Genomic DNA, 72,089 nt, shown 5'->3' with positions numbered 1-72,089 from the left:
TCTCGTTTGCAGCTTCTCACCTCTGTCTTGACCTCTCTGCCAATATACTTTTTGTGTAACCTCAATATCCCAGCGGGGATCATTAAGCAACTGGACAGGATCTTCAGGCAATGTCTTTGGAGGGGTAATAATGATGTTCCAAAACAGTCCCTGGTTGCTTGGGAGCTCGTTTGCAGGCCAAGAGATAAGGGTGGTTTAGGCATTATTAATCTGAACATTCAGAACCAAGGGCTGCTTCTCAAGCATCTGCATAAATTCTATAACAAGGTTGATGTTCCTTGGGTGACCCTCATATGGAATAGTTACTATGATCACGGGGTCCCACAGGCAACAGCTACTGTTGGATCTTTCTGGTGGAGAGATATTCTGAAGCTGCATGAGGCTTACACTGCTATTGCTTCAGTCCACATCAACATGGGTGATTCTGCCCTTTTCTGGACTAATTCCTGGCACATTGGGGGCTCTGCTAGACCCCTCTGTTGGAGATTGCCAAGGTTGTTTTCTTTTGTCATTAATGACAGGATCTCTCTGAGGGAATTTCTCCAATCCCAGGATCTCTTCTCCATGTTTTATCTGCCTCTTTCTCAGGAAGCTGCTGCTGAGTTGCACACATTGGAAAATTGGATCATGCAGTTAGACAGAGACCCCACCATCCCTGATGTTTGGATATGGCCTGGTCAATCAGGAGGGTATACGGCAAAAAGTTTTTACAGGATCATGCACTCCCACTTGCCTACAATACAACCCTGCAAATGGCTTTGGCAAAGTAAATGCACCATGAAGATCAAGGTGTTTGGATGGCTTTTGTTCTTTGATAGACTTAACACCAAGGATATGCTGGTTAGGAGACACTGGCGTTCGAATCAGGATGATAATCTTTGCCTCATCTGCAGTGAGTTGGCGTATGAGAATAGGATACATCTATTTTTTCGCTGCACTTTCAGCTGTAGAATCTGGAACTATTTGGGTATTGATTGGTCTGGAGGTTCAGATATCCTACAATGTCTCCTGCACGCCAGGTCTAACTTCACACACCCTTTCTTCGTTGAAGTCATACTCACTGCAGCCTGGAATATTTGGATTCGGCGAAATGGCAGAATTTTCAGAGCTGAGAGAGCTACTTTCAGTGCTTGGAAGTGTAATTTCATCCATGACATTTCCTTGCTTGCTCACAGGGTGAAGGATTGTAACAGGCCGAAACTTTTGGCTTGGATTGATTCTTTGTTGTAAAGTAAGTACAGTTAGTTAGCTAATAGGTAGACTCTTTCCCCTTTTGTTTTCCTTTCTTGTATAGTTTGTTATACTTGTACAGTGGATCTTTTTTTAATAAAGGGCTGTGGGGCTTTGCCACACAGTAAATATTCAAAAAAAAGCATGAGCATAGCAACAATAAATTATAATTATTTTTTTGGATACATATCGGATATACAAAGCAACAAGGTTAATGGAAGCAAAATACAATAATAGCGAAAGAGTTAAAATACATTATTCAAATCATATTTTGTCACTTAGAATTGAACTACTAAGAAAAAAGGCCGACACCCTACATGTGCTTCATGTTGAAGTGGATGGATAGGTGTTTCACTTTCTTCCTTTCATGATAGATATTATTTATGCAAATATAAATACACAAAACTTATTGACTAGCCTGTGCGAATGCACGGGCTGACGACTAGTATGTTTAATGCTATGGTTAGATTTTATCTTAATACTTTTCTCATAGTTGCGGATGCTCGCGAGGGGGTTAATCATAAGTGGGAGGTTTGTTCAAGTAAGAACAACACCCAAGCACCGGTCCACCCACATATCAAATTATCAAAGTAGAAAACGCGAATAAAACCAACATGATGAAAGTGACTAGATGAAATTCCCGTGTGCCCTCAAGAACGCTTTGCTTATTATAAGCGACCGTTTTGGCCTGTCCTTTGCTACAAAAAGAATTGGGATACCTTGCTCCACTGTATTTATCATTACCGTTACTTGTCCGTTACAAATTCTCTTGCTATCAAACTATGTGTTACCAACAATTTCAGTGCTTGCAAAAATTACCTTGCTGAGAACCACTTGTCATTTCCTTCTGCTTCTCGTTGGGTTCGACACTCCTACTTACCGAAAGGACTACGGTTGATCCCCTATACTTGTGGGTCATTACCCCCTAGAAGATCATCCATCTTCATCACCATCTTGCGTAAAGACGGTTCACTATTCTTGACTACGGTGAAGCCCAAGGAACTGTTAGCAGATTGTCGACAGCCAGAGCCGACTGATTGTTACAACCTTGTGAAAAGCGACACCATGACGTCAATGAACTAAACCGAAGCAACACTCGAGGGAAGCATAGCAAGAACGTCACCCTCACAATCACATGTGATCTAGATCAAAATCTGCATCTACTCATAGAACCACTCATGATGCCACTGTTGGGAAACTTAGTAGAAAAAAAAAATCTCGCCCTACGATCACCCAGGAACAAATATGAAGATGCATAACGGGTTTGGATCAATGATTGTTACCGACTCCGGGAGTGCAGCGGAAGTAGACGAGTCGGTGTAGATCGTACTTGGAGTCCCTCGAACATGGATGACGATCCCACAAACTGCCGACGTACGGTCCCTCAAACGGAAGACCGAAAGCACAACCTCTCTACTTGGTTGGAAGCGTACGGTCTTCACGATCCGGCAGCGCTTCGCCGTCCAAAGCTAATCGTCGCCGGAGAATTAGGGGGAGGAGACTAGAACCACACGGGGCTTCTAATTACGAGGATTAGAAGTGCCTAGCTCTAGCTCTAATTAGTCAACTAGGACCAACAAGAACTAGAACTAGATCAAGTAGAGGAGGCTCCAAAACTTGTGTTAATAATAGAGCAAAATCCCCTAGTATATAGGCTGGAGGGGAGAGAGGGGGCAGCCACCAAAGGAGAAGGAGTCCCCTTTGGTGCACCAGCCTTGGGGGGAGTTCCACTCCCCTCCCAAGTAGGATTCGACCCCCCCGACACACACACATGAGGAAAGGGGGGCACCACTTCCATATGGGCCTTTGTGGACCATATTGATATGTCTCCGTCGTATCTATAATTTTTGATTGTTTCATGCCAATATTACACCACTTTCACATACTTTTGGCAACTTTTTATATGATTTATTGGACTAACCTATTGATCCAGTGCTCAGTGCCAGTTCTTGTTTTCTGCATGTTTTCTTGTATCGCACAAAATCCATATCAAACGAAGTCCAAATGCAAGAAAATTTTACAGAGAATTATTTTGGAATATATGTGATTTTTGGGAGTTGGAATCACCGCAAACGGAGGCCCACACAGCCCACAAGACACCAGGGCATGCCAGAGGCCCCTGGCGCGTGGTGGTGGGTTGTTCCCTCCTCAAACGTCGGTTGGAGCTCTACTTCGGGCGCAAGGAAGCTTATATCCGAAAAAAACCGTGTTAAAATCTCAGCGCAATCGGAGTTACGGATCTCCCAGAATATAAGAAACAGTTTTCGGCCAGATCAGGGGAACGCGAAACAGAAGAGAACAGAGAGGGAGATCCAATCTCGGAGGGACTCCCACCCCTCCGGCGCCATGGAGACCATGGACCAGAGGGGGAACCCTCGTCCCATCTAGGGGGGAGTCCAAGGAAGAAGAAGAAGGAAGGGGGCTCTCTCCCCCACTCTCCCGGTGGTGCCGGAGTGCTGCTACCTCTTGAGCATGCGTTGATTTTCCCTTGAAGAGGAAAGGGTGATGCAGAAAAGTAGCGTAAGTATTTCCCTCAGTTTTTGAGAACCAAGTTATCTATCCTGTAGGAGACTACACGCAAATCGCCTAGTACCTGCACAAACAATCAAGAACCATGCAACCAACGCGATAAAGGGGTTGTCAATCCCTTCACGGCCACTAGCAAAAGTGAGATCTGATAAAGATAATAAGATAAATATTTTTGGTATTTTTGTTGTATAGATTGGAAAATAAAGATTGCAAAATAGTAAACTAGAATTATAGATCGGAAACTTATATGATGTAAAGTAGACCCGGGGGCCATATGTTTTGAAGGAAATATGCCCTAGAGGCAATAATAAAGTTGTTATTTATATTTCCTTATATCATGATAAATGTTTATAATTCATGCTAGAATTGTATTAACCGGAAACTTAGTACATGTGTGAATACATAGACAAACAGAGTGTCACTAGTATGCCTCTACTTGACTAGCTCGTTGAATCAAAGATGGTTAAGTTTCCTAGCCATAGACATGAGTTGTCATTTGATTAACGGGATCACATCATTAGAGAATGATGTGATTGACTTGACCCATTCCGTTAGCTTAGCACTTGATCGTTTAGTATATTGCTATTGCTTTCTTCATGACTTGTACATGTTCCTATGACTATGAGATTATGCAACTCCCGTATACCGGAGGAACACTTTGTGTGTGACCAAACGTCACAACGTAACTGGGTGATTATAAAGGTGCTCTACAGGTGTCTTCGATGGTACTTGTTGAGTTGGCATAGATCAAGATTAGGATTTGTCACTCCGATTGTCGGAGAGGTATCTCTGGGCCCTCTCGGTAATGCACATCACTATAAGCCTTGCAAGCAATGTGACTAATGAGTTAGTTGCGGGATGATGCATTACGGAACGAGTAAAGAGACTTGCCGGTAACGAGATTGAACTAGGTATTGAGATACCGACGATCGAATCTCGGGCAAGTAACATACCGATGACAAAGGGAACAACGTATGTTGTTATGCGGTTTGACCGATAAAGATCTTCGTAGAATATGTGGGGCCAATATGAACATCCAGGTTCCGCTATTGGTTATTGACTGGAGACATGTCTCGGTAACGTCTACATAGTTCTCGAACCCGTAGGGTCCGCACGCTTAACGTTCGGTGACGATCGGTATTATGAGTTTATGTGTTTTGATGTACCGAAGATAGTTCGGAGTCCCGGATGTTATCACAGACATGACGAGGAGTCACGAAATGGTCGAGACATAAAGACTGATATATTGGATGACTATATTCGGACACCGGATGAATTTCGGTGGTCACCGGATTATTATCGGAGTGCCGGTGGTTATCGGAACCCTCGGGGGGACTATTGGGCCTACATGGGCCATAGGGAAGAGGGGAGGCAGCCCACAAGGGGCAGCCGCGCCCCCTCCCCATAGGGAGTCCGAATTGGACTAGGGAGGGGGGCGCGCTCCCCTTTCCTTCTCCTCTCCCTCTCCTTCCTCCCCCCTTCCTCCTCCTAGTTGGACTAGGAAAGGGGGAGTCCTACTCCTACTAGGAGGAGGACTCCCCCCCTCCTTGGCGCGCCCCAAGGCCGGCCGGCCTCCCCCTTGCTCCTTTATATACGGGGGCACCCTAGAACACACAAGTTGATTGTTTCCAGCCGTGTGCGGTGCCCCCCTCCACCATAATCCACCTCGGTCATATCGTCGTAGTGCTTAGGAGAAGCCCTGCGCCGGTAGCTTCATCATCACCGTCATCACGCCGTCGTGCTGATGAAGTTCTCCCTCGGCACTCTGCTGGATCGTGAGTTCATGGGACGTCACCGAGCTGAACGTGTGCAGATCGCGGTGGTGCCGTACTTTCGGTACTAGGATCGGTCGATCGTGAATACGTACGACTACATCAACCGCGTTGTCATAACGCTTCCGCTTACGGTCTACGAGGGTACATGGACAACACTCTCCCCTCTCGTTGCTATGCATCACCATGATCTTGCGTGTGCGTAGGATTTTTTTTTGAAATTACTGTGTCCCCAACAGTGGCATCCGAGCCAGGTTTATGCGTAGATGTTATATGCACGAGTAGAACAGAAGTGAGTTGTAGGCGATAATAGTCATACTGCTTACCAACATGTCATACTTTGATTCGGCGGTATTGTTGGATGAAGCGGCCCAGACCGACATTACGCGTATGCTTACGCGAGACTGGTTCTACCAACATGCTTCACACACAGGTGGCTGGTGGGTGTCAGTTTCTCCAACTTTAGTTGAATTGAGTGTGGCTATGCCTGGTCCTTGTTGAAGGTTAAAACAGCACATACTTGATGAAAAATCGTTGTGGTTTTGATGCGTAGGTGAGAACGGTTCTTGCTCAGCCCGTAGCAGCCACGTAAAACTTGCAACAACAAAGTAGAGGACGTCTAACTTGTTTTTGCAGGGCATGTTGTGATGTGATATGGTCAAGACATGATGCTAAATTTTATTGTATGAGATGATCATGTTTTGTAACAAAGTTATCGGCAACTGGCAGGAGCCATATGGTTTGTCGCTTTATTGTATGAAATGCAATCGCCATGTAATTGCTTTACTTTATCACTAAGCGGTAGCGATAGTCGTAGGAGCAATAGTTGGCGAGATGACAACGATGCTACGATGGAGATCAAGGTGTCGCGCCGGTGACGATGGTGATCATGACGGTGCTTTGAAGATGGAGATCAAAGGCACAAGATGATGATGGCCATATCATATCACTTATATTGATTGCATGTGATGTTTATCCTTTATGCATCTTATTTTGCTTAGTTCGACGGTAGCATTATAAGATGATCTCTCACTAAATTTCAAGGTAAAAGTGTTCTCCCTGAGTATGCACCGTTGCGGAAGTTCGTCGTGCCGAGACACCACGTGATGATCGGGTGTGATAAGCTCTACGTTCACATATAACGGGTGCAAGCCAGTTTTGCACATGCAGAAGACTCGGGTTAAACTTGACGAGCCTAGCATATGCAGTTATGGCCTCGGAACACTGAGACCGAAAGGTCGAGCGTGAATCATATAGTAGATATGATCAACATAGTGATGTTCACCATTGAAAACTACTCCATCTCACGTGATGATCGGACATGGTTTAGTTGATATGGATCACGTGATCACTTAGATGATTAGAGGGATGCCTATCTAAGTGGGAGTTCTTTAGTAATATGATTAATTGAACTTTAATTTATCATGAACTTAGTACCTGATAGTATTTTGCATGTCTATGTTGTTGTAGATAGATGGCCCGTGCTGTTGTTCCGTTGAACTTTAATGCGTTCCTAGAGAAAGCTAAGTTGAAAGATGATGGTAGCAACTACACGGACTGGGTCCGTAACTTGAGGATTATCCTCATTGCTGCACAGAAGAATTACGTCCTGGAAGCACCGCTAGGTGCCAAACCCGCTGCAGGAGCAACACCAGATGTTATGAACGTCTGGCAGAGCAAAGCTGATGACTACTCGATAGTTCAGTGTGCCATGCTTTATGGCTTAGAACCGGGACTTCAACGACGTTTTGAACGTCATGGAGCATATGAGATGTTCCAGGAGTTGAAGTTAATATTTCAAGCAAATGCCCGGATTGAGAGATATGAAGTCTCCAATAAGTTCTATAGCTGCAAGATGGAGGAGAATAGTTCTGTCAGTGAGCATATACTCAAAATGTCTGGGTATAATAATCACTTGATTCAACTGGGAGTTAATCTTCCTGATGATAGTGTCATTGACAGAATTCTTCAATCACTGCCACCAAGCTACAAGAGCTTCGTGATGAACTATAATATGCAAGGGATGGATAAGACAATTCCCGAGCTCTTCGCAATGCTAAAGGCTGCGGAGGTAGAAATCAAGAAGGAGCATCAAGTGTTGATGGTCAACAAGACCACCAGTTTCAAGAAAAAGGGTAAAGGGAAGAAGGGGAACTTCAAGAAGAACGGCAAGCAAGTTGCTGCTCAAGTGAAGAAGCCCAAGTCTGGACCTAAGCCTGAGACTGAGTGCTTCTACTGCAAAGGGACTGGTCACTGGAAGCGGAACTGCCCCAAGTATTTGGCGGATAAGAAGGATGGCAAGGTGAACAAAGGTATATGTGATATACATGTTATTGATGTGTACCTTACTAATGCTCGCAGTAGTACCTGGGTATTTGATACTGGTTCTGTTGCTAATATTTGCAACTCGAAACAGGGACTACGGATTAAGCGAAGATTGGCTAAGGACGAGGTGACGATGCGCGTGGGAAATGGTTCCAAAGTCGATGTGATCGCGTCGGCACGCTACCTCTACATCTACCTTCGGGATTAGTTTTAGACCTAAATAATTGTTATTTGGTGCCAGCGTTAAGCATGAACATTATATCTGGATCTTGTTTGATGCGAGATGGTTATTCATTTGAATCAGAGAATAATGGTTGTTCTATTTATATGAGTAATATCATTTATGGTCATGCACCCTTGTAGAGTGGTCTATTTTTGTTGAATCTCGATAGTAGTGACACACATATTCATAATATTGAAGCCAAAAGATGCAGAGTTGATAATGGTAGTGCAACTTATTTGTGGCACTACCGTTTGGGTCATATTGGTGTAAAGCGCATGAAGAAACTCCATTCTGATGGACATTTGGAATCACTTGGTACTTGCGAACCATGCCTCATGGGAAAGATGACTAAAACTTCGTTCTCCGGAACAATGGAGCGAGCAACAGATTTGTTGGAAATCATACATACTGATGTATGTGGTCCGATGAATGTTGAGGCTCGCGGCCGGTATCGTTATTTTCTCACCTTCATAGATGATTTGAGTAGATATGGGTATATCTACTTGATGAAGCATAAGTCTGAAACATTTGAAAAGTTCAAAGAATTTCAGATTGAAGTGGAAAATATCGTAACAAGAAAAATAAAGTTTCTACGATCTGATCGTGGAGGAGAATATTTGAGTTACGAGTTTGGTCTTCATTTGAAACAATGCGGAATAGTTTCACAACTCACGCCACCCGGAACACCACAGCGCAATGGTGTGTCCGAACATCGTAATCGTACTTTACTAGATATGGTGCGATCTATGATGTCTCTTACTGATTTACCGCTATCGTTTTGGGGTTATGCTTTAGAGACGGCTGCATTCACGTTAAATAGGGCACCATCTAAATCCGTTGAGACGACACCTTATGAACTGTGGTTTGGCAAGAAACCAAAGTTGTCGTTTCTTAAAGTTTGGGGCTGCGATGCTTATGTGAAAAAGCTTCAACCTGATAAGCTCAAACCCAAATCGGAGAAATGTGTCTTCATAGGATACCCAAAGGAGACTGTTGGGTACACCTTCTATCACAGATCCGAAGGCAAGACATTCGTTGCTAAGAATGGATCCTTTCTAGAGAAGGAGTTTCTCTCGAAAGAAGTGAGTGGGAGGAAAGTAGAACTTGATGAGGTAACTGTACCTGCTCCCTTATTGGAAAGTAGTTCATCACAGAAATCTGTTCCTGTGACTCCTACACCAATTAGTGAGGAAGCTAATGATGATGATCATGTAACTTCAGATCAAGTTACTACCGAACCTCGTAGGTCAACCAGAGTAAGATCCGCACCAGAGTGGTACGGTAATCCTGTTCTGGAGGTCATGTTACTTGACCATGACGAACCTACGAACTATGAGGAAGCGATGATGAGCCCAGATTCCGCGAAATGGCTTGAGGCCATGAAATCTGAGATGGGATCCATGTATGAGAACAAAGTGTGGACTTTGGTTGACTTGCCCGATGATCGGCAAGCCATCGAGAATAAATGGATCTTCAAGAAGAAGACTGACGCTGACGGTAATGTTACTGTCTACAAAGCTCGACTTGTTGCGAAAGGTTTTCGACAAGTTCAAGGAGTTGACTACGATGAGACCTTCTCACCCGTAGCGATGCTTAAGTCCGTCCGAATCATGTTAGCAATTGCTGCATTTTATGATTATGAAATTTGGCAAATGGATGTAAAGACTGCATTCCTGAATGGATTTCTGGAAGAAAAGTTGTATATGATGCAACCTGAAGGTTTTATTGATCCAAAGGATGCTAACAAAGTGTGCAAGCTCCAGCGATCCATTTATGGACTGGTGCAAGCATCTCGGAGTTGGAATAAACAATTTGATAGTGTGATCAAAGCATATGGTTTTATACAGACTTTTGGAGAAGCCTGTATTTACAAGAAAGTGAGTGGGAGCTCTGTAGCATTTCTAATATTATATGTGGATGACATATTGTTGATTGGAAATGATATAGAATTTCTGGATATCATAAAAGGATACTTGAACAAGAGTTTTTCCATGAAAGACCTCGGTGAAGCTGCTTATATATTGGGCATCAAGATCTATAGAGATAGATCAAGACGCTTAATTGGACTTTCACGAAGCACATACCTTGATAAAGTTTTGAAAAATTCAAAATGGATCAAGCAAAGAATGGGTTCTTGCGTGCGTTACAAGGTGTGAAGTTGAGTCAGAGTCAATGCCCGACCACTGTAGAAGATCGAGAGAAAATGAAAAGTGTTCCCTATGCTTCAGCCATAGGCTCTATCATGTATGCAATGCTGTGTACCAGAGCTGATGTGTGCCTTGCTATCAGTTTAGCAGGGAGGTACCAAAGTAATCTAGGAGTGGATCACTGGAAAAACGGTCAAGAACATCCTGAAATACCTGAAAAGGACAAAGGATATGTTTCTCGTTTATGGAGGTGACAAAGAGCTCGTCGTAAATGGTTACGTTGATGCAAGCTTTGACACTGATCCGGATGACTCTAAGTCACAAACCGGATACGTGTTTATATTAAACGGTGGAGCTGTCAGTTGGTGCAGTTCTAAGAAAAGCGTCGTGGCGGGATCTACGTGTGAAGCGGAGTACATAGCTGCTTCGGAAGCAAATGAGGGAGTCTGGATGAAGGAGTTCATATCCGATCTAGGTGTCATACCTAGTGCATCGGGTCCAATGAAAATCTTTTGTGACAATACTGGTGCAATTGCCTTGGCAAAGGAATCCAGATTTCACAAGAGAACCAAGCACATTAAGAGACACTTCAATTCCATCCGCGATCAAGTCAAGGAGGGAGACATAGAGATTTGCAAGATACATACGGATCTGAATGTTGCAGACCCGTTGACTAAGCCTCTCTCACGAGCAAAACATGATCAACACCAAGACTCCATGGGTGTTAGAATCATTACTGTGTAATCTAGATTATTGACTCTAGTGCAAGTGGGAGACTGAAGGAAATATGCCCTAGAGGCAATAATAAAATTGTTACTTATATTTCCTTATATCATGATAAATGTTTATTATTCATGCTAGAATTGTATTAACCGGAAACTTAGTACATGTGTGAATACATAGACAAACAGAGTGTCACTAGTATGCCTCTACTTGACTAGCTCGTTGAATCAAAGATGGTTAAGTTTCCTAGCCATAGACATGAGTTGTCATTTGATTAACGGGATCACATCATTAGAGAATGATGTGATTGACTTGACCCATTCCGTTAGCTTAGCACTTGATCGTTTAGTATATTGCTATTGCTTTCTTCATGACTTATACATGTTCTTATGGCTATGAGATTATGCAACTCCCGAATACCGGAGGAACACTTTGTGTGTGACCAAACGTCACAACATAACTGGGTGATTATAAAGGTGCTCTACAGGTGTCTCCGATGGTACTTGTTGAGTTGGCATAGATCAAGATTAGGATTTGTCACTCCGATTGTCGGAGAGGTATCTCAGGGCCCTCTCGGTAATGCACATTACTATAAGCCTTGCAAGCAATGTGACCAATGAGTTAGTTGTGGGATGATGCATTACTTTACGAGTAAAGAGACTTGCTGGTAACGAGATTGAACTAGGTATTGAGATACCAACAATCGAATCTCGGGCAAGTAAAATACCGATGACAAAGGGAACAACGTATGTTGTTATGCGGTTTGACCGATAAAGATCTTCGTAGAATATGTGGGGCCAATATGAACATCCAGGTTCCGCTATTGGTTATTGACTGGAGACATGTCTCGGTAATGTCTACATAGTTCTCGAACCCGTAGGGTCCGCACGCTTAACGTTCGGTGACGATCGGTATTATGAGTTTATGTGTTTTGATGTACCGAAGATAGTTCGGAGTCCCGGATGTTATCACAGACATGACGAGGAGTCACGAAATGGTCGAGACATAAAGATTGATATATTGGATGACTATATTCGGACACCGGATGAATTTCGGGGGTCACCGGATTATTATCGGAGTGCCGGTGGTTATCGGAACCCCCGGGGGGAATATTGGGCCTACATGGACCATAGGGAAGAGGGGAGGCAACCCACAAGGGGCAGCCACACCCCCTCCCTATAGGGAGTCCGAATTGGACTATGGAGGAGGGGGGCGCCCCCCTTTCCTTCTCCTTTCCATCTCCTTCCTTCCCCCTTCCTCCTCCTAGTTGGACTAGGAAAGGGGTAGTCCTACTCCTACTAGGAGGAGGACTCCTCCCCCTCCTTGGCGCGCCCCAAGGCCGGCCGGCCTCCCCCTTGCTCCTTTATATACGGGGGCAGGGGGCACCCTAGAACACACAAGTTGATTGTTTCCAGCCGTGTGCGGTGCCCCCTCCACCATAATCCACCTCGGTCATATCGTCGTACTGCTTAGGCGAAGCCCTGCGCCGGTAGCTTCATCATCACCGTCATCACGCCGTCGTGCTGACGAAGCTCTCCCTCGACACTCTGCTGGATTGTGAGTTCGTGGGACGTCACCGAGCTGAATGTGTGCAGATCGCGGAGGTGCCGTACTTTCGATACTAGGATCGGTCGATCGTGAAGACATACGACTACATCAACCGCGTTGTCATAACGCTTCCGCTTACGGTCTACGAGGGTACATGGACAACACTCTCCCCTCTCGTTGCTATGCATCACCATGATCTTGTGTGTGCGTAGGAATTGTTTTGAAATTACTGCGTTCCCCAACAGGTTTCATTAGTGGCTTCTCTCAAGATAGCATATATATTACGGTGGGTGAACAAATTACTGCCGAGCAATTGATAGAAAAGCGCATAGTTATGATAATATCTAGGCATGATCATGAACATAGGCATCACGTCCGTGACAAGTAGACCAAAACGATTCTGCATCTACTACTATTACTCCACACATCGACCGCTATCCAGCATGCATGTAGAGTATTAAGTTCATAAGAACAGAGTAACGCATTAGGCAAGATGACATGATGTAGAGGGATAAACTCAAGCAATATGATATAAACCCCATCTTTTTATCCTCGATGGCAACAATACAATACGTGTCGTTTCCCTATCTGTCACTGGGATCGAGCACCGCAAGATTGAACCCAAAGCTAAGCACTTCTCCCATTGCAAGAAAGATCGATCTAGTAGGCCAAACTAAACCGATAATTCGAAGAGACTTGCAAAGATATTAAATCATGCATATAAGAATTCAGAGAAGAATCAAATATTGTTCATAGATAATCTTGATCATAAACCCACAATTCATCGGATCTCGACAAACACACCGCAAAAAAGAATTACATCGAATAGATCTCCAAGAAGATCGAGGAGAACTTCATATTGAGATCCAAAGAGAGAAGAAGAAGCCATCTAGCTAATAACTACGGACCCGAAGGTCTGTGGTAAACTACTCACACATCATCGGAGTGTTGGAAATATGCCCTAGAGGCAATAATAAAATGGTTATTATTATATTTCCTTGTTCATGATAATTGTCTATTGTTCATGCTATAATTGTGTTATCCGGAAATCGTCCCTAGTGAGCCTCTAGTTGACTAGTGAGCCTCTAGTTGACTAGCTCATCGATCAACAGATGGTTATGGTTTCCTGACCATGGATATTGGATGTCATTGATAACGGGATCACATCATTAGGAGAATGATGTGATGGACAAGACCCAATCCTAAGCATAGCACAAGATCATGTAGTTCGTCTGCTAAAGCTTTTCTAATGTCAAGTATCATTTCCTTAGACCATGAGATTGTGCAACTCCCGGATACCGTAGGAATGTTTGGGTGTGCCAAACATCACAACGTAACTGGGTGGCTATAAAGGTGCACTACGGGTATCCCCGAAAGTGTCTGTTGGGTTGGCACGAATCGAGACTGGGATTTGTCACTCTGTGTGACGGAGAGGTATCTCTGGGCCCACTCGGTAGAACGTCATCATAATGAGCTCAATGTGACCAAGGAGTTGATCACAGGATGATGTGTTACGAACGAGTAAAGAGACTTGCCGGTAACGAGATTGAACAATGTATAGGGATACCGACGATCGAATCTCGGGCAAGTATCATACCGGTAGACAAGGAATTGTGTACGGGATTGATTGAATCCTCGACATCGTGGTTCATCCGATGAGATCATCGTGGAACATGTGGGAGACAACATGGTTATCCAGATCCCGCTGTTGGTTATTGGCCGGAGAGATGTCTCGGTCATGTCTACATGCCTCCTGAACCCGTAGGGTCTACACACTTAAGGTTCGATGACGCTAGGGTTATAGGGAAAGTTTTGTACGTGGTTACCGCATGTTGTTCGGAGTCCCGGATAAGATCCTGGACGTCACAAGGAGTTTCGGAATGGTCCGGAGGTGAATATTTATATATGGGAAGTCATCATACGGCCACCGGAAGTATTTGGGGGTTTGCCGGTATTGTACCGGGACCACCGAAGGGGTTCCGGGGGTCCACCGGGAGGGTCCACCTGCCCCGGAGGGCCCTATGGGCTGTATGTGGAAGGCAACCAGCCCCTAAGTGGGCTGGGCGCCATCCCCCCAAGGGCCCATGCGCCTAGGGTTGGGGAGAACCCTAAAGGGGGCGCCCCCCTTGGCTTGGGGGGCAAGCCCCCTCCCCTTGGCCGCCGCCCCCCTCTAGATCTCATCTAGAGGGGCCGGCTCCCTTTCCCCTTCGCCCTATAAATAGAGGGGTGGAGGGAGGGCAGCCACACCACATCCAAGGCGCAGTCCTCCCCCTATCCAACACCTCCTCCTTCCGCGGTGCTTGGCGAAGCCCTGCCGGAGTACCACGCTGCTCCAACACCACCACGCCGTCGTGCTGCTGCTGGAGTTGTCTTCCCAACCTCTCCCTCCTCCTTGCTGGATCAAGGCGCGGGAGACGTCACCGGGCTGGACGTGTGTTGAACACGGAGGCGCCGTTCTTCGGTGCTTAGATCGGAATCAACCACGATCTGAATCGCTACGAGTACGACTCCTTCATCCGCGTTCTAGTAATGCTTCCACATCGCAATCTTCAAGGGTATGAAGATGCACTCCCCTCTCTCTCGTTGCTAGTTTCTCCATAGATTGATCTTGGTGATGCGTAGAAAATTTTAATTTCTGCAACGATCCCCAACAGTGGTATCAGAGCCAGGTTTATGCGTAGTTTCTATGCACAAGTAGAACACAAGTTGTTGTGGGCGTCGATTTTGTCAATTTACTTGCCGTTACTAGTCTTATCTTGATTCGGCGGCATCGTGGGATGAAGCGGCCCGGACCGACCTTACACGTACGCTTACGTGAGACAGGTTCCACCGACTGACATGCACTAGTTGCATAAGGTGGCTAGCGAGTGTCTGTCTCTCCCACTTTAGTCGGATCGGATTTGATGAAAAGGGTCCTTATGAAGGGTAAATAGAAATTGGCGTATCACGTTGTGGTTTTGGCATATGTAAGAAACCTATAGCAGCCACATAAAAAACTTGCAACAACAATTAGAGGACGTCTGACTTGTTCTTGCAGCATATGCCGTGCGATGTGATATGGCCAAAAGGATGTGATGAATGATATATGTGATGTATGAAATTGATCATGTTCTTGTAGTAGGAATCACGACTTGCATGTCGATGAGTATGACAACCGGCAGGAGCCATAGGAGTTCTCTTAATTTATTGTATGACCCGCGTGTCAATGAAAAACGCCATGTAATTACTTTACTTTATTGCTCACCGTTAGCCATAGTGGTAGAAGTAATAGTTGGCGAGACAACTTCATGAAGACACGATGATGGAGATCATGGTGTCATGCCGGTGACGATGATGATCATGGCGCCCCGAAGATGGAGATCAAAAGGAGCAAAATGATATTGGCCATATCATGTCACTATTTGATTGCATGTGATGTTTATCATGTTTTTACATCTTATTTGCTTAGAACGACGGTAGCTTAAATAAGATGATCCCGCGTTAAAATTTCAAGAAAGTGTTCCCCCTAACTGTGCACCGTTGCGAAGGTTCGTTGTTTCGAAGCACCACGTGATGATCGGGTGTGATAGATTCTAACGTTCAAATACAACGGGTGTAAGCTAGATTTACCATGCAAAACCCTTAGGTTGACTTGACGAGCCTAGCATGTATAGACATGGCCTCGGAACACGGAAGATCGAAAGGTCGAACCTGAGTCGTATAGAAGATACGATCAACATGGAGATGTTTACCGTTGATGACTAGTCCGTCTCACGTGATGATCGGACACGGCCTAGTCGATTCGGATCATGTATCACTTAGATGACTAGAGGGATGTCTGTCTGAGTGGGAGTTCATTAAATAATTTGATTAGATGAACTTAATTATCATGAACTTAGTCTAAATATCTTTACAATATGTCTTGTAGATCAAATGGCCCACGCTAATGTTGCCCTCGACTTCAACACGTTCCTAGAGAAAACCAAGCTGAAAGACAATGGTAGCAACTACACTGTCGGTTCAATATCCGGCGTATCTCGTAGTAGGGGTCCTAAGCTAGGCGTCTTGGAGCGATGGTAAAATGGACACGGTGTTTTACCCAGCTTCGGGCTCTCTTGATGAGATAATACCCTACATGTTGCTTTTGATTGTATTCATATGGGTATAGTACAGAGTACATGTATCTACCACGAGATTGTAGTAATGAATATGAGATCGTCCATTGACTAGCCTGGCCTCGGTTTATATAAGACACCGGAGGCCTAGGGTTTAGGAGAGTCCTTGTCTTGGGCGCCAAGTCTCGTGGAGTCTTCCTTGTATGCGGCAGGGGTTGTCCGAACTGGCCCATGAGTATGCGGCCATGGGGTCCTTGGCCCAATCTAACTGATCGGGAGACGACGTGGTGAGTACCCCCTAGTCCAGGACACTGTCAGTAGCCCCCTGAACCGGTCTTCAAGTTGGGGACACTCCTTGATTCTTCCGAACTGTTCTTCATCTTCGGTCGTCGGTCTTGAAAACTGGTTCAACAAATCTTCCCATCTTCGATCTTGAGGATCGCCAAAGTGCATCCGAAGAGTTTACACGTCGGGTATCTGAGGAGCTCCATTAAGTTTACGGCCTTTATCAATGCCTTGTTATTTTTACGCACACCTCGGGTTCGAAGTTGTCCCCGTGCGGCGGTGTCCTCTTGCATCCGAGCTCCAACGCCGGACTGCATTTGAGGTATCTTTTGCAGCCGAGTACCGACGCAGGACTGTATCCAAACTCCAATGCCGGAGAGTATCCGAGCTCCAACGCCGGACTATATCTGAGGTGTCATAGATCACCTTGGCTCAAAAAGGTCGAAGGAGTTTAGCCGAGCTTAATGCCAGAAATGCCTTCTACGGAGCCAACCACTGGCGTCCGAGCTTTATGCTGGACTGCTTCTGGTGTGTCTATTGTAGTCGAGCACCAACGCCGGATTGTATCCGAGGTAGTGCAGCACCTCGACCATGGGCTGATTTTTATTAATTTAATTTCGAATTGTGCAATGTAATCTCTACTGAGATGTATAGCCAGCAGCCCTCAAGGTGCGTGTTGGCCTAATATCCGGGATGCACCTGAAGGAAAAAATCAAACCGCTGACCCTAGTAGCCCATGAGACTCATGTCGATTCATAAAATCAGCCTGAGGATCAATTCCCAGCTCGGCAACATACTTAGGAATAGAAACGCGGTTGCAAAGTCCTCGAGACTCAGGTTGGGTGCGGCCGACCAACCTGAGGATAATAATCTCCTCGAAAACTATATTGCACTTTAAATTTTCTGCATTGGATTGTCAATGCAGTAGCCCCCGAGACACTGGTCGGGTGGCAACACCAGATCAGGGGATCGATGCACCCCTTTAATATTTGTAAATAATAAGCACGAAGCCCAGTAGCCCCCGAGCCTTAATGTGGGCATGGGTGGCTAAATTAAGGATCGATATCCAAAGTAAAATCACAAATTATGTGTAATGATTCTATGTATCCAAATACTTTACATCATCAATGCTCAGATCCGCATTGTACAAAACTTTGTTGACCGACCATCGACTTCCACCTCCTTGGCCAGTAGCCGAGGAGTGTTTGTCCTACTTTATAAAGCCATTACAAGGGCAAAGATTTACGACAAACAAGGCAATCCGACCATACGGTTTTATAAACAACGGTACGCAGAGAGATATGTTGTATTACTGTTTAATGTAAGAAACATCTTCCAAAGAAAATAGTCCCGCTATCGGTTCCTTTCTTTGGGTTGTCATGCCAACCATGATCATGAAACCTCACCTCCGATCAATGCAGGAGAAAAATATTGAGGATTTAGTTCGGGGAAAGTTCCGGAATTCTATGGTATTAATGAACCAAAAAATTTCACTTCCGTCGTTGCCGACCAATGTGATACTTTAAGATTGCTAGCTTTCGGCTTCACCCAGTCTGAGGTACTAACTCGGATGACCCGGCAGTAACAATCACAGAGGTGCTCCCTTTACCGCCTAGCCGAACAATTGGGAACGTAGGGGTAAGCACAGGAGCCAGGCAACCCAGCTTGGCCAAAATCTTAAGTGAAATTGATGCATATTTATGGCTTTATAACGATGATTGCGGGAGGCAGCCCTCGTATATTAAATACAAATGCCGATGATATGTTTATTTTGACTCCGTTGCGACCGTTTATCAGTTGAAAGTGGCCCATCGTCGGCTTCTACCCCTTTGTAGATACTACGCAGGGTGTTTCCTCAATAACAAGACAACCCTTAGCCGACGTCTCGGTGCCCGAAGGCGGTTGTGTTAGCAGGAACGAGGCAATCAGATATGTGGGCTTTATAACTTTCGCTTAGTCATAGGAGCTTTAAACTGGGGAAGCTAGCTATGAGCCCCCGGTTAGTGTTCGGCGACATCCGAGGTCAAGCCGTAAACACTTCGGCCGATGTTATGAACGGCTCGTCATTTAACATAGTCATCGGATCGCTGACGAGTTTACGCTTATTGTGACAGTCAATTTTCGGCTTTCTCCACTGAGGTGCTTAACCATGCGAGCTGGAAGCGCAATCGCAGTGGTTCCCCCTTTGCACACCTAGCCGAACAAAGCGGAATGTAGGCGGCAAGCGCAGGAGCCGGGCAACCCAACTATTGACCGAAGACACAATTTGAAACCGATGCATATATAGCAATATCCAAGAATGTTTTTGCTGAATCTCTAAAGGTGTTCGGCATTGCTCTGCGATACTTATGTTGGAAACACACAAATTGTTAAAAAGTGCCATAGGCTTGGAAGACCAAAAAACCTCAGAAAAACTTGACGTCCGAACTAGATCAAGTGTTCGGTGCCAATCCAAAAAATTGGTCTTAGAGAAAAAACAGTGCTTCTGTCGTGCTTTAACATGACGCATCCTATCTCAAGACTTCAAGAGGTTCAGCCTTCGGCTTCAACCTCCCTATCCCGAAGGCGGGGGGGGGGGGGTTTCTCGTTAGGCTTGTTTAGCAAACTAAAACTCGAGCGGCTTGAGAGAGAAATCAGGCTACCCGGCTATTGACCACACACTCGCGTCAAAAAAGGAGTGATAAAAAAAGACTTTGCAGCGACTGAGAAGAAAAATTTATTGTCAAACGGCTCATGCAAATTTAAGAGCCCCCAAGTGACTTGGGTAAAAGAATTTTATGTATAATGATTGTATGTACCGAAGTACTTATGTCATATCTGTGTTCACCCGAACTTTAAACGCGTCTTAACCGACTGTCGGCTTCTCCCTCTTCGGTCAAGGGCCGAAAAGTGTTATGTACTCCACCTGTCGAGAATATCGACGGTGTTTCCGATAACCAGGCAATCAGGCCATAAGGCTGTAACAGACAAAGCGCGCTCAGGGAACTTATGCTATATTACTACCGAGGTGTAAGAAGCATCTTCGAAGAAAATAGTACCCCCACTGATACCTTTCTTTGGTGCTCATTGTTACTATGAGACTTGTGCAATAGATTTTTTGTACTCATGAGTTCCGTTGTGTGCCGACCATAATTGAAAACAATAAGAGCGCTAGCTTTCGGCTTCACCCAGTCTGAGGTCCGGCTCGGATGACCCGATCGTGACAATCGCAGAGGTGCTCCCTTTACTCCCTAGCCGAACAATCGGGAACGTAGGGGTAAACACAGGAGCGAGGCAACCCAGCTTGCAGAACACTTAAGTCAACATGGTGCATATTGTGGCGCAATACACGAACAAGGAACGAAGCCATACAAGTATAATCATAAGCAAGAGGAAAGGCTTCATAGAGGAAGCCCCCAAGTAAACAGGGTATTTGAATTTGTGTGTCACAAGCAAAGTTTTGACAAGGATGTTTTTCACAAACAACTTTTTGCCAACAAAGGTATAATGCTTGGTCGAACCGAACAAAATTTAAAACTGAAAGTTTTTTAGCATGAAAGCGACTTAGTTGGTTAGTGTGCTCGGTGTTGATGACGAGGTTCGAACTTACGGCGGGGCGAAGACATATTCCTCGGCCTGGCCGAGGTCCCAGCCCCCAAGTCGGTCCCGAGGGGCCCGAGCAAAGAGCTCGGCTTGATGAAGTAACATCACAACACTACGTATGTAGCTTAGGCATAGCCTCCGGTCCAGCCGAGGAGGTAGAGTAGGTCGACAGGGTGACACAGAAGCCTCCGGAATAGGCCGATAAAGTGATGGCAAAGGCCCCGGTCCAGCTGAAGCGTGATGGTAACGCCGGTACGTCGAGGTGGCCGCATGACGCAACCGAAGTCGTTAACCTGCGCACATAGAATAGTGCAAGCAAGAAACAATAATAATGGAAAGAAAAGAAAAAATGCATTATTAATTTATGCGAAGTGAATAATCTGGTGAATATGGCCTTATCGCCGAGGTCGGCTCGATGGCATGATGACATTGTGGCGCGGCGATGTTGACATAGGTCCGCCAGTCGGGCTGACGCCGTGCACAAGTATCGGTAGAATATCTCTGCAAAAATAATGCAACACAAAACAATAGAAAATATTCTGTGTGCAATATTTTGTGAGCTAACCGAATAGTTAGGAAAAATAAAACCTGTTCGACGGTGATGATGGGGCTGAATCGAATTACTAAAATTCGCTGACGAAAATCGAGGTACCGTCCTGATGTGTGTTCGGAGGTCCTCATCTCCATGTGGTCGCTCGGGACGTGCTGCCGCCGCCTCATGTATGCGTTGCTGCGCGTGCGCCCCTGAGAAGTCGATCAAGCCGGAGCTTGCTAGCTTGCGCGGGGATCGTCTCCTCATGTGGCTTTATGTCCGGATGCGGCCACCGCTTCGATGGACCAAATTTTAGATCGGTCGCTAAAGGTCTACACAGAAAAAATTATGCAAACCAACAGAACAATATCTAGTGCGTATTTAATATATACTACGTTGGTAACTGGAAAAATAGAACCTGATATTTCTGATTGGGTAGCGATGACCATAGCAGACCAAAGCGAATAAGAGGAAGCGGTCCGTACAGACTAGTATCCACCAGTATTAAAGATATACTAATCCTTTAAGTGGAGTAGTAGTACTTAGATTACTAGAATCCACGTACCAAATCTAAGATACAATGCTGCAAAACTAGTAATCAATTAGGTGGTTAGTAGTAGTTTGCGTCCATGCACTTGTCAAAGAACATTGCAGAGGGCCAGCGGCCAAGCAAGAGATGAATTAAAAAAGGAAGGAAAGAGAATCCCCCTGATGCGTGCTCCACAGAGATGAACTCTGATCGGACCACGTGCATTGCTCCATGTCTCATCTGGATCGCCGCTGGCTGGACTAATTTTCGTTCCTTTAACTTTTCCGCTGACTCACGCAGCAAACCCTCATCTCTGTGCCGCCGCCGCATGCGCATACTTCATCAAGAATTTCCATGGTGCGCTGGGTCTGACGTACTCATAATAGCCGCATAAGAGTCTGGATCTGGTGTACTACGAGGTGACAATACGGCCGCCGTCGTTAAATTTTTCTAGATCATGGATCCTGATATAACTACAAACAATATAGCATGTCATGAAAGCAATGACTTGCAAAAGAGACGATTTACATAGAACAGGTCTAATTGAAAAAATACCACCTGATTGTCCCATCAATCCGCGACGATCGCCCAGCAGGCTCTCAATGAAAGCACCAATGTCGGTTCAATATCCGGCGTATCTCGTAGTAGGGGTCCTAAGCTAGGCGTCTTGGAGCGATGGTAACATGGACACGGGGTTTTACCCAGCTTCGGGCTCTCTTGATGAGATAATACCCTACATGCTGCTTTTGATTGTATTCATATGGGTATAGTACAAAGTACATGTATCTACCACGAGATTGTAGTAATGAATATGAGATCGTCCATTGACTAGCCTGGCCTCGGTTTATATAAGACACCGGAGGCCTAGGGTTTAGGAGAGTCCTTGTCTTGGGCGCCAAGTCTCGTGGAGTCTTCCTTGTATGCGGCAGGGGTTGTCCGAACTGGCCCATGAGTATGCGGCCATGGGGTCCTCGGCCCAATCTAACTGATCGGGAGACGACGTGGTGAGTACCCCCTAGTCCAGGACACCGTCATACACGGACTGGGTCCGTAACTTGAGGATCATCCTCATAGCTGCCAAGAAAGCATATGTACTTGATGCACTGCTAGGTGAAGGACTTGTTTTCCCAGCCACTCAAGACGTTATGAACGCCTGGCAGTCGCGTAGTGATGATTACTCCCTGGTTCAGTGCGGCATGCTTTACAGCTTAGAACCGGGGCTCCAAAAGTGTTTTGAGCAGCACGGAGCATATGAGATGTTCCAAGAGCTGAAAATGGTTTTCCAAGCTCATGCCCGGGTCGAGAGATATGAAGTCTCCGACAAGTTCTACAGTTGTAAGATGGAGGAGAATAGTTCTGTCAGTGAGCACATACTCAAAATGTCTGGGTTGCACAACCGCTTGTCTCAGCTGGGAGTTAATCTCCCGGATGACGCGGTCGTTGACAGAATCCTTCAGTCGTTCCCACCTAGCTACAAGAGCTTCGTGATGAATTTCAATATGCAGGGGATGGAGAAAACCATTCCTGAGGTATATTCAATGCTGAAATCAGCGGAGGTGGAGATCAAAAAGGAACATCAAGTGTTGATGGTCAATAAAACCACTAGTTTCAAGAAAGGCAAGGGTAAGAAGAACTTCAAGAAGGACGGCAAGGGAGTTGCCGCGCCCGGTAAGCCAGGTGCCGAGAAGAAGCCAAAGCATGGACCCAAGCCTGAGACTGAGTGCTTTTATTGCAAGGGAAACAGTCACTGGAAGCGGAACTTCCCCAAGTACTTAGTGGATAAGAAGGTCGGCAATACCAAAGGTATATATGATATACATGTTATTGATGTGTACCTTACCAGCACTCGTAGTAGCTCCTGGGTATTTTATACCGGTGCGGTTGCTCATATTTGTAACTCAAAACAGGAGCTACGGAATAAGCGGAGACTGGCGAAGGACGAGGTGACGATGCGCGTCGGGAATGGTTCCAAGGTCGATGTGATCTCCGTCGGCACGCTACCTCTACATTTACCTACGGGATTAGTTTTAAACCTCAATAATTGTTATTTAGTGCCAGCTTTGAGCATGAACATTGTATCTGGATCTCGTTTAATGCGAGATGGCTACTCATTTAAATCTAAGAATAATGGTTGTTCTATTTATATGAGAGATATGTTTTATGGTCATGCCCCGCTGGTCAATGGTTTATTCTTATTGAATCTCGAACGTGATGTTACACATATTTATAGTGTGAATGCCAAAAGATGTAAGGTTGATAATGATAGTCCCACATACTTGTGGCACTGCCGCCTTGGTCACATTGCTGTCAAACGCATGAAGAAACTCCATGCAGATGGACTTTTGGAGTCTCTTGATTATGAATCATTTGACACGTGCAAACCATGCCTCATGGGAAAAATGACCAAGACTCCATTCTCCGGAACAATGGAGCGAGCAACCAACTTATTGGAAATCATACATACTGATGTGTGTGGTCCAATAAGCGTTGAGGCTCGCGGTGGTTATCGTTATGTTCTCACCCTCACTGATGACTTCAATAGATATGGGTATTTCTACTTAATGAAACACAATTCTGAGACCTTTGAAAAGTTCAAGGAATTTCAGAGTGAGGTTGAGAATCAACGTGACAGGAAAATAAAGTTCTTACGATCAGATCGTGGAGGGGAATATTTGAGTCACGAATTTGGCACAGACTTAAGGAAATGTGGAATTGTTTCACAACTCACGCCACCTGGAACACCTCAGCGTAATGGTGTGTTCGAACATCGTAATCGAACTCTATTGGATATGGTGCGATCTATGATGTCTCTTACCGATCTACCGCTATCATTTTGGGGTTATGCTATAGAGACTGCCGCATTCACTTTAAATAGGGCCTGTCAAAATCCGTTGAGACGACACCGTATGAATTGTGGTTTGGGAAGAAACCTAAGCTGTCGTTTCTGAAAGTTTGGGTATGCGATGCTTATGTTGAGAAACTTCAACCTGAAAGGCTCGAACCCAAATCAGAAAAATGCGTCTTCATAGGATACCCTAAGGAAACTATTGGGTATACCTTCTACCTCATATCCGAAGGCAAGATCTCTGTTGCCAAGAATGGATCCTTTCGAGAGAAAGAGTTTCTCTCAAAAGAAGTAAGTGGGAGGAAAGTAGAACTTGATGAGGTATTGCCTCTTGAACCAGAGAGTAGCGCAGCTCAAGAAAATGTTTCTGTGTTGCATGCACCGACTAGAGAGGAAGTTAATGATGATGATCATGAAACTTCAGATCAAGTTGCTACTGAACGTAGGTCCACAAGGACACGTTCCGCGCCAGAGTGGTATGGCAACCCTGTCCTGGAAATCATGTTGTTAGAAAATGGTGAACCTTCGAACTATGAAGAAGCGATGGCGGGCCCGGATTCTAACAAATGGCTTGAAGCCATGAAATCCGAGATAGGATCCATGTATGAAAACGAAGTATGGACTTTGACTAACTTGCCCGATGATCGGCGAGCCATAGAAAATAAATGGATCTTTAAGAAGAAGACAGACGCGGATGGTAATGTGACCATCTATAAGGCTCGACTTGTCGCTAAGGGTTATCGACAAGTTCAAGGGGTTGACTACGATGAGACCTTCTCACCCGTAGCAAAACTGAAGTCTATCCAAATCATGTTAGCAATTGCCGCATTCTACGATTATGAAATATGGCAAATGGACGTCAAAATGGCATTCCTTAATGGTTTCCTTAAGGAAGAATTGTATATGAGGCAGCCGGAAGGTTTTGTCGATCCTAAGAATGCTGACAAGGTATGCAAGCTCCAGCGCTCAATCTATGGGCTGGTGCAAGCATCTCGGAGTTGGAACATTCGTTTTGATGAGATGATCAAAGCGTTTGGGTTTACACAGACTTACGGAGAAGCCTGTGTTTACAAGAAAGTGAGTGGGAGCTCTGTAGCATTTCTCATATTATATGAGGATGACATACTATTGATGGGAAATGATATAGAATTCTTGGAAAGCATAAAGGCCTACTTGAATAAGTGTTTTTCAATGAAGGACCTTGGAGAAGCTGCTTACATATTAGGCATCAAGATCTATAGAGATAGATCGAGATGCCTCATTGGTCTTTCACAAAGCACATACCTTGACAAGATATTGAAGAAGTTCAATATGGATCAGTCCAAGAGGGGGTTCTTGCCTGTATTGCAAGGTGTCAGATTGAGCACGGCTCAATGCCCGACCACGGCAGAAGATAGAGAAAAGATGAGTGTCACCCCCTATGCCTCGGCCATAGGGTCTATTATGTATGCCATGATGTGTACCAGACCTGATGTGAACCTCGCCGTAAGTTTTGTAGGAAGGTACCAAAGTAATCCCGGCATGGAACACTGGACAGCGGTCAAGAACATCCTGAAGTACCTGAAAAGGACTAAGGATATGTTTCTCGTTTATGCAGGTGACGAAGAGCTCGTCGTAAAGGGTTACGTCGATGCTAGCTTCGACACAGATCTGGATGACTCCAAGTAACAAACCGGATACGTGTATATTTTGAATGAGGGGGCAGTCAACTGGTGCAGTTGCAAGCAAAGCGTCGTGGCAGGATCTACATGCGAAGCGGAGTACATGGCAGCCTCGGAGGCAGCACATGAAGCAATCTGGATGAAGGAGTTCATTACCGACCTAGGAGTTATTCCCAATGCGTCGGGCCCGATGACTCTCTTCTGTGACAACACTAGAGCTATTGCCCTGGCCAAGGAGCCCGGGTTTCACAAGAAGACCAGGAATATCAAGCGTCGCTTCAACTCCATTCGTGAAAATGTTCAAGATGGAGACATAGATATTTGTAAAGTGCATACGGACCTGAATGTCGCAGATCCGTTGACTAAACCTCTTCCACGAGCAAAACATGATCAACACCAGAACTCTATGGGTGTTTGATTCATCACAATGTAACTAGATTATTGACTCTAGTGCAAGTGGGAGACTGTTGGAAATATGCCCTAGAGGCAATAATAAAATGGTTATTATTATATTTCCTTGTTCATGATAATTGTCTATTGTTCATGCTATAATTGTGTTATCCGGAAATCGTAATTCATGTGTGAATACATAGACCACAACATGTCCCTAGTGAGCCTCTAGTTGACTAGCTCGTTGATCAATAGATGGTTACGGTTTCCTGACCATGGACATTGGATGTCATTGATAACGGGATCACATCATTAGGAGAATGATGTGATGGACAAGACCCAATCCTAAGCATACCACAAGATCGTGTAGTTCGTCTGCTAAAGCTTTTCTTATGTCAAGTATCATTTCCTTAGACCATGAGATTGTGCAACTCCCGGATACCGTAGGAATGCTTTGGGTGTGCCAAACATCACAACGTAACTGGGTGGCTATAAAGGTGCACTACAGGTATCTCCGAAAGTGTCTGTTGGGTTGGCACGAATCGAGACTGGGATTTGTCACTCCGTGTGACGGAGAGGTATCTCTGGGCCCACTCGGTAGGGCATCATCATAATGAGCTCAATGTGACCAAGGAGTTGATCACGGGATGATGTGTTATGAACGAGTAAAGAGACTTGTCGGTAACGAGATTGAATAAGGTATTGGGATACCGACGATCGAATCTCGGGCAAGTATCATACCGGTAGACAAAGGGAATTGTGTACGGGATTGATTGAATCCCCGACATCGTGGTTCATCCGATGAGATCATCATGGAGCATGTGGGAGCCAACATGGTTATCCAGATCCCGCTGTTGGTTATTGGCCGGAGAGATGTCTCAGTCATGTCTGCATGCCTCCCGAACCCGTAGGGTCTACACACTTAAGGTTTGATGACGCTAGGGTTATAGGGAAAGTTTTGTACGTGGTTACCGAATGTTGTTCGGAGTCCCGGATAAGATCCTGGACGTCACGAGGAGTTCCGGAATGGTCCGGAGGTGAAGATTTATATATGGGAAGTCATCATACGGTCACCGGAAGTATTCGGGGGTTTGCCGGTATTGTACCGGGACCACCGGGAGGGTCCACCTGCCCCGGAGGGCCCTATGGGCTGTATGTGGAAGGGAACCAGCCCCTAAGTTGGCTTGGCGCCATCCCCCCCTAGGGCCCATGCGCCTAGGGTTGGGGGGAACCCTAAAGGGGGCGCCCCCCTTAGCTTTGGGGGCAAGCCCCCTCCCCTTGGCCGCCGCCCCCCCTCTAGATCTCATCTAGAGGGGCCGGCCCCCTTTCCCCTTCGCCCTATAAATAGAGGGGTGGAGGGAGGGCAGCCACACCACATCCAAGGCGCAGCCCTCCCCCTCTCCAACACCTCCTCCTCCTTCCGCGGTGCTTGGCGAAGCCCTGCCGGAGTACCACGCTGCTCCAACACCACCACGCCATCGTGCTGCTGCTGGAGTTGTCTTCCCCAACTTCTCCCTCCTCCTTGCTGGATCAAGGTGCGGGAGACGTCACCGGGCTGCACGTGTGTTGAACGCGGAGGCGCCGTTGTTCGGCGCTTAGATCGGAATCAACCGCGATCTGAATCGCTACGAGTACGACTCCTTCATCCGCGTTCTAGTAACACTTCCGCATCGCCATCTTCAAGGGTATGAAGATGCACTCCCCTCTCTCTCGTTGCTAGTTTCTCCATAGATTGATCTTGGTGATGCGTGAAAATTTTAATTTCTGCAACGATCCCCAACACTGAGAGGCTATGGTGTTGATGTAGAAGCCCTCCGTGATCGAATCCCCCTCCGGCAGATCACCGGAAAAGGCCCCAAGATGGGATCTCATGGGTACAGAAGGTTGCGGCGGTGGAAAAGTGGTTTCGTGGCTCCCCTAGATGTTTTCAGTGTATAAGAGTATATATAGGCGAAAGAAGTAGGTCGGTGGAGCTACGAGGGGCCCACGAGGGTGGGGGGCGCGCCCTCCTACCTCGTGGCCGCCTCGTTGCTTCCTTCACGTCTACTCTAAGTCTCCTGGATTGCGTTTGTTCCAAAAAAGATTCTCGCGAAGGTTTCGTTCCGTTTGGATTCCGTTTGATATTCCTTTCCTGTGAAACACTGAAATTGGCAAAAATACAGCAATTTACACTGGGCCTTCGGTTAATAGGTTAGTCCAAAAAATAATATAAAAAGGTATATTAAAGCCCATTAAACATCCAAAACAGATAATATAATAGCATGGAACAATAAAAAATTATAGATACGTTGGAGACGTATCAAGCATCCCCAAGCTTAATTCCTGCTCGTCCTCGAGTAGGTAAATGATAAAAACAGAATTTTTGATGTGGAATGCAACCTAACATAATTATCAATGTAATTTTCTTTATTGTGGCATGAACGTTCAGATCCGAAAGATTCAAGACAAAAGTTTAATATTGACATAAAAATAATAATACTTCAAGCATACTAACTAAGCAATTATGTCTTATCAAAATAACATAGCCAAAGAAAGCTCATCCCTACAAAATCATATAGTTTGGCCATGCTTCATTTTCGTCACACAAAAATGCTCTCATCATGCACAACCCCGATGACAAGCCAAGCAATTGGTTCATGCTTTAGTATTTTCAAACTTTTTCAACTTTCACGCAATACATGAGCGTGAGCCATGGACATAGCACTATGGGTGGAATAGAATATAATGACGGGGGTTGTGTGGAGAAGACAAAAAGGAGAAAGTCTCACATTGACGCGGCTAATCAACGGGTTATGGAGATGCCCATCAATTGATGTGAATGCGAGGAGTAGGGATTGCCATGCAACAGATACACTAGAGCTATAAATGTATGAAAGTTCAACAAAAGAAATGAAGTGGGTGTGCATCCAACTTGCTTGCTCACGAAGACCTAGGGCATTTGAGGAAGCCCATTTTTGGAGTATACAAGCCAAGTTATATAATGAAAAATTCCCACTAGTATATGAAAGTGACAAAATAAGAGACTCTCTATCATGAAGATCATGGTGCTACTTTGAAGCACAAGTGTGGAAAAAGGATAGTAGCATTGTCCCTTTTATCTTTTTTTGGCCTTTTTTTCCGGGACAATGCTCTAATAATGATCATCATCACACTTCTATTTATTTACAACTCGATACTAGAACAAAGAATGACTCTATATGAATGCCCCCGGCGGTGTACCGAGATGGGCAATGAATCAAGAGTGACATGAATGAAAAATTATGCATGGTGGCTTTGCCAGAAATACAATGTCAACTACATGATCATGCAAGGCAATATGACAATGATGAAGGGTGTCATGATAAACGGAACGGTGGAAAGTTGCATGGCAATATATGTCAGAATGGCTATGGAAATGCCATAATAGGTAGGTATGGTGGCTGTCTTGAGGAAGATATAAGGAGGTTTATGTGTGATAGAGCGTATCATATCATGAGGGTTGGATGCACCGGCGAAGTTTCCACCAACTCTGAAGGTGAGAAAGGGCAATGCACGGTACCGAAGAGGCTAGCAATGATGGAAGGGTGAGAGTGCGTATAATCCATGGACTCAACATTAGTCATAAAGAGCTCACATACTTATTGCAAAAATCTGCAAGTCATCAAAACCAAGCACTACGCGCATGCTCCTAGGGGGATACATTGGTAGGAAAAGACCATCGCTCGTCCCCGACCGCCACTCATAAGGAAAGCAATCAAAGAACAACGTTTACCATACGTGCATGCTACGGGACTTGCAAACCTCAACATAAGTATTTCTCAATTCCATAATTACTCAACTAGCACGACTCTAATATTACCATCTTCATATCTCAGAACAATCATCAAGTATCAAACTTCTCATAGTATTCAATGCACTTTATATGGAAGTTTTTATTATACCCATCTTGGATGCCTATCATATTAGGACTAATTTTATAACCAAAGCAAATTACCATGCTTTTCTAAAAGAATATCAAAGTAATATAAGTGAAGCATGAGAGATCAATTATTTCTATAAAATAAAACCACCACCATGCTCTAAAAAGATATAAGTGAAGCACTAGAGCAAAATTATCTAGCTCAAAAGATACAAGTGAAGCACATAGAGTATTCTAATAAATTCCGATTCATGTGTGTCTCTCCAAAAGGTGTGTACAGAAAGGATGATGTGGTAAACTAAAAAGCAAAGACTCAAATCATACAATACGCTCCAAGCAAAACACATATGATGTGGTGAATAAAAATATAGCCTCAAGTAAAGTTACCGATGGATGAAGACGAAAGAGGGGATGCCTTCCGGGGCATCCCCAAGCTTAGGCTTTTGGTTGTCCTTGAATTTTACCTTGGGGTGCCTTGGGCATCCCCAAGCTTAGGCTCTTGCCACTCCTTGTTCCGAAATCCATCAAATCTTTACCCAAAAACTTGAAAACTTCACAACACAAAACACAACAGAAAATGTCATGAGCTCCGTTAGTATAAGAAAACAAACCACAACTTTAAGGTACTGTAATGAACTCATTATTTATTTATATTGGTGTTAAACCTACTGTATTCCAACTTCTCTATGGTTCATACCCCCCGATACTAGCCATAGATTCATCAAAATAAGCAAAGAACACATGAAAAACAGAATCTGTCAAAAACAGAACAGTCTGTAGAAATCTGATTTGTTAGAATACTTCTGGAATTCCAAAAATTCTGAAAAACTAGGACAACCTGTATAATTTGTATATTGGTCTACTACAAGAAGAATTGATATTTTATCACGTTCTGGTGAATTTTAACAATTATTTTCGTGAGCGTAATGTTTCTGTCTTTTTCAGCAAGATCAAACAACTATCACCCAAGAAGATCCTAGTGGTTCTACTTGGCACAAACACTAATTAAAACATAAAAACACATCTAAAAAGAGGCTAGATGAATTATTTATTACTAAACAGAAACAAAAAACAAGAAACAAAAATAAAATTGGGTTGCCTCCCAACAAGCGCTATCGTTTAATGCCCCTAGCTAGGCATAAAAACAAGAATAGATCTAGGTATTGCCATAATAATGATAGGGCAAATCGCGAAAACTCATCTCATATTCCCTATGTTCAGCAGCAAGTTTTCTTTGTGGCAAGCAAAAGTAATCAAAAGGGCTAAATTTAATGGGACAGAAGTCCCCAAGATCAAGCTCGGGAGGTATTGGTTCCTCCTTTGGCCCCTCAAATTGCACGAACAGTTCATCATTATAAGAATTCTTTTGGAAAAAACTCATGAGACTTTGTTCAAGAGAAAAACCTAGCCCGTTGTTCTGAATAGCAAAATTACCATTAAGCTCAGAAATTCTATTAATTAGAACATTGGTAGGGATCTTCTTCCTAAGGTTTTCATTATAAGCAACATGATCTAAAGATTGCAAACGCATTATATCTTCCTGATTCAAAAGGATAGCCTCTATGGGTGGACGGCCAGTATCCACCCTATAATGCGCAAAAATTTCCTTCGCCTCTTTCATAATAAATCTGAACTCATGTGCCAAAAAGATAGTAGCTGCACGCTTAACAGAAGAATGTTCAATATTGGAATATTCTAGGAAAATCCTTTGTATGCAAGGATGCATATGCATAAATTGTCTTTCAAGTTCAACTATGAGCAAAGATATAGCATCTGCAAGACTACTAGTTCTATGAAGAATAGACCCTCCCATAGTGGGCAAGGCGCCGGCACAAGTAAAGAAATCTTGAGTAACTCATTTTCTAATAATATTACCACTACCGATCCGAAACTTTTTAGTTTGTAGAATAGTAGATTCTTCATGAGATTATCAAAAGCATCAAAGTTTCCCCCATTGTTACTATTATCCTTTTCAACGATAACTTCCCCAGTTTCAGACATGATGGCAACAAACCGCACTAAGAACGGACAAGAAGCAGGCGGAAAGAAACGAACAAAAAAGGGCGAATAAAACGGCAAGGGTGAAGTGGGGGAGAGGAAAACGAGAGGCAAATGGCAAATAATGTAATGCGAGGGAGAAGAGTTTGTGATGGGTACTTGGTATGTCTTGACTTGTGCGTAGATCTCCCCGGCAACGGCGCCAGAAATCCTTCTTGCTACCTCTTGAGCATGCGTTGGTTTTCCCTTGAAGAGGAACGGGTGATGTAGCAAAGTAGCGTAAGTATTTCCCTCAGTTTTTGAGAACCAAGGTATCAATCCAGTAGGAGACTACACGCAAATCGCCTAGTACCTGCACAAACAATGAAGAACCTTGCAACCAACGTGATAAAGGGCTTGTCAATCCCTTCATGGCCACTTGCAAAAGTGAGATCTGATAAAGATAATAAGATAAATATTTTTGGTATTTTTGTTGTATAGATTGGAAAATAAAGATTGCAAAATAGTAAACTAGAATTATAGATCGGAAACTTATATGATGTAAAGTAGACCCAGGGGCCATAGGTTTCACTAGTATCTTCTCTCAAGATAGTATATATATTACGGTGGGTGAACAAATTACTGCCGAGCAATTGATAGAAAAGCGCATAGTTATGAGAATATCTAGGCATGATCATGAACATAGGAATCACGTCCGTGACAAGTAGACCGAAATGATTCTGCATCTACTACTATTACTCCACACATCGACCGCTATCCAGCATGCATCTAGAGTATTAAGTTCATAAGAACAGAGTAATGCATTAGGCAAGATGACATGATGTAGAGGGATAAACTCAAGCAATATGATATAAACCCCATATTTTTATCCTCGATGGCAACAATACAATACGTGTCGTTTCCCTTTCTGTCACTGGGATCGAGCACCGCAGGATTGAACCTAAAGCTAAGCACTTCTCCCATTGCAAGAAAGATCAATCTAGTAGGCCAAACTAAACCGATAATTCGAAGAGACTTGCAAAGATATTAAATCATGCATATAAGAATTCAGAGAAGAATCAAATATTGTTCATAGATAATCTCGATCATAAACCCACAATTCATCGGATCTCAACAAACACACCGCAAAAAAGAATTACATTGAATAGATCTCCAAGAAGATCGAGGAGAACTTTGTATTGAGATCCAAAGAGAGAGAAGAAGCCATCTAGCTAAAACTATGGACCCGAAGGTCTGTGGTAAACTACTCACACATCATCGGAGAGGCTATGGTATTGATGTCGAAGCCCTCCATGATCGAATCCCCCACCGGCAGATCACCGAAAAAGGCCCCAAGATGGGATCTCATGGGCACAGGAGGTTGCGGTGGTGGAAAAGTGGTTTCGTGGCTCCCCTGGATGTTTTCAGGGTATAAGAGTATATATAGGCGAAAGAAGTAGGTAGGTCAGTGGAGCTACGAGGGGCCCACGAGGGTGGGGGCGCGCCTACCCCCTGGGCGCGCCCTCCTGCCTCATGGCCGCCTCGTTGCTTCGTTGACGTCCACTCCAAGTCTCCTGGATTGCGTTTGTTCCAAAAAAAATCCTCGCAAAGGTTTCGTTCCGTTTGGATTCTGTTTGATATTCCTTTTCTGCGAAACACTAAAATAGGCAAAAAAACATTAATTTGCACTGGGCCTTCGGTTAATAGGTTAGTCCAAAAATAATATAAAAGGTATACTAAAGCCCATTAAACATCCAGAACAGATAATATAATAGCATGGAACAATAAAAAATTATAGATACGTTGGAGACGTATCAAGTGCCGCCGGGGCTAGGATCGTGACGGTGATCTACATCAACAACCTTGCTACCGTCAACAACAACTTTCTCCTCTATGCAGTGGTGTAACACCTCTTCTCCCCGCTGTAATCTCTACGTAAACATGGTGCTCAACTCCATATATTATTTCCCAATGATCTATGGTTATCATATGATGTTTGAGTAGATCTGTTTTGTCCTATGGTTAATCATGATCTTGGTTGGTATGATTGTATATTTTATTTATGGTGTTGTCCTATGGTGCCCTCCGTTCTCACGCAAACAAGAGGGGCCCCGCTGTAGGGTGTTGCAATATGTTCATGGTTCGCTTATGGTGGGTTGCGAGAGTGACAAAAACTTATACCCGAGTAACTGGGCTATGACATATGGGAGTAAAGAGGACTTGATACTTAATGCTATGGTTGGGTTTCACGACCTTAATGATCTTTAGTAGTTGCCGATGCTTGCTAGGGGTCCAACCATAAGTGCATACAATCCAAGTAGAGAAAGTGTGTTAGCTTATGCCTCTCCCTCATATAAAATTATAAGAATGATTACCGGTACTTGTTATCGATTGCCTAGGGACAAATAACTTTCTTGTTGACAAAAGCTCTCTACTAACACTTACTTAGCCATGCCTTTATCTAAACAGCCCCTAGATTTTATTTACGTGCTCTTTATTATTTTGCAAACCTATCCTATCACACCTACAAAGTACTTCTAGTTTCATACTTGTTCTAGGTAAAGCGAACGTCAACCGTGCATAGAATTGTATCGGTGGTCGATAGAACTTGAGGTAATATTTGTTCTACCTTTAGCTCCTCTTTGGGTTCGACACTCTTATTTATCGAAAAAGGCTACAAACGATCCCCTATACTTGTGGGTTATCAAGACCTTTTTCTGGCGCCGTTGCCGGGGAGCAATAGTGTGGGGTGAATATTCTCGTGTGTGCTTGTTTGCTTTATCACTAAGTAGTTTTTATTTTCTGTTCTAAGTTGTTCTCTATCTTTAGCTATGGATATGGAACATGAAACACCAAAAAAATTAGTTGTACTTGCTACTCATGGAGATGGGGAACCTCCTAAAACCCTCGATGCTCGTTATGTAAAATATATTATGCACTACTTTGATAATCCTAAGAAAACCCCATTCAACTATATAATGGGAGTAACGTTGGGTCAACGTGAATACTTTAGGGATTATCGGTTGACACAAAAAGGGAAACTTTTATGGGATCAAATTTATATATTGCATTGGTATGCTTGGAATTTATGCTTGAGATATGATTATACTTGTTGCTCTAGGATGGACGCTCCACATCTTTCCTTTTCATGTGTATTTAATGTTAATGAAACCTTGGCTTCTTAAGCTAATGGTATATATGATTATTATGATGTGGAACGAATAGAAGAATTTGTTGCTTTTAAGGTTGCTTATGAAATTGAATCTTTGTTTGAAAAGTATGAAGCTTTTGATGATGATGTTTATAGACCTGAAATTTTTTCCATCCTTAAATATTGATATGATAATTATAATATAATTTCGATATTGATGAATTTATTGAGAAAATCTCCGCTGTCCGAGAAGAGACTAATATTTTGCAGGAGTCTATGGAAGAAGAAATTGATGAAACTGTGAGCTCATTGGATAAAAAGATGATGAGGAGAGCGAAGAACAAGCAGAGGAAGAGCGGATTGATCACCCGTGCCCACCTTCTAATGAGAGTAACTCTTCAACTCATACATTGTTCAATGTTCCTTCGTTCTTACCGAAGGATGAATGCCATGATAATTGCTATGACCCCATTGATTCATTTGAAATATCCCTTTTTGATGATGCTTGCTATGCTTGTGGCCAAGATGCCAATATGAGTTATGCTTATGGAGATGATCTTGCTATAGTTCCTTATGTTAAGAATCAAATTGCTGATATTGCACCCACACATGATAGTCCTATTATCTTTTTTAATTCTCCAAACTACACTATATCGGAGAAGTTTGCTCTTGTTAAGGATTATATTGATGGGTTGCCTTTTACCGTTGCACATGATGATTTTGATGAATATAATATGCATGTGCTTGCTGCTCCTACATGCAATTATTATGAGAGAGGAACTACATCTCCGCCTCTTTATGTTACCAACACGATAAAATTGCAAGAAATTGCTTATGCTATGTATTGGTCCTTACTTGATGTGCATGAATTGTTCTTGTATGACATGCCGATGCATAGGAAGAGAGTTAGACTTCGTCATTGCGTGATATATGTTGCTTTGTGCTCACTACTAAATTCCAAATCATTGTTAATTAAAATTGGCTTTGATATACCTTCGGATCCGGGTAGATTCATTACTTGAGCACTTTATGCCTAGCTTAATGGCTTTAAAGAAAGCGCTGCCAGGGAGACAACCCGGAAGTTTTAGAGAGTCATTTATTTATGTTGAGTGCTTTTATAAAGTTAAAAAAAATATATAGAGGGTAACTTAAAACTTCACAAAAAGAAAAGTGAATGTGAGATAGACGAGCACCGTGGAAGCGGGAGCATGCCTTGAACTTTGTTCATGCCCATGGAAACTTTGTGAATCTTAATTACAGAAACTTCTCAACAAAAATAATTATCCCCTTGTACAATTACATTGTATTATAAAAATAATGTGCCAAGGTTTGCCTTTAGGATTTTTAAATCGCTTGTTGGTTTGTGCGGTGCAAAACAGAAACTTTGGCTGTAGTGCTCGATTTTACATTTTTTACTGCAACGTCAAACGGTTCTGAAACATTTTGCACTGTCTTGCTATACAAAATTTTTATTTTTCCTAATTTTTTCAGAATTGTTTGAGTTACACAAGTATGGTGGATGTTCAAATCTTTATAGACTTCCCTGTTTTCACAGATTGTTGTTATAGCTTCATTTTTTGCGTATGTTTGAATTCTTGTTGAAGCCGCCTTGACTTGGGGCCATAGAATTGTGATAGCATACAGTGGTTAATGTTTGTTTATAATTATACAATAATGTTACAGCAGTACATGATGGGATTTCATTTCCATATTCACTAACCCCGCCATTAAAAGTTCGGTTAAGTTTTGTGTGGATGAAGTGTTCGAAGATCGAGGAGGTCTCGATGTGAGGAGAAGGAGGAGAGGCAAGAGCTCAAGCTTGGGGATGCCCAAGGCACCCCAAGTAAATATTCAAGGAGACTCAAGCGTCTAAGCTTGGGGATGCCCCGGAAGGCATCCCATCTTTTTTCAACAAGTATCGGTATGTTTTCGGATTCATTTCGTTCATGCGATATGTGCAAATCTTGGAGCGTCTTTTGCATTTAGTTTTCACTTTTCTTTTACGCACCATGCTGGTATGAGATAGTCCTTGGTTGATTTACGGAATGCTCATTGCACTTCACTTATATCTTTTGAGTGTGGCTTTATAGAATGCTTCATGTGCTTCACTTATATCATTTGAAGTTTGGATTGCCTGTTTCTCTTCACATAGAAAACCGTTGTTTGTAGAATGCTCTTTTGCTTCACTTATATTTATTAGAGCATGGTCTTTTTTAGAAATAATTAAACTCTCATGCTTCACTTATATCTATTTTGAGAGTCAACAGGAATTGGTCAATTGCATGGTTAGTCATAAAATCCTACATAAAACTTGTGGATCACTGAATATGATATGTTTGATTCCTGGCAATAGTTTTGCGATATAGAGATGATAATATGTGGGGGGTACTAGTAAATGGTTGTGTTTAGTAGGAATATTGGTGTTAAGGTTTGTGATTCCCGAAGCATGTACGTATAGTCTCTCGTTATGCTATGAAGTTGGAGCATGATTTATTATTGATTGTCTTCCTTATGAGTGGCGGTCGGGGACGAGCGATGGTCTTTTCCTACAAATCTATCCCCCTAGGGGCATGCGTAGTAGTACTTTGCTTTGAGGGCTAATAAACTTTTGCAATAAGTATATGAGTTCTTTATGACTAATGTGAGTCCATGGATTATACTCACTCTTAGCGTTTCGCAATTTGCTAGCCTCTACGGTACCGTGCATTGCCCTTTCTCACATCGAGAGTCGGTGCAAACTTCACCGGTGCATCCAAACCCCGTGATATGATACGCTCTATCACACATAAGCCTTATTATATCTTCCTCAAAACAGCCACCATACCTACCTATTATGGCTTTTCCATGGCCATTCCGAGATATATTGCCATGCAACTTCCACCGCTTCCGTTTGATGACTTGAGCATTCATTGTCATATTACTTTGCATGATCATATAGCTGACATAATAGTTGTGGATCAGCCACCGTGCATCATTTTTCATACATGTTACGCTAGATCATTGCACATCCTGGTACATTAACAGAGGCATTCATATAGAGTCATACTTTGTCATAGGTATCGAGTTGTAATTTTTATTTCTTTTGAGTTAGAAGTAAACACAAGTGTGATGATCATCATTATTCATTTTTAGAGCAGTGCCCCAGTGAGGAAAGGATGATGGAGATTATGATTCCCCCACAAGTCGGGATGAGACTCCGGACAATGTGAGAGAAAAAAAGAAAAAGAAAAAAAGGAAAAAGAAAAAGAAAGAAAAAAAGAAAAAGAAAAAGAAAGAAAAAAGAAAAAAAGAAGAAAAGAAAAAATAAACAAAGAGAGAAGGGGCATTGTTAGTATCCTTTACCACACTTGTGCTTCAAAGTAGCACCATGTTTTTCATATGGAGAGTCTCCTATGTTGTCACTTTCATATACTAGTGGGAGTTTTTCATTATAGGATTAGATGCACACCCACTTAGTTTTCATATTGAGCTTTCATACACTTATAGCTCTTAGTGCATCCGCTGCATGGCAGTCCCTACTCCTCGCATTGATATCAATTGATGGGCATCTTCATAGCCCGTTGGTTAGTCGCGTCGGTGTGAGACTTTCTACCTTTTTGTCTTCTTTATATTTACCCCTATCATTATACTCTATTCCACCCGTAGTACCATATCCATGGCTTGCGCTCATGTATTGCGTGAGAGTTGAAAAACCTGAAGCGCGTTAAAAAGTATGAACCAATTGCTCGGCTTGTCATCGGGGTTGTGCATGATAAATACTTTGTGTTAAGAAGACAGAGCATGACAAGACTATGTGATTTTGTAGGGATAGCTTTCTTTAGCATTGATATTTTGAAAGACATGATTGTTTGTTGGGATGCCAAGTATTGATGTCTTTATGTCAAATTATAGACTATTGCTTTGAATCACTTATGTCTTAATATTCATGCCATGATTAGATATATGATCAAGTTTATGCTAGGTAGCATTCCACATCAAAAATTATCTTTTTTTATCATTTACCTGCTCGAGGATGAGCAGGAATTAAGCTTAGGGATGCTGATATGTCTCCGTCCTATCTATAATTTTTGATTGTTTCATGCCAATATTACACCACTTTCACATACTTTTGGCAACTTTTCATATGATTTATTGGACTAACCTATTGATCCAGTGCCTAGTGCCAGTTCCTGTTTTCTGCATGTTTTTTGTATCGCAGAAAATCCATATCAAATGAAGTCCAAATGCAATACAATTTTACGGAGAATTATTTTGGAATATATGTGATTTTTGGGAGTTGGTCACCGCAAAGGGAGGCGCACACACCCCACAAGACACCAGGGCGCGCCAGAGGCCCCTGGCGCGTGGTGGTGGGTTGTGCCCTCCTCGAACGTCGGTTGGAGCTCTACTTCAGGCCCAAGGAAGCTTATATCCAAAAAAACCGTGTTAAAATCTCAGCACAATTGGAGTTACGGATCTCCCGGAATATAAGAAACAGTATTCGGCCAGATCAGGGGAACGCGAAACAGAAGAGAACAGAGAGGGAGATCCAATCTCGGAGAGGATCCCGCCCCTCCGGTGCCATGGAGACCATGGACCAGAGGGGGAACCATCCTCCCATCTAGGGGGGAGGCCAAGGAAGAATAATAAGGAGGGGGCTCTCTCCCCCTCTCTCCTGGTGGCGCCGGAGTGCCGCCGGGGCTAGGATCGTGACACCGATCTACATCAACAACCTTGCTACTGTCAACACCAACTTTCTCCCCCTCTATGCAGCGGTGTAACACCTCTTCTCCCCGCTGTAATCTCTACTTAAACATGGTGCTCAACTCCATATATTATTTCCCAATGATCTATGGTTATCCTATGATGTTTGAGTAGATCCGTTTTGTCCTATGGGTTAATCGTGATCTTGGTTGGTATGATTGTATATTTTATTTATGGTGCTGTCCTATGGTGCCCTCCGTTCTTGCGCAAACATGAGGAGGCCCCGCTGTAGGGTGTTGCAATATGTTCATGGTTCGCTTATGGTGGGTTGCGAGAGTTTATGGTGGGTTGCGAGAGTGACAGAAACTTAAACCCGAGTAATTGGGCTATGACGTATGGGAGTTAAGAGGACTTGATACTTAATACTATGATTGAGTTTCATGGCCTTAATGATCTTTAGTAGTTGCGGATGCTTGCTAGGGGTCCAATCATAAGTGCGTATAATCCAAGTAGAGAAAGTTTGTTAGCTTATGCCTCTCCCTCATATAAAATTACATGAATGATTATCGGTACTTTTTATCGATTGCCTAGGGACAAATAACTTTCTTGTTGACAAAAGCTCTCTACTAAAACTAACTTAGCCATGTCTTTATCTAAACAGCCCCTAGATTTTATCTATGTGCTCTTTATTATCTTGCAAACCTATCCTATCACACCTACAAAGTACTTATAGTTTCATACTTGTTCTAGGTAAAGCGAACGTCACTCGTGCGTAGAGTTGTATCGGTGGTCGATAGAACTTGAGGGAATATTTGTTCTACCTTTAGCTCCCAATTTGGTTACAGACGACCCCCTTTACCTTTTAAGGCCCATCGATATTTAAATTAAATATAAAATGTTCAAAATATTTTCATACCATTATATATATAATTTAATATCTGGAAACATTCTCCACCTATATATATATATAATTTAAATATTCACCGAAACCCGGTATTACCCGATAATACCCAGTATTACCCGATATTCACCGAAACCCTTCGGGTGACCCCGAAACGCTTCGGGAACCTCTCGAAACTATTCCTCATATTAATGAAACAATTCCACAGATATATTCTCATCACTCCTGTCACACTAACACTCAGCCATGATTACCTTAATCTTGTGACCCCGTAGGTTCAGTAAATCATAGACATGAACGAAACCCCTTTGTTTAATGACCGATAGCGGAACCATGGGCATCCATATCGGTCCCTATAATTGCATGAATGATATTCGAGTGAACCTTTGGTTATTATGTGATGTTCCCTTTGCTTCGCGATACTTTACAAACCCGGTGTGCGTCAGTATCCTCCTGAGTCATCACTATGCTCACAATATTGTTGCTCCCGTTACCGGGTTTGTTCTTCTTTCTAGTTGACGTGTTCCATTATCCCCGAGACATAGTCACCTGTGTCTGGTCATACGATGATGGATGACATCACACCAAGAGGGTCGTAAGAATATCTCTCCATCGTCAGAGGAGCAAATCCCACTCTCGAACTATCCGGTCACTTGTCAAACTTTCAAGTGAGCCTGAAAGTTGTCGTTATGATCACCTTGTTACAGATGACATTTGAGCAACTCCAAAGCCCACCATCTACTAGGAAGTGGCCGAGGAACTCTCATGGTCTGAGGAACTAAAAACATGCTAACACTACGTGTCATAACAGATGATTTCAGACGATATAATGACAAAGTATAACAGACAAGTATTGGGCCGATTCAATACGATTGTTCTTCTAACGTCATACCCTCAGTATTATTTTAGGACTATCATTACACTTAACGATATCCTAAGATCTAGAAAACATGATCACCGACAACACTTGAGCCAGTCTTAGAGGCAAGACCTGGAACCTATTGTTTACCGTTTATCATTTCACATGTGCATATGAGTTTTCCACTGAATCGCATATTCCAGGATCATAGCAGTTATAGCATGAAATATAAACTCTTAATTATGAATAATGGAAATAATAATAATACAATATTATTGCCTCTAGGGCATATTTCCAACACAACTAGCAATTATGCTTGCGTCAACCACAAATTTCCTATTAGGACCGTTCACATGTCAAGATATTTTATTCTATAATAAAGTGTATCCACTCAAAATGTTGAGTACACGATGTATCAACTGAAAATGTTTCCAGGCCAGTTTTTATCCTCCTTTCTAGTTTTATCTGTTTTCTTTGTTTTTTCCTTGTTCTGTCAGTATTTTTATTTTTATTTTAAATTATGTAATAAAATGAAAATATAAAATGTGTTTAACACTTTTTCATAACTTCTCTTTTTCCTTTTTTTATTTTTCTTATTTTCTTTCTCTTAAAATACATTTTGTTTCTTTATCCTTTTTGCTATTAATTTTCTATTTCTTCTTCTTTTTCTTTATTGTATTAAAAATGTACTTAGCATTTTTCAAAAAATATTGTCATTTTCCTTTAATTGTTCATTGTGTGTTTGAAAAAAGTTCACCAATTATTTAGAAAAGATATATTCAAAGTGTATTTAAAAAACTTAATCGTGTTTATAAAATATAAGAAAACTACAACGGATCATTTTTACTTGATATATATTAATGATATGCAACATATTACCGCCTCACTGTTCTAAATGAATGGTGGGAAATACATTCACCTTCAAATAAGTTGACCACCGTTTGCAATCTTCCCAATCTAATAGCATACTCATTGACTTGTAAGTTGCAATGTTTTTCCTGGTCCTTGCTTTATCTATACAAATCCAGTTGATGCCCAATATTACTTACATTAATACTTGGTTGCATCGATCACAAATTTCCTGGTGGGACACTTCACAGGCAATGCATTTTTATTACATAATAAAAGGTAGGGAAAGAACTATGTCTGCAAATGAACATATTCTTTTCAAAAAAAGAAAAATAATGCACAAAGTACCCCCTCCCCCAGACAAAACTTGATTTTGTGTGACAACTACTTTGCCTAGTGACGTGGCTTAGCACTGCGTCGGTTTTTTCCCCAAAGAGGAAGGGATGATGCAACACAGCTACGGTAAGTATTTCCCCTAGTTATGAAACCAAGGTTATCAATCCAATAGGAGAACCAAGCAACACTATGTAAACAGTACCTACACACAAAGAACAAATACTTACCCGACGCGTAAGAGAGGTTGTCAATCCCTCTATGGTAAAAAGATAGATAAAATTGTGGTAGATTGGATAAATAGATATTGCAAAAAAACGAAATAAAATAAGTAAATAAAAAGTGCAGCAAGGTATTTTTAGGGTTTTGGAAATATAGATCTGAAAACAATATAATAAAAGATAGACCCGGGGCTGTAGATTTCACTAGTGGCTTCTCTCAAGAAAATAATATATGGTGGGTAAACAAATTATTGTTGGGCAATTGATAGAAGAGCAAATAATTATGACGATATCCAAGGCGATGATCGTGTATATAGGCATCACGTCCAAAATTAGTGGACCGAAACAATTCTGCAGCTACTACTATTACTCCACACATCAACCGCTACCCAGTATGCATCTAGTGTATTAAGTTCATGGAGAAACAGAGTAATGCAATAAGAACGATGACATGATGTAGACAAGATCTATTCATGTAAGAATAGACCCCATCTTTTTATCCTTCATAGCAATGATAGATGTGTGCCTCCCTACCCCTTCTGTCATGAGGTAAGGACACTGCAAGATCAAACCCATCACAAAGCACATCTTCCCGTGGCAAGAAAATTCAATCTAGTTGGCCTAACTAAAGCAAAGATTCGGAAAAGAAATACGAGGCTATAACAATCATGCATACAAGAGATCGAAGAAGACTCAAATAATATTCATGGATAGATCTGATCATAAACTCACAATTCATTGGATCCCAACAAACACACCGCAAAAAGTCATTACATCAGATAGATCTCCAAGAACATCGAGGAGAACATTGCACTAGTGGAAAAAGTGCTAGCCACAACTTTCGTTGGTGGCGCGCCATTTATGGCCAACGCCACCACTATTTTTTTCAAATATTTGTTGCGTTGGCTTATTTGGTATGACATTAGTAGGGGCATAGTGGTGGGTTTGAAAAACAGGGTAGCGTCAGAAGTTTATGGGATCAGCAATTTGTACCAGGCGTAATATAGTGCTGTCGTGGAATAGTATGGAACACCGGTACTATTATATTTAGTTTTGGCGTACTGTTGGTTCCAACGCCACCACTTTAAATTATTATTTTTTCCTTTTTACTTTAAGACTTGAAATATATAATTTTGAGCCTTCAAATATGTAGTTTGACACTTCCAAATTTTTTTCTTTTTAGTTTTTTATGTACTCGTGATCTTTTTTATAGTATATTATAGTTTACTTTTATTAAATTTCTATTGTTTTTAAATGGAAGTAATGACATTTTTAAAATATGTATTCGAGACTTTAATTGTTTTTTTATTTTTAGTTTAAGACTTGAAATATATAATTTTGAGCCTTCAAATATGTAGTTTGACACTTCCAAAATTTTTTCTTTTTAGTTTTTATGTACTGGTGATCTTTTTTTATAGTATATTATAGTTTACTTTTATTAAATTTCTATTATTTTTAAATGGAAATAATGACATTTTAAAAATATCTATTTGAGACTTTAAATTTACTTTTTTACCTTTTTAGTTTAAGACTTGAAATATATAATTTTGAGCCTTCAAATATGTAGTTTGACACTTCCAAATTTTTTTCTTTTTAGTTTTTATGTATGGGTGATCTTTTTTATAGTATATTATAGTTTACATTTATTAAGTTTCTAGTATTTTTAGATGGAACTAATGACATTTTTTAAATATGTATTTGAGACTTTAAATTTACTTTTTTTAAATATAGCATTGGGCCAAGCCCAAGTGTTAGGAGGCCGTGGGGGTCAAAACCAGGGCAACGACACCCTCACCCCACTCCCTCTCTCTCTCGTTCCCCTTCCTCTCCCTCTTTCTCCGCTCGTCGTCGCCGCTCTCCCTCTCTCGCCGGTGGCTAGGTAATCTTCCGCTCTCCCCCTCTCTCCCTCTCTCGCCGCTCGTTGCGCACCAATTTGATTGGAGTTCATTTCGTTTTGAGCTAGGGTTTCTTCGACAGAGGCGGCAGAAGCGACGGCGGCAGAGGAAGCGACGACGGCGGCGGAAGCGACAAACTGCTAGGGTTTATCGCCTCCATCTTCGCCCCTCGGTGAGTTCATCGCCTCCATCTTCGCCTCCTATAGTGTTCCTAATAATAAATTGTAGTGTTCCTAATACTAAATTGTAGTGTTACATTGTTAAATTGTAGTGTTCGTAATGTAATATTCCTAATGCTAAATTGTAGGGTCTTTGGTAAAGGAAGAGCGTAAAAAAAACTGAAATTAATGTAGTGTTCATAATGCTAAAAGGACTTGATAGTTATCACTGCCAGTATTTGTAGTATATACAATTTCTTTGCTTTTTTATCACCTTCTTAGGTTTCTACAACATAACTAAAATGAAACAGAACTAAGGATAAATGAAGATAGCAGGTGGTATCATTATCGAGGCCTTTTAGTTGTATGGTAACATGAATGAACATATGACAGTGGCAATGGCATTTTGTATCTGCATTTTGCATTAATGATCATCATGTGGATGTTTAGATTAGGGTTCCATTGTTTACACCCATAAAAGAACATAATTTCCTTTGTTTACTTGACAAGTTGACATGCCTCTGTATAGATCAGTTAGGTTGTATAATTTGTGTAAGTGTATTAGTTCACTTGCCGTACTTTGATTGGCATTATTATCAACTTACTTGTTATTATTGTTATGATTGGCATTAATTAGATCACTTGCCATACTTTGATTGGCATTATTACCAACTTACTTGTTATTCTTGTTTGATCAGCAGGGCAATATTATCAACTTACAAATCATTTTCCAACTTGCAACACATAGCAAAGATGGGCATGGATGCAACTTACTTGTTATTCTTGTTTGACATGTGTGTTTGGTTCTTGTCAGAACTAAGAATTATTTTTGTTAGCACTAAGGAAATTCTTGTTTGACATTGTGATGCTATCTATATATATTTTTGTAGTGATTGGCATTACATCACTTGCCATGTGTGTTTGGTTCTTATCATAATAACCTATACTTGTCATTATTTTGAAGTTCCAGCCATCACTAGCTGGAACAGCCACTACGAGTCCTCGTGCAACTTCGCGGCCTATGATGAAGTTGACAAAGGCGAAACGAGCACCAACCAGGTAAGATTACAAAAACATCCATGAGCATTGCAAACACATGCATATATACATATATCATCTAACCATTCTTTATTGATGATTTCAAATATTTGACTTGCCAGGCGTATGTACGAGACCCATCTCCAGAACCGGTCCAGCAGCAGCTAGCGGTACATGACGTGGACATGCTCAGCCGTGAGCTTGTCTTGTCAAAGGAGAGTATAATGAAGGCACTTAAGGAGTTGAATGATTCCCTGAAGAAAGAGAAGGACGATATGATCGACGAGATCTCCGATCTCTGCGATAAGAAATTGAAGCTCATCGATCAGAAGCAGCTACTGGTCACCAAGATCGAGTCTATGAAGAAGGAGATATGGCTCCTGAAGGCCGAGAGGGAGGAGGTGAAGACCCGCAAAGTCTATTTCAGAAAGGAGGGAGAGAGCAACAGGAACAAGTTGCGTGAGATGAGGATCATTCTTCATCGTAGCTAGTTAGCGCGCGGATAACAAAGTTGTGTGAGATCGATGATGATATTTTTGCTTGTATAGAGCTAGGCACCGGATAACTTTTGCTTGTAGGTATTAGCAAGCTAGTTACTGAAAATTGTAGTAATAGCTGGGTATATTTTGTGGATATGAGACTTCCACTAGAAGTTCAAATGGCTGCACATATACTAATCGCCGGGTATATTTCTTTTAGTGCTGAAAAATACAAATTGCTGGCGTTGCTTCACAGTAAACGCCATAGATAACACAATATATTGCTGGTGTTATCCAGGTGGCACGCCGTCAGTGCTAAAATACTGCTGACGTGTCTGCCAGCGCCACCACTAAACTATTTTCACTAGCGTTGGGTCTCTACGCCAGAAAGGCACTTTTTGCCACGCCATAGCTAAGATTTTTTTCCACTAGTGTTGTATTGAGAATTAAAAAGAGAGAGGAAGCCATCTAGCTACTGCCTACGAACCCGTAGGTCTATGGTGAACTACTCACGCATCATCGAAGGAGCATCAATGAGGATGATGAACACCTCCGTGATCGTGTTCCCCTCCGGCAAGGTGCCGGAATAGGGCTCTAGATTGGATCTTTGAAGGAAATATGCCCTAGAGGCAATAATAAAGTTATTATTTTATTTCCTTGTATCATGATAAATGTTTATTATTCATGCTAGAATTGTATTAACCGGAAACTTGATACACGTGTGAATACATAGACAAAACGAAGTGTCCCTAGTATGCCTCTACTAGACTAGCTCGTTAATCAAAGATGGTTAAGTTTCCTAACCATGGACATGTGTTGTCATTTGATGAACGGGATCACATCATTAGAGAATGATGTGATGGACAAGACCCATCTGTTAGCTTAGCATTATGATCGTTGAGTTTTATTGCATTGCTTTCTTCATGACTTATACATGTTCCTCTGACTATGAGATTATGCAACTCCCGAATACCGGAGGAACACCTTGTGTGCTATCAAACGTCACAACATAATTGGGTGATTATAAAGATGCTCTACAGGTGTCTCCAAAGGTGTTTGTTGGGTTGGCATAGATCGAGATTAGGATTTGTCACTCCAAGTATTGGAGAGGTATCTCTGGGCCCTCTCGGTAAAGCACATCACTATAAGCCTTGCAAGCAATGTGACTAATGACTTAGTTGCGGGATGATGCATTACGGAATGAGTAAAGAGACTTGCCGGTAACGAGATTGAACTAGGTATGATGATACCGACGATCGAATCTCGGGCAAGTAACATACCGATGACAAAGGGAACAACGTATGTTGTTATGCAGTTTGACCGATAAAGATCTTTATAGAATATGTGGGAGCCAATATGAGCGTCTAGGTTCCGCTATTGGTTATTGACCGGAGATGTGTCTCGGTAATGTCTACATAGTTCTCAAACCCGTAGGGTCCGCACGCTTAATGTTCGATGACGATTTGTATTATGAGTTATGTGATTTGATGACCAAAGTTTGTTCGGAGTCTCGGATGAGATCACGGACATGACGAGGAGTCTCAAAATGGTCGAGAGGTAAAGGTTCATATATAGGACGATGGTATTTGGACACCGGAAGTGTTCTGGGTGATACCAGGTCACCGGAAGGGGTTCCGGGCAACCCCGGCAAAGATATGGGCTTAATGGGCCAAGTAAGGGAACACACCAGCCCACAAGGGGCTGGTGCGCCCCGTATAGGGCCAGCCACGTGGGGAGAAAGGAAAAGGAGAGGGGGAAAAGGAAAGTATGAAGTATCTCCTTCCTTTCCCCCTTGTCCAAATATGGTAGGGGGGCCGAATTGGACTAGGGGCCCAAGTAGGATTCCTCCTACTTGGGCGCGTCCTCGGCTGCCTCCCTCCCTCTCCCTCCTTTATTTACATGGGGAGGGCACTCCTAGAACACACATCAATTGTTCCTAGCCGTGTGCGGCGCCCTCCTCCACAGTTAACACCTCGGTCATATCGTCGTAGTGCTTAGGCGAAGCCTTGCGCCGGTAACTTCATCATCACCGTCGCCACGCCGTCGTTCTGACGGAACTCTCCCTCGTCCTCAACTGGATCAAGAGCTCGAGGGACGTCATCGTGCTGAACGTGTGTTCAACACGGAGGTGCCGTACGTTCGGTACTTGGATCGGTTGGATCATGAAGACGTTCGACTACATCAACTATGTTACTAAACGCTTCCGCTTTCGATCTACGAGGGTACGTGGACACACTCTCCCCGCTCGTTGCTATGCATCTACAAGATAGATCTTGCATGATCGTAGGTAAATTTTTTGAAATACTGCGTTCCCCAACAGTGGCATCAGAGCCAGGTCTATGCATAGATGTTATATGCACGAGTAGAACACAAAGAGTTGTGGGAGATAATAGTAATACTGCTTACCAACATGTCATACTTTGATTCGGCGGTTTTGTTGGATGAAGCGGCCCAGAACGACATTACATGACCGCGTTCATGAGACTGGTTCTACCGCCGTGCTTCGCACACAGGTGGCTAGTGGGTGTCTGTTTCTCCAACTTTAGTTGAATCGAGTTTGACTACGCCCGGTCCTTGTTGAAGGTTAAAACAGCACACTTGACAAAAAATCGTTGTGGTTTTTGATGCGTAGGTAAGAACGGTTCTTGCTAGAAGCCCGTAGCAGCCACGTAAAATTTGCAACAACAAAGTAGAGGACGTCTAACTTGTTTTTGCAGGGCTTGCTATGATGTGATATGGTCAAGACGCGATGATATATAAATTGTTGTATGAGATGATCATGTTTTGTAACAGTTATCGGCAACTGGCAGGAGCCATATGGTTGTCGCTTCATTGTATGAAATGCAATCGCCATGTAATTGCTTTACTTTATCACTAAGTGGTAGCAATAGTTGGCGAGATGACAATGATGCTTCGATGGATATCAAGGTGTCAAGCCGGTGACGATGGTGATCATGATGGTGCTTCGGAGATGGAGATCAAAGGCACAAGATGACGATGGCCATATCATATCACTTATTTGATTGCATGTGATCTTTATCCTTTATGCATCTTATTTTGCTTAGTACGGCGGTAGCATTATAAGATGATCTCTCAATAAATTTCAAGGTATAAGTGTTCAACCTGAGTATGCACCGTTGCTATAGTTCGTCGTGCCGAGACACCACGTGATGACCGGGTGTGATAAGCTCTACGTTCACATACAACGGGTGCAAGCCAGTTTTGCACACACAAAATACTCGGGTTAAAATTGACGAGACTAGCATATGCAGATATGGCCTCGGAACACTGAGACCGAAAGGTCGAGCATGAATCATATAGTAGATATGATCAACATAGTGATGTTCACCATTGAAAACTTCTCCATCTCACGTGATGATCGGACATGGTTTAGTTGATATGGATCACGTGATCACTTAGATGATTAGAGGGATGTCTATCTAAGTGGGAGTTCTTAAGTAATATGATTAATTGAACTTAAATTTATCATGAACTTAGTCCTGTTAGTATTTGCATATCTATGTTGTAGATCAATAGCTCGCGTATAGCTCCCCTGTTTTATTTTTGATATGTTCCTAGAGAAAAATAAGTTGAAAGATGATAGTAGCAATGATGCGGACTGGGTCCGTGATCTGAGGATTATCCTCATTGCTACATATAAGAATTATGTCCTTGATGCACCGTTAGCTGACGGACCTATTGCAGGAGCAGATGCAAATGTTATGTACGTTTGGCAAGCTCGGTATGATGACTACTTGATAGTTTAGTGCGCCATGCTTTACGGCTTAGAACCGGGACTTCATAAATGTTTTGAACGCCACGGAGCATATAAGATGTTCCAAGAGTTGAAATTGGTATTTCAGACTCATGCCCGAGTCGAGAGGTATGAGACCTTTGACAAGTATTTTGCCTACAAGATGGAGGAGAATAGCTCAACCAGTGAGCGTGTGCTCAGACTGTCTGAGTACTACAATCGCTTGAATCAAGTGGGAGTTAATCTTCCAGATAAGATAGTGATTGATATAGTTCTCTAGTCACTATCACCAAGTTACTGGAACTTCGTGATGAACTATAATATGCAAGGGATGACGAAAACGATTCCCTGAGCTCTTCGCGATGCTGAAATCGGCGAAGGTAGAAATCAAGAAAAGCATCAAGTGTTGATGGTTGAAAAAACTACTAGTTTCAAGTAAAAGGGCAAGGGAAAGAAAGGGGACTTGAAGAAGAATGACAAGCAAGTTGCCACTCCCATGAAGAAGCCCAAAGCTAGACCCAAGCCTGAAACTGAGTGCTTCTACTTCAAAGGAAATGGTCACTGGAAGTGGAACTGCCCCAAATACTTGACGGATAAGAAGGATGGCAAAGTGAACAAAAGTATATATGATACACATGTCATTGACGTGTACTTTACTAGTATTCATAGTAGCCCATGGGTATTTGATACTGGTCAGTTGCTATGATTAGTAACTTGAAACATGAGTTATGAAATGATGTCAGGACCCCGATTCCAAGTCACATCTATCTAGCCGGTAACACCTCATATCACTTTGCGGCCTCACGCATGGTATTCCCATGGGTGTCGCCTTACCATGGCCCGGGACCATTTGCGCCTTTTGGCTCACGTATATGATAGTGTCGCTAGCATCCATATGACAGAGAACCCGGGCCGACATGACTAGTGGTGAACCCAAAGTGGCACTAACTTACGGGCACAGGCATACATGAATCAACATCGAGCATGTCGGTCAGCAGCGTGCGAATCCGGGCTATAGCACTGGGCTAACAGGACTCCGATGAACCGGGCTGTAGCAGGCTAGGCAGGACTCCGGATGTCACCGCGTGACATTTCCCCGAAGGGATAGACACAGGAACAAAGTGAATCACATGCCAGCCAGTCAAGTGTTCCGGAACAGTAGTGCTGGGCTAGCAGGACTCCGGTGAACCGGGCTGTAGCGGACTACTATGGCTCATGGAAGCACAAGACTACATTTCCCCATAAGAGAGGCTACCGAGGATAAACAACTAGGTTGTCGGATCCCACACATACCAAGCATTTCAATCATACACACAATATGCTCGATATGTGTAAATACAACATGGCATCACAACATAACTCTACGACTCAAGTATTTATTGAATAGGCTCCGAGGAGCGAGATATTACAAATATGGGTCTCATGACCCAACATTCAGAGCATACAAGTCAAAGCACAAGCGGAAGCTTAACATGTCTGAGTACAGACATCTACAAATGAAAAAGGCTGAGAAGCCTGACTATCTACTAGATCCTACCGAGGGCACAAGATCGTAGCTGAGGTATCAAGCTAACGTCGAAGTCCACGCGAAACTACTAATTAGACTGAAGTCTCTCTGCAAAACATAAAATAGGAAAATGTGAGTACAAATGTACCCAGCAAGACTTACATCAGAACTAGCTACATATGCATCAGTATCAACAAAGGGGGTGGTGGAGTTTGACTACAGCAAGCCAGCTTTGACTCAGTGGCTATCCTAAACTATGACTGCAAGTAACTCTTTTGAGGTGGCGCACACGAGTCCAAATATTCACCATATCAATACACCACTATGTATCCGCTCCCGTCTCCCTACGAGAAGGCCATCCATAGCACTCACGCTCGTCTTGCGAGTTTTAGAGTATCCCCTTTCACTTGTCTATGAACTGTATAGGCATCCCAGAAGTCCTTTACTGCGGACACGACTATTCGAATAGATGATGTTAACCCTGCGGGGGTGTACTTCTTCACACACGCTCTCGCCACTTACCACCATGTACACGTCGTGTATCTCGGCGACCTTCAAGCGGAAGCCTGGCGAGGGAGTCGACCACGACCTGACTAACCACACAAGTCTCTAGTCCAGGTTTATCGCCTATTCAGGTTCCATCCGCGAGGAGATCCGGCCGGAGTTTCGCTCACAGCCCCAAACGATGTGTGCAGGGTTCCCGAGACACCAAACGGGCGCCCGGTACACCGTGCCACATGCCTACCGCAACACAGCCCACCCTTCGGGTCAGCGCTGCGCACGGCCCCCGGCATACTACAAACACCAGAAACTACTTGCAACTCCTGGACAGAGGACAAGGGCAGTTAATAAGTCAAGAGGGTCCATTGGTTTCGGGCCCAACGCGTGGTACTAGCTGATCATGGATCACAAACACAGAACTCAGTTCTTGAAGACGGCTTCAATGAGACCGCCCACCATGTACTCCTACATGGCCTCTAACCTCTACCTTTACCAAATCGTGTTCACACACTTAGCTCTCAATAGTAGAACATGTTCACACACCTCCAATTCACCCCCGATGAATCAGACCTGACTCAACTCTAAGCAGTAGCAGGCATGACAACAAGCATGAATGATTAGGCACATCAGGGCTCAAACAACTCCTACTCATGCTAGTGGGTTTCATCTATTTACTGTGGCAATGACAGGTCATGCAGAGGATAAGGGGTTCAACTACCGCATCATGTAACAGTTGAATCGTTGTTGTCCTAATGCAGTAAAAGAGAGCAGGAGTGAGAGAGTGGGACTGTATCAGAATGAACAAGGGGGTTTTGCTTGCCTGATGGAGTGGTAGTAGGATACTGCCCTTCAGTCGGATAATCGTGGGTATCCTCGGAGGCAGAACCTACCACGAAAGATACATCGAACACAATCAACACATGACGATATGCAACAATATGATGCATGCTATGGCATGGCAATATGAATGTGTTTTGGGCTAATGCAAGTTAGAACAGATTGAAATGAGTCCATTTGAACCAAAGATTCAAATGCAAACCCATTTTATGAAGTCATAAAGGTGCATTAACTTGTTTTACTTGAACAGCAAGGTTAAGTTGCTTTATCATGCATGAAACCAGTACCATTGGATAGATTGGATTGTTCTGATCATTTTTCATATATAAATCTTTTCAATCTGAGTTAAAGATTAATTTCTATGATTTTTAGAAGTTTTAGCTATTTTCTGGAATTTCCTGAATTATTTTAAATCCAGAAAATCCTTTACTGCATTAGCATGACGTGTGAGTGCGTGTCAGCAGGTCAATTGGTCGGTCCAGGTCAAACCTGGCCAGTGGGACCCACATGTCCGTGTCTAACTAACTAACCTAAGTTAATTAGCACTAATCTAATCCTAATCTAGATTAGTTAAGGCCCTGGGCCCACGTGTCAGTATCAGCAGGGCTAATTAAGTTTAATTAACAGTTAACCAAAATCAGCAGGTTTCCTGGGACCCAGGGGAGGTCAAACCCCTGGTCGAACAGGGTCAAACCCATCGGCGGATCACCGCCGGCGAGGTGAGACAGGGCGGCGCGACTCGGAAGCGCCGCACAGGGCACGGATCGACGAACGGTTTGCATCTACGGCTTGGTGGCGCTCGCGCGCATCCAGTGGTGGCGGCTGCTGGAGCTGGGGTGGCCGGAGCTCACCGGAACCTTGCTCGCCATGGCTGCAGGAGCTCGGGCTCGAGCAGGCGCGATGCTGCGGTGCGCTGGGAAAATAGCTGAAGGTGGCGTTGGTTTCCTGCGGAGCTGCTGAGCATGGTGACGCGCGCGGGTGTGAGATGCGGTGGCTCAGACCACAGTGGTGAGGAACCACGGCGGCGTCGAGTTTCGGTCTTCTTTGAATCAGCGTCTACAGTGACGGATAGGCCACGGGGTGAGGGGGAAGGTGACCGGGAGCTCGCAGCGTGTCTGATGGAGTACTCGGCAGCCCGGGGAAGGCGTCGGGGTCGATTGAGCGACGGTGGGGATCTCCGGTGGCCGTCGGTGATGATGACGACGATGGCGACGCGTCGGGGCTCTTCCGGTCGCGTGAGATGACGGGGAGGACGAGGGCGGCATGGCGGAGCTCGGGGACGCGCCGGAGAGGCGAGGTGGTCACCGGTGGCTACGGTGTTTGCGGCGCCGCACTCCGGCTCGTTCGGGCGGCCGTGGAAGAGAGGGCAGAGAAGGGGGTGGAGGTCCAGAGAGATTGGGGGAATGGACGAGGGGGTCCAGCACGTCTCCTGTCGAGGAGAGCACGAGCACGGGGAGGCCAGGCAGGCAAGGAGGTGGTGGTCGCGGCTCGGCTGCGCTGGGCACATAGCTGCTTCTCCTCCTGGTAGGAGGAAGAGGACAACGCTACCCCTGGTGGGCCAGGCTGGCTTTGGTGGGCTGCACAAGTAGGTGGCCAGGTAAGTGGCCCAGGTAGGCGTTCTCTCTCTCTCTCTTCTAAATTGTTTCTGTTTTCTATTTTTCTGCAATTGTTTTGACTTAATTAAAATGCTAAGGAATTTTCAAAAACCCTGAAAATAATTGTGGCCTCTGTTTGGAATATTTCCAACAGCCCTCACTTAAGTTCAGAATTATTTGGACATTTAAAATATTATATAGCATTTAAATGCCCAAATGCAAATAGCATATGATTTAATTCAGTGACCCAATGCTGTCCTAGAAAAATGTGAACCATTTTTGTTAGAGGTTCTAGACCAAGGCAAAGATGATGAACATTTTTGAAGGGCATTTCAGGTTCATTGAAAATATTTTTATTTGATCCTAGTTGCATTTCATTTGGTGCTAGGGGTTGAACATCCCCATTTCAAGTTTAACTGAAATTTAAACATGATGCAACACCAGATGCTAGCACTAGGCATTACTAGAACTAGGGATGTGACAAATGAACATAGACTAGTTGAGAGCAAGGTGACGATGTGCGTTGGAAGTGATTCCAAGATAAGATCACCATCGCACACTCCCTTTACCTTTGGGATTAGTGTTGAACCTAAAATAAATGTTATTTGGTGTTTGCGTTGAGCATAATATGAATGGATCATGTTTATTGCAATACGGTTATTCATTTAAGTCAAAGAATAATTGTTATTATGTTTACATGAGTAAAACCTTCTGTGGTCATACACCCAAGGTGAATGGTTTATTGAATCTCGATTGTAGTGATACACATATTCATAATATTGAAGCCAGAAGATGCAAGGTTAATAATGATAGTGCAACTTATTTGTGGCACTACCGTTTAGGTCATTTTGGTGTAAATCGCATGAAGAAACTCCATGCTGGTGGGCTTTTGGAATCACTTGATTATGAATCACTTGATGCTTGTGAACCATGCCTCATGGGCAAGATGACTAAGACTCCGTTCTCCGGAACAATGGAGCGAGCCACTGACTTATTGGAAATAATACATACCGATGTATGCGGTCTGAAGAGTGTTGAGGCTCGCGATGGGTATCGTTATTTTCTGACCTTCACAGATGATTTGAGCAGATATGGGTATATCTACTTAATGAAACACAAGTTTGAAACATTTGAAGAGTTCAAAGAATTTCAGAGTGAAGTTGAGAATCATCAAAACAAGAAAATAAAGTTTCTACGATGAAAGTGCGTTATATCGACTAGAGGGGGGGTGAATAGGCGATTTTTATGAATTCTTCACTGAGGAATTTCAGGGTGAGGAAATTCCTAAGCGAAGAACTACTTGCAGCGGAATAAGTATTCAGATGTAATCATAATAGAACACAAGCATGGTCATCATGATGAAATGAAGACAAGCACAGAGTACAGAAAGCGTAAACACAGGATAACACAGGATGAAGACAAACAGACTGAAGAAATTGAACTGAGGAAATTGAGAAAGTCTTCAGTCAAAGTCTTCAAACAGATATGAGCAGGCACACAACTACTGTAATGAGGAAATGAAAGAGTTGAGGAAATAGAACCAGTAGGCTTGGTGAAGACAATACTTTGGTAGACCAGTTCCAACTGTTGTGACAGTTGTACGTCTGGTTGGAGCGGCTAGGTATTTAAACCTGGGGACACACAGTCCCGGACACACAGTCCTCACCGTATTCTCCTTGAGCTAAGGTCACACAGACCTCGCCGAATCACTCGTGGTAAGTCTTCAGGTGACTTCCAAACCTTCATAAACTCAGTCACTCGGCGATCCACAATTTCCTCTCGGATGCTCTAGACCATGACGCCTAACCGTCTGGAAGAGGCACAGTCTTCAAAGGTAACAAGCGTCGGATCCACGCAGGATCAATCTCTTCAGTGATGCTCAATCACTTTGGGTTTGTAGGTGTTTGGGTTTGGGTTTCCTCACTTGATGATTTTCGTTCAAAGTCCTGATAACCCACAAGTATAGGGGATAAATTGTAGCCTCTTTTGATAAGTAAGAGTGTCGAACCTAACGAGGAGCTAAAGGTAGAACAAATATTCCCTCAAGTTCAATCGACCACCGATACAACTCTACGCACACTTGACGTTCACTTTACCAGAAACAAGTATGAAATTAGAAGTACTTTGTAGGTATTTTTGGATAGGCTTGCAAGAAAATAAAGAGCAAATAAATAAAAGCTAGGGGCTGTTTAGATGAAGACACAACTAAGTTAGTTTTAGTAAAGAGCTTTTTGTCACGAGAAAGTTATTTGTCCCTAGGCAATCGATAACTAGACCGGTAATCATTATTGCAATTTTATTTGGGGGAGAGGCATAAGCTAAGATACTTTCTCTACTTGGATCATATGCACTTATGATTTGAACTCTAGCAAGCATCCGCCACTACTAAAGATCATTAAGGTAAAACCCAACCATAGCATTAAAGTATCAAGTCCTCTTTATCCCATACGCAAAGAACCTACTTACTCGGGTCTGTGCTTCTATCAGTCACGCCACCCACCATAAGCAAATCATGAACATATTGCAAACCCTATAGCGGGGATCCCTCACGCTTGCGCGACATGGAGAGCACCATAGGACAACACCAATAATAGAACATGCAACTCAAACCAATCTCGATCATCAAATAACCCATAGGACACTACAAAAAAAATACACTTCCGTGATGATACGTGTTTGTCACAGTAGGTCGCGTTTTTTGTCATGCATGTACATCCATGACAAATTTATGACAGAATCAAGATAGTCATACCTGTGCTGTCGTAGAAGTGTTCCATGACATTACCAAAATTATCATCACGGAAGTGTCCACTTCCATGACGATAAATCATGCGTCACGGAAGTGCTTTCGTCAAGGGTGACCGACACGTGGCATCCACTGTAACGGAACGCCGTTAAGCTATGGGGTCGGGTTTTGCATCCGACAACCCATTAACAGCCCCGACCAATGGGGATTTTCCACGTGTAAAATCATCATTGGCTGGAGGAAACACGTGTCGGCTCATCGCTGGGACAGATGTCATCCACTCATTGGACAGAAGGCGCCTATGATACGTCGACACGTGGCACGGCCCAACAGAGGCCCATTCCCGTGAAAAGGCCGGCCCGTTTGACTTGGTCAAAAGGTGGTGGGCCGGCCCATGGAAAGCCTGTTAACGGCCTGTTCTCATATAGCCCATTTACAGCCCGCTAACCCAAGGCCCGTTACGCCCTATTCGAATTAGGCCCAGTAGTGTCATTTGGGCCATCCAATATGATTCCAGCCCGTTTTCACTTCTGGCCCATGTATGGCCCATGACGTCTTTCGGCCCATATGAGGCCCTATGTAACTCTTGGCCTATTAACGGCCCATGGTGAAACTGGCCCGTAATGAACAGTGTATCACTTTACACCCATTAACGGCCCGTGGTGAAACTGGCCCGTAAAGAACAGTGTATCACTTTATACCCATTAACGGCCCGTTATTCCGTTGGGCCGTTTCCAGCCCATGTTATCTTTCGGCCTTCTCAGAGCCCATTTATTCTTGGGCTATTTTCCAGCATTCGTTTACTTACGGCCCGTTACTGTCATTTTCTGCTTGTGGGACAAATTCAGCCCGTGGTTACAGTCGGCCCGTTTGTGGTCCGTTAATACGTTGGGTCGTTTTCATAGCGTCATCAAATATGGCCTATTAACGATGGCCCATTATGGTCGGCCCATGAACGGACGATTCCAACTCTAGCCCGTTTACGGCCAGAATGCGGTCTGTTTGGCCCATGTTTGGCCAATCGATCATACGGCCCGTATAAGGCCCATTGATGATATGGCCCGTAGAAGGCCCACTGTTTCTACGGCCCGTAGGAGGCCCAGTGTCACTACAGTAAATATTAGCCCATGGTTATTGTGGCCTAGTTTTAAAAAATAGGTTATTGCAGCCACTAGCAAACCGCAGAAAAAGAACTGCACTGACTACAAGCAAACAAATAAACAAGACAACAAGGAAATAAATAAGCAAGCAACTTACACTAGGCTATCACGGCTATTACACATATTACATCCACTGGGCATCAAAGTTCGCCACCAGTGCAAATATAGGGAACACTGCAGCATATAAACGCCGCAGCAAAACAAGTCCAGAACTGAAACCACTTCAGAAAAGCTCAAGAAACAATATCCTGGGTACCCATAATGCTGGCAAGATGCTTAGCAAGCTTATTAACTTTCTCTTATTTGGCACTTAAGTCCTCCAGCGCTTGCTGTTGCACCAGAAAGTATGCATCTGAATTCTACACGGACTTCCTCAGTCCTTCGGCTTCCTGTCGCATAACATCTGATCAATGTCTTTGAACTTGAAGTTGAGACTCAAGAAGCCGAACTGATTCAGGCAACGAGTTCGAAGAGCTGGTGCCAGCAGTGGTAGCCAGTAACTCGAACACTACATCAAGACAGGACTTTGGGGTTGTCTCAGTGTCTTCAATATAGTTTTTATCAGCTTTCTTGGAGACCAACAGGGATGTCTCACTATCTTGAACCTTATCTGCATTACTTCCTTTACCATTGCATAACATGGTACTCTTCTCCAATATTTTATCCGCGTTCTAAAAGAGAAACAAAAAAACACATCTCAGGTTTACAATGTAGTATATGAAACTCATTTTGGTAAACCAGTTCAGTAGTAAGGTGGACAGGATAACAGCATGAAACAAACATATATCTATGTAGTATGGTCACTGTATGGTCTATATCATTCTAGTTTATGTTGCCAAATCAAGATATATATAGTTCGAATCATATCTATTTAAGACAAAGCAGCATAGACATAATATAAGTGTGGGAAACTACACAGCAATAACAACACTTGTAATGTGCATGGCATGAGAACATAACTGTTTATTCAATTGAAACTGAAATCAACATAGAGCAAGTTACAACAGCAAACAGCCAAACACGTTGAAGAAAAAGGTTTAAAACATCCATGTTGCGCCATTGGAGTTTCAATTGCATCCTTCAAATTTGAAATTAGTTGTTATCAGTAAATACAGTGATGCAAGAGCAAAGTAGTATGAACCATAGCCATGGAACCTGACCTGAGAACAATTCTTCTTCTGCTTTAAGCGTTGATTTCGGGTTCGGAGTGGTGGTCCTCGTGATTTGGGCACTGCAGTTGCCTTACTAACTGCTCGTGTTTGGGTGCTCTGTGGTGGAGACGGTGCTGTGTCAACGGGAACTGGGTGTCTATCTGCTGGGGTTGGGGTTAGAAGGGGTGTAGCTAGTTCTCTGTCCAACTGGGTAGGGGTACAATCTGCATGAGTGTGGGTTCTGTGTGGTGGGGCTGGTTCTTGGGCAAATACAACCATGGTTCTATCTGCATCGACAGGTAGCACGATCTTTTCTGAAGACCGTGTTTTTACTCCCACAGATACTGCCATCACTCCCTCCAATTGAAATGGCTGATAAACAAGAAAAGTAATTGAATGTACAAACATTGTAAGATAGACAGGTGCAATGGATAGTAGGGAAGAAAACAGGGCATGAAATAATTCACATTTATGTTGTCTAAGCAAACAGAATAGCAGGACATAATTTCACATATATGATGGCTAATTAAACAGGATAGCATGACACAATTTCACATGTATGATGGCTAACTAAACAGGATAGAATGACATACTTCAAAATATGATGACTATGTAAACAGGATGACATGATATAACTATACGATGTGTCTATTAAAGTGGTTGGCATGCCATAAATCACAAACGTGCCGTCGATGGAAACATGATGGCATGATATAATTCATGGATAGAATGAAATAATTTAAAATATGATGACTATGTAAACAGGATGAGATGATATAACTATATTATGTCTTTAGAAAATGGGTTGGCATGCCATAATTCAGATACATGCTGTCTATGTAAACATCATGGCATGACATAATTCAAATATATGATTTATATACTAAGGAAGTGAGCAGAGGGCAATCGCATATATGATGTGTCAACTAAGGAGATGGCATTCAATATTGTGTATATGATGTAAAAACTAAGCATTGCAATACAACATATGCATTATATGAGTAATATAACCCTGCCAAGTTTGAGCATACACCTGAGGGGGATAATAGGACTGGTCATCTGCCTCTGAATCCTCCTCTGAAGAGCTATCTGTAACCAGCAAGATATCTGCTTCAGCAGGTAGCATTGTCTGCTCTGAAGACCTTGTTTTCACTCCAGATTTCTCCATCACTAATTCAAATGGCTGATGCACAGGAAGAGCAGTTGAATATACAAACATTGTCGTCAAAAGCAATGAGAAATACAAAAAAAAGGACGACATTATATAATTCACATATATGATGCTTGCCTAAACAGCATGGCATTGCATAATTCACATACATAATGCCTTGCAACAAGATAACATTGCATAATTCACATATATAATGTCTTGCAACAAGATGGCATTGCATAATTCACATATATGGTAATTAGACACTAAACAGGTGGCATTCACACAAAGCATGTCTAAACTAAGCAAATGACATAGCAATGCAAGATACCATACGCACGATATGAGCAACATAAACCTGCCAAGTTAGGGCATGCACCTCGGGGGGGGGGGGAATATGACTGGTCATCTGTCTCTGAATCCTCCTCTGAGGAGCTATCGGTAACCAGCAAGACATGCGCTTCGTCAGATAGCATTGTCTGCTCTGAAGACCTTGTTTCCACTCTAGATTTTCCATGACCGTGCCGAATGGCTGATGCACAGGAAGAGTAATTGAATGTACTAAAATTGTTGACAAATTTAACACGTAATAAAAAAATGATGGCATGATATAATTCACATATAAGATGACTGGCTAACCAGGGTGGCATTGCAAAATTCACATATATGATGCCCGGCTAGACAAGATGGCATTGCATGATTCACATATACGATAAAGAAACTAAATAGATTGCATTGACACAAAGCATGTCTAAACTAAGCAGATGACATCTTTAATGTATACAGTAAGCAATGCAAGGCACCATATGCATGATATTACCAACATCAGCATGCCAAGTTAGAGCGAAGACCTCATGGGGTAAATAGGAGTGGTCTACTCCTTCTGAATCCCCCTCAGAATATTTATCTTCCTCTTGATTACGATCCGAAATGGGTGGAGGGGGGCTGCCTTTGCGCCCACCATGGAACAACGTCTGCATGAAATTTTATTGCCACGCAAGGCTCGTCTCTTTTGCTCTACATGATCAGTTCCATTGTGTACAATAACTGGCATGCATAGGAATAAAACATAGTGAGATTATGTAAGGAGTGCATGCACAAATCCAGAGTGATGGTAGCAAACTGTGGATAGACCCAAAACCAATGATAGCAGGCAGATAATAGCTTTGGTTAAAAAATACAGATAATGGCTCCTTTAATGTTTGTTTGCACCCAACATGAAACTCATAGTAGACACCGGAGATTAACCAGATAGTAGATAGATAGTACTGATTGCTGCCCCAATATGTACCCCACAACCATTTAAAAACTCAAGTTTCAACATTAGTTTTGACCTGACTCAGAGTCTAATAGGTGAACACGACGATAATGTAGCATGTCAGCATATTAAGCGACGCATAACATAAGCAGACACGAAAGAGTGCGGCCTCTCTTGCGGACCCGTGTAGTCCTCAAGGTCATCTGCTCAGTTGATGATGGTAATGCAGTTGCAAGGGCTGCCGGCGGCGGGGAAGAAGGTCTGAGGCGGCGAAAGATAGTCTGGAGAGCGGATCCCTGCTGTGGTGAACCCTTCCGTCGTTGGAGCAGCTGAGCTGGGGTGGAACACAGCGCCGCAGGAGAAGGACAAACCACACAAGGTTTCCTTTGACACATATCTGTAACAGAAGTAATTGAGTAAGGGATTGTTTGAATTTGAGGACTCTAACAATGCAGGGATAGGAAATAGACAGGAATAGGATAGGAATGCACGTGCAAAACAGAGAATTTAAAAACACAGGATTTCTGCCAATCTGGGTGTTTGATTCACAACAATTGGAAGATCACAGGATGCAAAAAAGCATGGTGAGATTAAGTCAAACCACAAGAAAATGTACGGTTATAATGCTATTATGCTACTATCTCTTAGTCTTGTGCTTGATGAATAGGAATATGAAAAGGAGGAGAAGTGGAAATTAGAATTCCTATGGTTTTTCTTTCAAGGGGACACTAAAGGAACAAATCCTACAGTTTTCCTTTGCTCCATTCCTTTGCACCAAATTCATGAAAAGTAGTACCATAGGAAACTTTCCAATTCCGATGTTTTTCATTCATTTTTCCTTTCAAGCACTGGCGATTCTTGTAGGCAGGCTTGAGCAAGGAAAATCCTACACTAAAAAATGTTTTTGTGCTACTTCTGTTACTTTGGACCCAGGCCACTACCATACTAGCTCAACACCCAGGCCCATCGACAAATGCACAGCTAAATAATGATGGCGTTCAAGAGAGTCCATCATGGATAGCTAAGTTGCCTGGTACCTCACTGCTTGTCATATAGTAGGATAGAATAATCGTATTTCCCATTACTACGAGTGTTCAGTGGACAATATATATAACATGTAGAGTAAAAAAGAGATGCACCAAGTGTACAACCTCTTTGGCGAAGCCATGTCGATCTCAGCGTGATTGGGTTGGCCGGTGAGGATGCTCCGGCTGACTTGGCTGTCGGAGGAGGGGAAGAAGATCTTAGGCGTCTGGAGATGGAGCCCGAGGTACTGCTCCGCTGTGATGGAGGGTTTCGTCGTTGGAGCAGCTCCGGTGAGATGTACGACGCCGAGGCTGAAGCAGGACAAGAGAGACAACAAACAACGTTAACCTGAGTGGAATTCTAATAGCATCTCCAATACATGACGTAAAATACATAACCACAAAGTGCTAGATGTAAAATACATCAGCCGCTCATCTCTGAACTTAACTGTCGAAAGTGAATTTAACTGTCGAAACTGAACTTAACTGTCGAAACTGAACTTAACTGTCGAAACCGAATTTTGATGTCGAAACTGAATTTTGCTGTCGAAACTGAACGCACTAGCAAGGTGAGGCTACACGTCGGTCGACTGACTTTTTCATCTCTGGTCAGTCGATTTTGCACCGTTGGATACGAATCAAGGGCCTGCGGTTCATCTTCAACCTCCACCCCCCTGAGCCGCCAGCCACCACCGGCCAAACAGCAGCCCCCCGCCGCCCGCGGCCAGCGGTGCGCCGCCCCGCCCACCCCGAAAACACTCCCCACCGCCGGTCCGCCGCCGCCCCGCCATCCCTCTAGGGCCCCCCCGTGCCGAGCTTTTTCTCCGGCGATCCCCACGCCACCGCCCCGCCAACGCCAGCGACCACCGCCCCCATCCTGAACCCTAAGATAGATAGTGGGGTACCTCTCCGGCGAGCCCCCCTCCCCGCTGCGGCTGGTTCTTCCTTCACCCCGGCGAGCCCCCCCACCCCCTGAAAATCGACTGACCCAAAAGTCGATTCAGTCGACTGAAGTGTAGCTAAATCGGAGCAGCATCGCAAGCAAGAGCAAGAGCGAGAGCAGCAGCGCGAGCAAGAGCAATAGCAAGAGCAGACCAGGCAGGGGACCGAGAGCAAGAGCAGAGCAGCAGCGAGCGAGAGCTAAAGCAGCAGCTCCTACTGATGTGGACGTCGCCGCGGAGCTAAAGACAGCAGCAGCTCCTACTGATGTGGACGTCGCCGCCGCCGTGGATGGAGCCGCGCCGTGTCGGCTCGGGACCGAGCGCCGGCAGCACCGTGAGATCGAATCAAGAAGAAAATGCGGCGATTAGTGTACAACCTCTTTGGTGGCGCCGATTAGGCCGCAGCTTCATCCGAGGAAACGGTGATGATGATGCTCTTCCGGTGGTGCGGGTGAAGACGGCGGTGTGGGAACGGAGGTGGCGTGAAAGACGAGGGGAACGTAGGGGCAGCTCCTTGGAGGTGGAGGACGGGGTGGCTGAACCGGCGGGACGATGAGATCGACGACGGATCCTCATCCGGTACGGTGGATGAGGGACGTCGAGGTGTTGCTGTGGACGACGTCGTCAGGGAAGAGGCTCCGGCTGGGTGGCGGACGGAGCAGGGTGTGGGGTTTCGTCGCGGGTTTTCGCGGCCTCGGTGTACGAATGGGTGGGCGGATGGGATGGCAGTGGGGAACCATGGCTTAGAGACGCGCTTGTCCGAAATGTGGGGTAAGTTACGAAAGTACCCCCACCGATTTGAGGCTGTTCTTTTGGTTCCGGGGTACCACGGGCATTTCGCGTGTCGGGATTTCACAGGAGGTGGGAGTTTTCGCGCGCGTTGTAATTTCGGAATAGCTAGGCGCGGGTTGAGATGGAGGGAGTTGTCGGAGCACAACGAGACAAAGATATATCTTAAATATTTCGGGCTAACAAGGCGCGGGTTGAAGAGGCGGGAGTTTCGCAGCACGATAGACAGAGACGCTAGCTTGAATTTTCGGCATAACAAGGCGCGCTTGAAATTTCGGAAGAACAAGCTTAACGTGTACCAAAAAAAAGACAATTTGCACCTCAACACGCACAACACACACACAAACAACATTTGGACTAGAGTAAGGTACACGTGCATTGCACGCATGAGATTTGGCAACCAAATTATGAATAAATACCACATTATAGCATGCAAGCTTTGAGTCATATATGCATGATGTAGATGTTCGTTTAATTCTTATAGTTCATTTCATTCAAAATCATCTAGTTTTTATAAGAAAGCTAATCTATTTTAAGATTCATGGAATTGTGCGTCGTAAGACATAAAGTAAAAAACAAATAATGGTAAATCATGTAGAAAAACATTTGGGCAATTTGATATGGAAGATTCTAGAACAAATAAGAAGTGCTTGTGTTTTGATGTTTGTGCATTATGCTTAAGTTCAACCATGGAAGTCTTCTAGATTATACATGTGGCGAAATCTGGTGGAATCTAGATGATATCCAACGGCCAGTAGTGCTCAAATTTGCCATCTTTGGACATCGGATTCGCCTCATCCAACGACCATCTTTCAAAGTTAAAGTTACCCGCACACAATATAAAAAAATATAAAATATAATATATATATAGGGGTATAGATATAGATATGTGATGCGAAAGCCGCCCATCATCTCCAATTAGAATAGTGTGTCCATGCACGGATGCGACGTGGCCAAATGATGTCTGCCCATCAGTATCTCAAATTCAAATCAGTCTGACCTTGTTCAATGTGTATACATTACAACATGCTCGTTTCCAAACCACACCGCGCAGATCTCCGTTATATTCATGCATGCATGGGTTTCAACATCAGGATCTCTTATTCAAATATTTGAATTCAACTTTACATTGATTATGACCTCACCTATTCTTTTACACCCACACAGTAGTCTTCTCTTTATAATTGTACCACTAACTTTCTCTCGTGCATGCATGCACACCACACTACCAGTCGGCATTATCCATCGCACGCCATGCAATCTTTTTCTTCAGGTCGGTCTCCCATGAAGGCACACACCCACAACATCCCCCTCTCCATCATATCGGGCATTCTTTATCTCTCACGCGTGCATGCACAACGATCAATGTTCCTCTATGTATGTGTTATATAGCTAGGTCTTTCATAGTTTTCCACACAAACTGATCAATCGATATATCCAGTGAGGTCTCACCCTCTTTCCCACGTCCACATCGATCAATCTATACCTCTCTATATAGGATTAACATATATAGCTAATACACCCACATTAATTATATATCCAACGTCCCCTCTCATCATCCATGCCTTCCGCCTTCATCTCTCAGACGCGTGCACAATGGCGAAGACAGGGGCAGTAAGGGCCTGCCCCCTCCCCCCTAACATCACTATATATCGAGGCTAATATGAATGTGATCATTAAACAATTGCTGCTAAAAATGGTTTAAGTTCATGAATTGACCCTCCTCGTAAAGGATTAGCAATGCTTGGCCCCCTAGCTCATTTATTTTTCATGGCTCCGCCACTACGCGCAACAGCGCACGTGTTCGCCCCCTCTCTCTAAATATCGATCTCGCACTTGTGCATTCCTTCATAGTCTCCCTCCACCCGGCCCCTCGCACCATCTTCTAGCCCCCCACCGGATTTTGCCACATGTACAATCTAGAAGGCTCCATGGTTGAACTTAAGCATAATGCACAAACCTCAAAACAACAGTGGTTCTCTTTTGTTCTAGAATCTTCCGTATCATAACTGCCCAAACTTTTTTCTAGTTGAATTGCCATTATTTGTTTTTACTTTATGCTTTACAACGCACAATTCCATGAATCATAAAATAGATTAAGGGCTTCTTTGATTCAAAGGATTCTCAAAGGAATTTTGGAGGATTCTAATCAATAGGAATTTTTCCTATCTTGGTTGTTCGATTCGTAGGATTGTAAACCATAGGAATTTTTCCATATGATTCATTTGCACTAGATTTCATAGGAAACATCCCATCCACTCAAACCTCTTTGAAAGAATTATGCGTTTTTTCTATGCACAATCAAACACTCGTACAATCCTGTAGGATTCAAGACGACATTCCACTATAATCCCATGTTTTTCCTATTCCCGCGTTCTTAGCTTTTTATAAAAACTAATTGATTTTGAATGAGATGAACTATAAGAATTAAACGAAGGGCTACATCAGGCATATATGACTCAGAGCTTACATGCTATAGTGTGGTATTTATTCATAATTTGGTTGCAAAATCTGATGCGTGCAATGCACGTGTACCTTACTAGTACTCCGAGTATGTGCAAAACACGTAAATTAGAATACCAATGGCACGCTACACAGTGTCTCTCTTAGAGTTCATGAAGCCACGTGGCACATGTGGAGGCGTTGTCGCGACCTCCTTGCATGGATTGATCACAGTGACGTGCTGCTGGTTCCAGAATAAATGTACTCGTCCTCCCTGAGCCATACTGGCGGTACATGCACGAAGCGAAGATCTGCACGCACGCCACGCATGCACTCATTCCCTCACACGCACACGCGGGTACACGGGCGGACGCAATTTTGTACTAAGATCCACCCCATGTGATAATTTGATGCGTGTAAAGTCGTTCACTTAATTGATGGTCAATTAATACAGGGCATGCAAATTGAGTGGATGTGAGGGCGGAAGAAAGACATTATTACTCCACTGCGCGCATGCGAGTAGTTAAATCGTGGGTTGCTAGTAGTACTTCCATTGGTCTCCTTCATATTTTGTGCCAATTTTTGACAGTAACATAATATTTACGCATTTGAGCAGTGTAGTATTTGAAATTTATGTTCCGCTAAACTCATCGGGAGCCGTTTCGGGCCTCGAAACCAAAACCATCAATTAATCTTTACCTTGTTCCCATCACATTCGAAATCCTGCTCGCACCTACTAGTATGTACCAAACCTGAACGTGTTCCCACTATGCAGGTAGTAGTACTAGTGCTAGTACTTAGGTTATAAAAAGGGGAACTATCTAACCGAAAATTACTCTACCTTTCCTCCTCATAAGTGCTTCTTCTTCGTCCGCCGTTGCCATGGCCGGTGAGCAGAGCTCTAGGTCGAGAACTACTCATAAAAGGGAGCGGCAACCAAGGCTGCGGAAAAAAGAGAGGGCTCGCCGCCACGCAGAGACCTCGAAAGATCTCTCACGGGCAGGCGATGGCTCCCAGGAGCGCCCTAGCCGCGGAGGCGAACATGCCGAGCCGGTGGAGCTGGAGTCGTTATCCCTCGACGGCATGCCTGATCAGCTCAATAAGCAGAAGGAGTTCATCCATGGCTTGATGGAGTTGCTGAAGGAGAGCCTCGGCGACATGCCCGCTGAGCTCAATCAGCAGGGGGAGTTGACCACCGGCTTGGTGATGCTGCTGAAGAAGAGCATTGCCTCGGAGAAGAAGGCGACCGGCGAAATCCTGCGACTTCAGGAGGACAAGGCGAAGCTCTGCCACGAGATCGACCTGTTGAAGGAGAAGAACGCCGGCTGGAAGAAGCTGCATGAGAATAGTAGTTCCTCATTGAAGATGCTGCAGGCCCTCGTCATGGAACAGAAGGAGGAGTTGGCGAAGCTCCGCATCGAGCACCCGGCTGCTGTCAAGGTACGTAATGCGGCCGTGGAACAGATGATGAAGGCTCGCGGCGAGAAATCCCGCGTCATGGACAGAATGAAGAAGATGGCGGAGGAGACGCGCAAGGAGATGGAGGTCGTGGAGGCAATGAAGAAGCAGTTACGACTCCGTGGCGAATTAGATCATTTGGGGTGATAATCTTCCTTCTTCTTTTGCTCCTGTGTTTCATCTTTTGCTTCGGGTGTTTTGCCGCACGTGTCACGTTCTCTGCGAGGCATGAATAGAACAATGTTTTTTAGGGAATGAATAGAACAATGCTAACAATGAGATGACTAGCAAATTAGATCATTTTTTATCGCCATATGGCACTGGGCTGCCGTGTTTCGTGCTCCTCCGTCGCAGTACTACTCCAGTGGAAAACTTGAGTATACCGCACGGTTCTTTGCTCCTCCCCGATCAGGTCGTCGGCGCATTTATACGAGCAGTCAAATCACAAGGCCCCGCCTTCTAGCAGTAATGAGCCGTCAAATCACAAAGGCCCTCGCCTCTCGTGAAACCGACCAAGCTAGACTGCCCCGCCCTCTAGCCTTTTAAAAAATGTATACTTTTGTACAGCAGTAGTATCGATGGATTGCGCCATGGAGCAAAACTTGAAATGAAAAAAAGGTGGTACATATAGAGAGCGCTCGTCGCCAAATTATGCATATAGTACTATTAAAAAGGCTAGTCACAATAATGGTATCCAGCACAACCCACCCCTCAAATTAAACTAAGAGGGTGCTTGGATACATTTTAGTCCCATGACTAAAATTAGTGGGACTAAAACATGCTAGCCTCACCCATGCTTGGATCCAAATACTAAAAAGGCTAAAATAAAGTTAATGAGCATTTATTATCCTCCAAACCCTCCAATCCAGAACTCGCCTGTGTTAAAGGAGAGGAGTTAAATGAGTAGAGAGAGGACTAATCCAAGCACCCTCTAAGCATCCTGGAATTCTTTGACAAAACTAAGCACCCTGAAATTCTTTGACAACTAAACTGCTGGCTATATGATGTTGGCCATATATATTGTACGTATATAATGTGAAGAAACGAGTGGTAGTACTATACCAACTAAAAGATGAAATGTAAGAAATAGTAGTATGTACGTACTGAAGAGTTAAAGTAACGAGAAGAAACATAACATAGTTCTGCTGGGGGCTCAGCACAACACACCCCTCAAATTAAATTAAGCACACCTGAAATTAAACTTTGCAACTATTCCGGTAGACACTGCATTAGAACCACCATGAGCAACGACACTGCCACCTTACTCGGAGTCCTCGTCCACGTCCTCGACTTCGTCCTGGTCCCTCTTCCTCTTGGCCGATACTTCTTTGCTTGAAACGCACACTTGGCTGTTGCTCTTCATCCACCCCTTGTAGATATTGAAGCAAAGGTAGCCATCCATTGCAGCGTAGTGGATGTGGTCTATATCTAGTACATTCCGCTGCCATGCATGACGATGAAACGTGTATGGAGGTTTCTCCAGTTTACCGTACGAAGGATGAACCATGGCTCCTGCCAGGGTCAGCATTGAAGGTTGACGAGAGGACACCAGCCGATTCTTCTGGAGGTCGAAGGTGTTGCCTACAACGAGGCCTATCCGACGCAGGATTTCTTTGTCGTTACCAAAGTCTACAGTAATGAATTTGACTAGGTTGCTCTCGAGGAAGTCCTTAAAATCCTGGCACTCAACGTTGGCATGGCATATGTGGTAGACCAAGCATAAGTCATGCACGCAAACCTGGATCACGGTGGGCTTCTTCCTCTCTTCGTCCTTTAGATCCTTCTCTCGTCCTAGGACTGTGGTGTACTCAACATCTAGCCCAGCGACCCACTCATCATCTGAGTCTTCGAACATGCGTCTGAAGCGAGAAAGGCATCCTTTCACCGTCGCGGAAGAACGGGTGTAGATGACGTCGAACTCATCGCCGGTGATGGTTCTAACCTTGTACTCGCCGCCGATCGTGGAGATTTGGGACGCCATGGATTTGGGAGGAGGGTTAGGATTAGTGGAACTGCCGTAATGTGAATGGACGGGATGACTAGGAGCGAACCGCCATAGAATTGAAGGACGTACGGGGACGAGTAGGAGCGAACTGCCAGCGTGCGAACGGCAGGGTAGTGGCTTTCCATTCTCCCATGATACGGGCTTCTGAGAGCCCTTGGATCTGAGATCGAACGGTTGCATGGCGTGATTCTAGACCTATGGGTGAATATCCTATCTTGGAGGGTTATTCTGCAAATTTTCAGCAACTTAGCATGCAACCATTTGATCTCAGATCCAAGGGCTGCCAGCAGCCCATATCATGGTCGCGCCTACCACGACCGTCGCGTCGCTCGCGCGGTCGCACCCTTGGAGATTTAACACGGTGCGTTAGGCTATCTGATGTTGGCATGTCATACATAGTCATCACTTAGTCACTCATACTACAACAAGGTTGGCTATAAGTGTAATTTTTTTACTCCTCTCTATCTCTTTCTTCGTACTCCCTCCGTCCCATAATATAAGAACGTTTTTGACACTAGTGTAGTGCCAAAAACGTTCTTATATTATGGGACACAGGGAGTACTAGTATTTATTGCATTTGCCAAGGAGTGACCTCTTCCAATGAAATGGTGTTGCTAAGTTTGCTTCATTTAATTAGCTATAGACTCAAAATAGTCTTTTCACCTAGGTACACGCGCTTAGCACCGTTTCTTCCTTGGGTCACCAAACTAGTCTCTCTCTTCTTGATTAACTTGCCACATCAGACTTTATGCCTATGTGGCAAGCTTAAGCACCTGTAGGAGCAAGTAAAAGTAAGTACAATAGTGCACTTTACATGGCATTTTTGCATATGTGGAGGAAAGAGAGGCAAGGAAAAAGTGGAGAAGTGGGCTCTCATGCAAGAGCCAGCCTCTACTACATGGTGGAGCATTGG

The sequence above is a fragment of the Triticum aestivum genome, chromosome 1D (assembly GCF_018294505.1).
Source record: "Triticum aestivum cultivar Chinese Spring chromosome 1D, IWGSC CS RefSeq v2.1, whole genome shotgun sequence".
NCBI lineage: Eukaryota > Viridiplantae > Streptophyta > Magnoliopsida > Poales > Poaceae > Triticum > Triticum aestivum.
Note: the sequence above shows the minus strand (reverse complement) of the source record.